This window comes from Mus musculus, chromosome 13 (genome assembly GCF_000001635.26).
Source record: "Mus musculus strain C57BL/6J chromosome 13, GRCm38.p6 C57BL/6J".
Taxonomy (NCBI): domain Eukaryota; kingdom Metazoa; phylum Chordata; class Mammalia; order Rodentia; family Muridae; genus Mus; species Mus musculus.
This window is the reverse complement of record NC_000079.6, coordinates 67402580-67470314: the sequence shown is the minus strand read 5'-3', so window position 1 is coordinate 67470314 and position 67735 is coordinate 67402580. Positions and strand designations below refer to the sequence as shown.

The window sequence follows — 67735 nt, the reverse complement described above, 5'->3', positions numbered from 1 at the left end:
TAAATCTTTAAAAAAAAAAAAAAAAAAAAGAAAAAAAAAAAAAAAGAAAAGCCCATGAAGTAGAATATAAAATACTTTTAAGGGCAAGAAGTAATAAATGAAGGATTGAGGAGACTCAGTGAAAACATGCGCCACACAAGTGTTTTCCCACAACAAATACCAATTTCAAAACAGTTGATTTTGCACATAAACAAAGTTGATCTATTTTAGCAGTGATTTCATCACATGACTCTGGCTGTCATAGAGGTTACAGAGAGACAGCATCTTCCTGGGAAGGCATCATGAGGGAGCAAGTGAGGAGACTCCCAGAAGGGTCAGGTGCTGAAGACTACATAGATTTAACATTAGGGAAAGACAGGAATGGCTTCGCAGAGATGACACACAGGCTCAACTAGCATCTTCCACTTGGCTTTGCTATGAGTAAAACAGGAAAGATGAGCAATGGCCTCTCCCATTCGACTTTGTTCTTTATGCATACCGATCAAACTGCTTTGGTTACTGGTTATAAATCATTATTAATATTAGGAAAAGCATATAATAATTGAGTGAATTTGGTGTATAAAAATTAAACAGACAACATGATCACAAGGTTGGTATTTTTCGAAAACAGTTTTGCACAGTGGAGAAAACGGAGAAATAAATGAACCTCTCGAGCAGAGTTTGAAGAAAGTGTCTCAGATTCAGGTTTAAGTCCCTTCCTCTGTAAAATCCAAAATAAATTCAAGACCACCTAGCCCCTTTCCCCTCTGAAGGGACTTTCCAAACTATATAGTTTAGCAGTCAAAAAGAGCAGACTAAGCCTGCAGCTGCCAAAACAAGATTAGCAGTTCCCAGAAAAATTCCCCTGCCCTGCCCCACACTGAATTCTGAGAAAAACCACAAACTGCCCTGGCCTTGCTAGAATTCCCTGTAACGCTAATAACCATGACGCTAATAGCTGACCCTTAAGTTCAAAATGTACTGCTGCTTTGCTGAACAATCATAATAACCCACCATAAGGGCAGGCAGAGTAAGTCACTAGGCCAAAAGTAGTCACCAATTCAAACCAACCAGTGCCTAAAAGGATTACTTACTACACCAATGAGAATGAGCCAGCTGGTCCTGTTGCCTAAATCTGCCCCTTACAAGGTATAAAAAGTGTGTTCTTTGTTCGGTGTCTCTCCTCTTGTCTGTGTGCTAAGGGGGGGGGGGGTGTCTCCAACGTGTTGGATCAATTAAAAAAAACCTCTTGCGGTTTGCAGCAATACCAGTATCTGTGGTCTTTGTGACTGAGGGTCTTTGGGCAGACTCCAACACCTCATCCATAACAATGAAAGGTTGTTGTATCCAAGGGGTTTTTGTGTTTTGTTGTTTTGTTTTGTTTTAAGCTAAGACATGCCCAGCAATGCACATAGAACAAAGTTTGGTAAAGATCGGGAGATAGATAGGTAGGTAGGTAGGTAGGTAGGTAGGTAGGTAGGTAGGTAGGTAGATAGATAGATAGATAGATAGATTGATCGATAGATGTGTGTGTGTATGTGTGTGTGTGTGTGTAAATCAATGTTTTCTTCATGAGTGGAGTCTCTGTAGACCTAGTTTCTAATTTCCTGAGTATCCCGAAGGCAGATGTCATGACAAATGGAAATGAGCTTTATAGACAAACATCTATTCTAATAGAGAATGACTTTTCAGGGCTATAGTCTGTGAGGGAAGCTTTTCATTCTTTTTTTTCCCATATTTTTTTATTGGGTATTTATTTCAATTACATTTCCAATGCTATCCTAAAAGTCCCCCACACGCTCCCCCACCCACTCCCCTACCCACCCACTCCCACTTCTTGGCCCTGGTGTTCCCCTGTACTGAGGCATATAAAGTTTGCACGACCAATGGGCCTCTCTTTCCACTGATGGCCGACTAGGCCATCTTCTGATTCATATGCAACTAGAGACACGAGCTCCAGAGGGGTATTGGTTAGTTCATATTGTTGTTCCACCTATAGAATTGCAGATCCCTTCAGCTCCTTGAGTACTTTCCCTAGCTCCTCCATTGGGGGCCCTGTGATCCATCCAATAGCTGACTGTGAGCATCCACTTCTGTGTTTGCCAGGCCCCGGCATAGTCTCACAAAAGACAGCCATATCTGGGTCCTTTTAGCAAAATCTTGCTAGTGTATGCAATGGTGTCAGCGTTTGGATGCTGATTATGGGGTGGATCCCTGGGTATGGGAGTCTCTACATGGTCCATCCTTTCATCTCAGCTCCAAACTTTGTCTCTGTAACTCCTTTATTGGGTGTTTTTCCACACTTTGGTCTTCGTTCTTCTTGAGTTTCATGCGTTTAGCAAATTGTATCTTATATCTTAGGTATTCTAAATTTCTGGGCTAATATCCACTTCTCAGTGAGCACATATTGTGTGAGTTCTTTTGTGATGGGGTTACCTCACTCAGGGTGATGCCCTCCAGGTCCATCTATTTGCCTAGGAATTTCATAAATTCATTGTTTTTAATAGCTGAGTAGTACTCCATTGTGTAAATGTACCACATTTTTTGTTTCTATTCCTCTGTTGAGGTACATCTGGGTTCTTTCCAGCTTCTGGCTATTATAAATAAGGCTGCTATGAACATAGTGGAGCATGTGTCCTTCTTACCGGTTGGAACATCTTCTGGATATATGCCCAGGAGAGGTATTGCGGGATCCTCCGGTAGTACTATGTCCAGTTTTCTGAGGAACCACCAGACTGATTTCCAGAGTGGTTGTACAAGCTTGCAATCCCACCAATAATGGAGGAGTGTTCCTCTTTCTCCACATCCTCGCCAGCATCTGCTGTCACCTGAATTTTTGATCTTAGCCATTCTGACTGGTGTGAGGTGGAATCTCAGGGTTGTTTTGATTTGCATTTCCCTGATGATTAATGATGTTGAACATTTTTTCAGATGTTTCTCAGCCATTCAGTATTCTTCAGGTGAGAATTCTTTGTTAGCTCTGAGCCCCATTTTTAATGGGGTTATTTGATTTTCTGGAGTCCACTTTCTTGAGTTCTTTATATATATATATTGGATATTAGTCCCCTATCTGATTTAGGATAGGTAAAGATCCTTTCCCAATCTGTTGGTGGCCTTTTTGTCTTATTGACAGTGTCTTTTGCCTTACAGAAGCTTTGTAATTTTATGAGGTCCCATTTGTCGATTCTCGATCTTACAGCACAAGCCATTGCTGTTCTGTTCAGGAATTTTTCCCCTGTACCCATATCTTTGAGGGTTTTCCCTACTTTATCCTCAATAAGTTTCAGTGTCTCTGGTTTTATGTGGAGTTCCTTAATCCACTTAGATTTGACCTTAGTACAAGGAGATAGGAATGGATCAATTCGCATTCTTCTACATGATAACCGCCAGTTGTGCCAGCACCATTTGTTGAAGATGCTGTCTTTTTTCCATTGGATGGTTTTTGCTCCCTTGTCAAAGATCAAGTGACCATAGGTGTGTGGGTTCATCTCTGGGTCTTCAATTCTATCCCATTGGTCTACTTGTCTGTCACTATACCAGTATCATGCAGTTTTTATCACAATTGCTCTGTAGTACAACTTTAGGTCAGGCATGGTGATTCCACCAGAGGTTCTTTTATCCTTGAGAAGAGGTTTTGCTATCCTAGGTTTTTTGCTATTCCAGATGAATTTGCAAATTGCCCTTTCTAATTCGTTGAAGAATTGAGTGGGAATTTTGATGGGGATTGCATTGAATCTGTAGATTGCTTTTGGCAAAATAGCCATTTTGACTATATTGATCCTGCCAATCTATGAGCATGGGAGATCTTTCCATCTTCTGAGATCTTCTTTAATTTCTTTCTTTAGAGACTTGAAGTTCTTATCATACAGATGTTTCACTTCCTTAGTTAGAGTCATGCCAAGGTATTTTATATTGTTTGTGACTATTGAGAAGGGTGTTGATTCCCTAATTTCTTCCTCAGCCTGTTTATCCTTTGTGTACAGGAAGGCCATTGATTTGTTTGAGTTAATTTTATATCCAGCTAATTCATTGAAGCTGTTTATCAGGCTTAGGAGTTCTCTGGTGGAATTTTTAGGGTCACTTATATATACTATCATATCATCTGCAAAAAGTGATATTTTGACTTCTTCCTTTCCAATTTGTACCCCTTGATCTCCTTTTGTTGTCGAATTGCTCTGGCTAGGATTCAAGTACAATGTTGAATAGGTAGGGAGAAAGTGGGCAGCCTTGTCTAGTCCCTGATTTTAGTGGGATTGCTTCCAGCTTCTCACCATTTACTTTGATGTTGGTTACTGATTTGCTGTAGATTGCTTTTATCATGTTTAGGTATGGGCCTTGAATTCCTGATCTTTCCAAGACTTTTATCATGAATGGGTGTTGGATTTTGTCAAATGCTTTCTCCGCATCTAATGAGATTATCATGTAGTTTTTGTCTATCAGTTTGCTTATATACTGGATTATGTTGATGGATTTCCATATATTGAACCATCTCTGTATCCCTGGGATGAAACCTACTTGGTCAGGATGGATGATTGTTTTGATGTGTTCTTGGATTCGGTTAGTGAGAACTTTATTGAGGATTTTTGCATTGATATTCATAAGGGAAATTGGACTGAAGTTCTCTATCTTTGTTGGGTCTTTTTGTGGTTTAGGTGTCAGAGTAATTGTGGCTTCATAGAATGAGTTGGGTAGAGTATCTTCTGTTTCTATTTTGTGGAATAGTTTGTGAAGAAATGGGATTAGATCTTCTTTGAAGGTCTGATAGAACTCTGCACTAAACCCATCTGGTCCTGGGCTATTTTTGGTTGGGAGACTATTAATGACTGTTTCTATTTCTTTAGGGGATATAGGACTGTTTAGATCATTAACCTGATCTTGATTTAACTTTGGTATCTGGTATCTGTCTAGAAACGTGTCCATTTCATCCAGGTTCTCCAGTTTTGTTGAGTATAGCCTTTTGTAGAAGGATCTGATGGTGTTTTGGATTTCTTCAGGATCTGTTGTTATGTCTCCCTTTTCATTTCTGATTTTGTTAATTAGAATGCTTTCCCTGTGCCCTCTAGTGAGTCTGGCTAAGGGTTTGTCTATCTTGTTGATTTTCTCAAAGAACCAGCTCCTCGTTTGGTTGATTCTTTGAATAGTTCTTCTTGTTTCCACTTGGTTGATTTCGCCCCTGAGTTTGATTATTTCCTGCCGTCTACTCCTCTTGGGTGAATTTGCTTCCTTTTTTTCTAGAGCTTTTAGATGTGTTGTCAAGCTGCTAGTATGTGCTCTCTCCCGTTTCTTCTTGGAGGCACTCAGAGCTATGAGTTTCCCTCTTAGAAATGTATAAAAAGTATAGCAGGGACTTGCTCTCAGGTGGCATTGTTCTTTTTTTTGTTTTGTTTTGTTTTTTGTTTTGTTTTAATTTAAAATTGCAAAGTTTTAAAAAAAATTCAAACCCTATTGCTTAACTGTTGAAAATAAAAACAAAGATCACCCACCAATGTTAATAAGACCAAAAGACTACAGAGCCCATGAGCTTCTGTACACTTAATATGGACACTTAGAACAGAATCTGAGTCATTTACATTGGATTTAAGACTGTCTCTATTGAATACGTTTCATGCACCAACAAATCCAAAATCCATGACAAAGTTGGAACCTAAAAATCAGTTATCTTTTGTTGTTCTTTTCAACTCCTTAGGGAAATTAGCATGTGATAGGCCTTGGGAATTCATAGACATTACAGGATATACAAGACCCTCCCTGCTGAAGGTTATATAAACAGGACTGTAGGTGAGGAGACTCCCTCATTAAAAGAGCTTCCTGTGTAGCATTTGGTGAGTTGCAGTCATGGAGCGCTCCTAATTTCTTACCTAGCTCTGGTCAGGTCTTCAGTTTTGTTCCTGCTGCTGAAGTCCTCCCTGTTCAGGACATATCCCCTGTTGCAGGATTTTCCCTGTCCAATCACATTAGGGCAGTGGGAGGCCTGTGATTGGACAGGGAAAGGGAGGCGGAGCTAAGAGTCATAGAGGGAGAGTTGCAGAGGAGAGGAGGAAGAAAGATGGGTATGGACGTGTACCCGCGTAGCGTTCACCAGCCACAAGTATCTATGATTTTACAAAATTAGAACTATTGGGATAAAGCTTTTATCATTATCAATTGACTCTGAAATTAGTGTATTGGCATCTTGTAAATTGTGATATTACTGATACATAAATCTGATTGGTTAATTAAGCTTTAAGAGTCTTGATTCTACCGGGGTAATGGGTATTTGATGTGATGGCTGACCTTGGGGTGCTTGGGGCATTGCATGGTAGCAAGAGGAACTTCTACGTTGTCTAATTGCTGTGAGACAACCCATAAGGAAGTTCTTTCCTGCTTGTGGTTAAAAAGCAGAACAGTCAGTCCTCTGCAGAGAGTGTGGCAGCAGGCAGGCAGGCATGGTTCTGAACAGGAGCAGATAGCTTACACCTTGACCTAAATTGAGGCACAAAAGGGTAACTGGGAATGTCATGGCATTCTGTAAACTCAAAGTCCACCCCCATTGACACACCTCATGTGTGAACAGTTCCTACCAACTGGGGCCCAAGCATTCACTTGTATGAAGCTATAGGATGCCATTCTCATTCTAAACCACAGTGACGTTAAAGTTGCAGAAACTGTTAAATCTGCTGTAATTGTAAGAGGAGAGATTCGCTCCAATAAAGGGCATTGTGGAACTCTGTACTGAGCCATGAAATGTGCCCTGAGCCAAGAGCAAGTCCGTGGAAAGTCTATCTTATGGAAGTGCAATTTCATTTGAAACAACACCTGGACCACCTGGGTCAGCACCCAGAGACAATGGAAACTTTGCAGTGGGTCCTGACATTATGCCAACATGGGAACAGAACTTGACAGCACTGGCCACAGTGTCCAGATTTTGTAGGCTATGAGGTGGAACATGTGGGTCAAAACTGAACTTTTCAGCATTCTTACAGAGAAGTGCTTCTTGTGCAATTTCTGTGATGTATAGGGTCCCTCTAACAGTCCCTGTGGGGTCACATAACATTGAACAACCAGGTCCTATGAATATATGAATAAAGCCACAGAGATGGAGTTTGGGGTTGGCAAATTCTTTCTAGGCTAATTCATTTTATTCGGGGCCTCAGATGCCAGGTATGTGATGTTATAGGAACTGAGTGTTGCCATTGAACTGATGGCTTACTTTGTTTCTGTCTTTCCATACTAGATGCTTCCATGCCTCTTCCCCAGTTTGCAAAAGGCATATTTAAACTGTCTTATTGCATGTTGAAGTAGTGATCTTGAAATCCACGACTACTACTGGGCCTATTAAAGTCTTTGAGGATTTTTAGAGATGGACTAAATGATAAACCTATTAAGAGATGAAAGGGATATTAGATGGTACCAGGGGAGAAGATTGGGGTTTAAAATGGGGTATTTGGTTCTCAAATTCCAATGAGCTCATTTGATATTTCTGTGAATATATTTCATGTGTGTGTGTGTGTGTGTGTGTGTGTGTGTGTATACATGTGTGTGTGTGTGTATACATGTGTGTGTGTGTGTACATATATATGTCTATATGAGGAAAAATCATTTTTATATCCTGACTTGGCGGAACTGAGGGAAGTTCAAGGCAGATACTCTTGACTTTCAAAATAGCAACAATTTCAGCACCAGAGAAGCCAAAGCTAGTTGCACCAGATAGATCAAACCTCTGCATAGGGAACTCCAATAGTGGATGGTGGGCTATTATACACATCAGTGTGATCCCAGGAACTGTGCATCCTTGCTCCTGGGAGAGGTGGAGGTAAGCATGAGCTCAGGGATCGCCTGATGATTAATACTCACCCGAGTTGTGAAAACCCAGGGAAATGTTGCAGCAATTCTGGTAGAACTCTCAGAAAAACTAACTTTCTTGCATAAGCTAATGAATGAAAATACAAAGTGTTGCAGTAAATCTCCAACCCAAATAAGCCTGGGCAATGAAAACACAACTCAGTTAATATGAATACATGTTGTGTGCATAGATTGGGCAGATCTACCACTATACTACCATCTTCTAAGAGACCCCTTATAACTTGTGGTTTCTCCAGGCCAGGTGCTTCTGCTCCAATTTCCTCTTCTCCCTAGCTGTCCCTTCCCTCTCCCTCTCCCCCTCCCTCTCTCCCTCATTCTTGAGATGACCCCCAACTCCTCATCTCTGTCACTTGCAAATTTCCATTCATTTTCATGGCCATGTGGCCATCCCACATACTTGATCCTGAATTCCTGTTCCCCTCCACATCCCTCCTCTTTCCCAGTTCCCTCTCTTTCTGCCTCTTATGACTATTTTATTACCTCTTCTAAGTGAGATTCAGGCTTCTTTGCTTGGGCCTTCCTTCTTGTTTAGCTTCTTTGGGTCTGTGGAGTGTATATGGTACCTGTATTTTATGGCTTTTATCCACTTATACATGAGTATATATTGTGCAAGTCTTTTGGGGATTAGGTTACCTAACTCAGGATGATCTCAAGTTCCATGCATTTGCCTGCAAAATTCATGATGCCTTGGTTTTTAATAGCTGAATAGTATTCCATTGTGGTATTTTCTTTATCCATTCTTCAGTTGAGGAATATCTAGGTTGTCTTCAGTTTCTGGCTAGTATGAATAAAGCTGGTATGTACATAGTTGAGCAAGTATCTTTGTGCAATGTTTGAGCAACTTTTGGGTGTAGCAGGGTCTTGAGCTAGAACTATTCCCAGTTTTCTGAGACAATGCAAAATTGATTTCTAACATGGTTGTACAAGTTTGTACTCCAACAGCACTGAAGAAGTGTTTCCCTTGCTCTATATCCTCTCCAGCGTGTGCTATCTCTTGAGTTTTTTTTTTTTTATTAGCCATTCTGATGGGTGTAAGATGGAACCTCACAGTTGTTTTGATTTGCATTTCCCTGATGACTAAGGACTTTGAACATTTCTTTAAGTGCTTCATGACCGTTCAATATTCCTCTGTTGAGAATTTTCTGTTTAGTTCTGTACCCCACTTTTAAATTGGGTTATTTAGATTGTTGGTTTCTAACTTGCTGAGTTCCTTGTAAATTTTGGATATAAGTCCTCTGCCAGATGAAGGGTTGATGAAGATCCTTTCCCAATCTATGGGTTGCTGATTTGTCCTATTGACAGTGCCTTTTTGCCTTACAGAAGTTTTGCTGTTTCATGAGTCTCTATTGATCTTAGAGACTGAGACATTGATGTTCTGTTCAGGAAGTTGTCTCCTGTACCAAGGTGTTGAAGAGTATTTCCCATCTTCTCTTTTATGAGACTTAGTGTATCCAGTTTTATGTTAAGATCCTTGATCCACTTGGATTTGAGTTTTGTGCAGGGTGATAAGTATGGATCTATTTGCATTGTTGAAGTTTCTCCCCACCCCCATTTTATGCTTTTGAATTCTTTATCAAAAATCAAGTGTCTACAGGTATGTGGGTTTATTTCTGGGTCTTCAATTCTATTCCATTGATCTATGTGTCTGTTTCTGTACTAATACTAGGCAGGTTTTTTGTTTTTTATCACTATTGCTCTGTAGTACAGCTTGAGGTCAGGAATGGTGATTCCTCAGAAGTTTTTTTGTTTGTTTGTTTAAGTATAAATCACTTATTTTCCTTCTAATACTTAGCTCAGTACATAGATGGCTTTTCTTCACCCTTTGGGTTGACGATTTTCTCTAGGTTGCTGCTGATGGTATGATTAAGCTCAGCATAGAAGGCCCCTCAGGTCCAGCACCATACGCTGCTTCATCTCGCTCATGCACCAAGGCCCGGTAATCCATTACATAGGTGTCCCTAGAGGCCTTGGCTACAGCATCTCCACCTTATGAGAAGGAGTTGGAAATGGTTGTTTGGAAAGCTTCTACTTTGGTCTTGACGACATTCACTCTCTCCAGCACCTTCTCCTGAACTGCCACCCCAAAATCATTTCCACCCTCAACCTTGGGGATCAGGTGCTGGATCCATGTGACTACCAGAATGCACTTCTCTTTGAGAGTCCAGACTTCTGGCTTAACCAAAGCAAGCAGGGCCAGAAGCTTCTCATTCCCCGGGAGAAAACCGCATTTAGGGACTTCTCTCTTCTCCTGCTTGTCTGTTTCCATCTCATCATCCTCCGGTGGGGGATCTGGGATAGGGATGTCCAGAGGAGCCCGAAGGGAGGAGAGGTCAGCCACATTGAGGGAATCCTGCAAGAGCTGACTCAGGGATATGATTTTCCATGACAAGAAAGTGCAGAGGAAGTCATCAGCCTCCTGGGAAATATTTTGTCTGAAGACATCCACCTGTTTACTGGCTTCTCCACCCAAGTGAACCCCACAAGACTTGGCCATGGTTCCCCCCAGAAGTTCTGTTTTTGTTCAGGATTGTTTTGGCTATCCTGGGATATTTGCTCTCCAATATGAAGTTAAGAATTGTGCTTTCAAGGTCTATAAAACATTGTGTTGGAGTTTTGATGGGGATTGCATTAAATCTGTTGATTACTTTTATTTAGTACGGTGGCCATTTTCACAATGTTAATTCCACCTATCCATGAGCATGGGAGATCTTTTCATCTTCTGATATCTTCCTCAATTTTTTTCTTCAAGAACTTGAAGGTCTTGGCGCACAGATCTTTAATTTACTTGGTTAGAGCTACAGCAAGATATTTTGTATATTTCATATCTATTGTAAAGAGTGCTGTTTCCCTAATTTCTTTCTCAGCCTGTTTATCATTTGTATAAAGGGGGCTACTGATTTCTTTGAGTTAATTTTGTATCCAGCCACTTTGCTGAAGGTGTTTGTCAGCAGTAAAAGTTCTCTGGTAGAAGTTTTGGGGTAACTCGTGTATACTATCATATCATCTGACCTCTTCCTTTCCTATTTGTATCTCCTGATCTCATTTATTTGTCTTATTGATGTAGCTAGAATTTCAAGTACTATATTGAATAGAGAGGGAGAGAGTGGGCAGCCTTGTCTTGTCCCTGATTTTAGTGAAAATGCTTTAAGTTTCTCTTCATTTAGTTTGATATTGGCTTGTTGTGTATTGCTTTGTTTTTGTTTAGGTATGTGCCCTGTGCCCCTGATTTCTCTAATACCTTTAACATGAAGGGGCGTTGGATTTTATCAAAGTCCTTTTTTTTTTTTTTGGTGTATAATGAGATAATCATGTGATTTTTTTCTTCTAGTTTGTTTATATGGTGGAGTATGTTGATGGATTTTTTTTTTATATTGAACCATCTAGGACGATCTACTTGATCTTGATGGATGATGTCTTTGATATGTTCCTGGATTTAGTTTGCAAGTATGTTATTGAATATTTTCACAAGAGAAATCAGTCTGAAGTTCTCTTTCTTTGTTGAGTCTTTGTGTGTTTAGTTATCAGGGTGACTATGGCCTCATACACTTAGTCTGGCAGTGTTTCTTCTGTTCCTATTTTGTGGACTAATTCAAGAAGTATTGGAATTATCTCTTCTCTGAAAGTATGGTAGAATTCTGCACTAAAACCATCTGGCCCTGGGAGATATTTGTATGGGAGACTTTTAATGACTGCTTCTATTTCTTTAGGAGTTATGGGGCTGTTTAAATAGTTTACCTTAACCGGGCATGGTGGTGCACGCCTTTGATCCCAGCACTTGGGAGGCAGAGGCAAGCAGGTTTCTGAGTTCGAGGCCAGCCTGGTCTACAAAGTGAGTTCCAGGACAGCCAGGACTACAGAGAAACCCTGTCTTGAAGATACAGAAAACAAAACAAAACAAAAAAATAGCTTACCTTGTTTTGATGTAACTTTGGTGATTGGTATCTGTGATGGTTTATATATTCTTGGACCAGGGAGTGGCACCATTTGGAGGTGTGGCCTTGTTGGAATAGGTGTGACCTGGTTGGAGTAGGTGTGTTACTGTGGGTGTGGGCTTAAGACTCTCACCCCTAGTCTTCCACTAGCAGCCTTTGGATGAAGACATAGAACTCTCAGCTCTGCCTGCACTATGTCTGCCTGGATACTGCCACGCTCCCACCTTGATGATAATGGACTGAACCTCTGAACCTGTAGCCAGCCACAATTAAATGTTGTTTTTATAAGACTTGCCTTGGTCATGGTGTCTGTTCACAGCAGGAAAACCCTAACTAAGACAGTATCTGTCTAGAAAATCGTCCATTTTGTTAAGATTTTTCCAATTTTGTGGAGTACAGGTTTTTGAAGTAAGATTTAATGATTCTTCGAATTTCCTCAGTGTCAATTTTTATGCCTTCATTTTCATTACTGATTTTGTTTATTTGGATACTGTCTGTCTCGTGGATAGTTTGGCTCAGGATTGGTCTATCTTGTTGATTTTCACGAAGAATCATCTCTTTATTTTTCTTGATTCTTTGTATTGTTTTCTTTGTTTCTAACTGATTGATTTCAGCCCTGATTTTAATTATTTCCTGCCTTCTACTCCTCTTTGGTGTGCTTGCTTCTTTTTTTCTAGAATTTTCAGGTGTACTTTTAAATTGCTAATATGAGAACTTCCTAATTTCTTTATGGAGGCACTTAGTGCTATGAACTTTCCTCTTAGCACTGCTTTCATTGTGTCCCATAAATTTTGGTATGTTGTTCCTTCATCATTGAATTCTAGAAAGTCTTTAATTTCTTTATTTCTTCCCTGATACAGAGATAGAGAGTGGAATAGAGAGTTGTTCAAATTCCAACAGTATGCAGGCTTTCCAGTGTTTCTGCTTTAATCCATGGTGGTCTGATAAGATGCAATGTATTATTTTATTTTCTTATATTTGTTGAAACATGCTTTGTGACCAACTAGTCAGTTTTGGAGAAGGATCCATGTGATGTTGAGAAGGTGGGGTTTATGTATGATTTAAGTTTTACCAATGTTTCTTTAACAAATGTGGGTACCCTTATGTTTGGGGCATAGATATTCAGAATTGAGATATCATCTTGGTAGATTTGAGTATGAAGTGTCCTTCCCTGTCTCTTTTGATTAAGTTTGGTTGAAAGTCTATTTTATTAGATATTAGAATGGTTATTCCAGCTTGCTTCTTGATTCTGATTGCTTGGAAAACTTTTTTCAAGCCCTTTACTCTGAGGTAATGTCTATCCTTATGGCTGAGCTGTGTTTCTTGCATGTAGCAGAATGATGGATCCTGTTTTTGCATCCGTTCTGTTACCCTGTGTCTTTTTTTTTTTTAAGATTTATTTATTTATTATATGTAAGTACATTGTAGCTGTCTTCAGACACTCCAGAAGAGGGCGCCAGATCTCGTTACAGATGGTTGTGAGCCATGTGGTTGCTGGGAATTGAACTCAGGACCTTCAGAAGAGCAGTCAGTGCTCTTAACTGCTGAGCCATCTCTCCAGCCCCACCCTGTGTCTTTTTATTGGGGAATGAGTCCATTGATTTGAGAGATATTAATGACCAGTAATTGTTATTTCCTGTTATTTTGATGTTGTTGGTGTTCATGTACATATACTTTCCTTGTTTCTGCTGGTATGGAATTATTTCCTGTGTTTTCCTGAATCTAATTATCCTTCTTGGGTGAAAGTTTTTCTTTTAGTATTTTCTGTGGATTGGATTTGTAGATAGATATTGTTTCAATTTGGATTTGTCTTGAAATGTTTTGTTTTCTTCACCTATGGTGATTGAGTGTTTTGCTGGCTATAGTAGTGTAGCTTGGCACCTGTGTTTGGGTTGTTTTGTTTTGTTTTGAGGTGCAGGATATCTGTCCAGACCCTTCTAGTTTTTAGAGTCTTTGTTGAGAAGACAGGTGTAATTGTGATATGTCTACCTTTGTATGCTACCTGGCCTTTTTCCCTTGTGCTTTTAACATTCTTTGTTCTATAGATTTTGTGTTTTGATTATTATCTGTTGGGAGAATTTTCTTTTCCAAACCAGTCTAATTGATATTCTATAAGCTTCTTGTATGTTTTTAGGCATCTCTTTCTTTAGTTTGGGAAAGTTTTTTTCTATGATTTTGCTGAGAATATTTTATGGGCCTTGGAGCTGGGACTCTGACTTCTTCTAGTCCTATTATTTTTAGGTTAGGTTTTTCTATGGCATCCCACACTTTTCTGGATGTTTTGTGTCAGGAAATTTTTAGATTTAACATTTTCTTTGACTGCTATATCAATTTCTTGGCTTGTATCTTCTATATTCGAGATTCTCTTTTCCATCTCCTATATTAACTTGGTGTTCCCCTTCTCTTCCCTAGGTTTTCTATCTCCAGTATTTCCTCAGTTTGTGTTTTCTTTATTACTGTATCCACTTTCAGGTCTTACACGGTTTTATTTATTTCCTTCACCTGTTTAATTTTATATTCCTGTATATATTTAAGGGATTTATTTGTTTCCTCTTTATAGACCTCTACCTGTTTGATTTTATTTTCCTGTATTTCTCTAGGGGATTTCCTCTTTAAACTCCTCTATCATCTTTATAAAATTGGATCTAAAGTCACTTTCTGTAGCGATAAATTGTTAAAACTCTGCTCTATGCTATATGCTCCTGGAGACCTGCTCTGCTCTTCTGTACCTGTCCCAGAGCTCTGGATTCATGAATGAAAGTCATGCACATGCCAACTTATTTTTTTAATATGCTTTCACTATCTCAATGTCTGGGCCACTTACTTCCAACCCTCTCTGCAGGTAGCACACTCTCCCCTCCAGTATTCCTGAGTTAACACTTACTAAATTAGTCTGGAGAGATGGCTTAGTGGTTAAGAGCACTGACTGCTCTTCCAAAGGTCCTGAGTTCAAATCCCAGCAACCACATGGTGGTTCACAACAATCCATAATGAGATCTGACACCCTCTTCTGGTGCTGTCTGAGGACAGCTACAGTTTTGATTTCAATTCCCAGCAACCACATGATGGCTCTCAACCATCTGTACACCTACAGTGTACTCACATACATAAAATCAACAAATAAAGTTTAAAAAAAAAACCATGCAAAATCTATATTTTGTCCTTGGTGCCCTAGACCCTTCTGGGACTGCTTTCCCTTTTGCTCCTATATTTTGTCCATTTCTCCCTCTTGGTCCTTATTGGTGTGGTCAGTCCTACACCCCTCTCCTTATTTCTTTTCTTTTCTTTTTCTTTTTTTTTTTTTAAGATTTGAAATGAACCACTTGATCTTTGACAAAGGAGCTAAAACCATCTAGTGGAAAGAAGACAGCATTTTCAACAACTGGCAGTTAGCATGTAGAAGAATGAAAATTGATCCATTTTTATCTCTTTGTACAAAGCTCAATTCTAAGTGGATCAAGGAACTCCACATAAAACCAGTGACACTGAAACTTATAGAGGAGAGGGAAAGCCTTGAAGATATGGGCAGAGGGGAAACATTCCTGAACAGAACAGCAATGGCTTGTGCTCTAAGATCAAGAATCAACAAATGGGACCTCATAAAATTGCAAAGCTTCTGTAAGGCAAAGGACACTGTCAATAAGACAAAATGGCAACCAACAGATCTGATAGGGGGGGCTAATATCCAATATATGTAAAGAACTCAAGAAGCTGGACTCCAGAAAACCAAATAACCCTATTTAAAAATGGGATACAGAGCTAAACAAAGAATTCTCAACTGAGGAATACTGAATGGCTGAGAAGCACCTAATAAAATGTTCAACATCCTTAATCATCAGGGAAATGCAAATCAAAACAACCCTGAGATTCCACCTCACACCAGTCAGAATGGCTAAGGGCAAAAACTCAGGTAACAGCAAATGCCGGCAAGGATGTGGAGAAAGAGGAACACTCCTCCATTGCTGGTGGGATTGCAAGCTGGTACCACTCTGGAAATCAGTTTGGCCTTTCCTCAGAAAATTGGACATAGTACTACCAGAAGATCTATCAATATCACTCCTGGGCATATACCCAGAAGATGCTCCAACATGTAATAAGGACACGTGCTCCACTATGCTCATAGCAACCATATTTATAGTAGACAGAATCTGGAAAGAACCCAGATGTCCCTCAATGGAGGAATGGATACAGAAAATGTGGTACATTTACACAATGGAGTACTACTCAGCTATTAAAAACAATGAATTCATGACATTCTTAGACAAGTGGATGGATCTGGAGGATATTATCTTAAGTGAGGTAACCCAATCACAAAAGAACACACATGATATGCACTCACTGATAAGTGAATATTAGCCCAGAAGCTCAGAATACCCAAGATACAATTTGCAAAACACATGAAACTCAAGAATAAGGAAGACCAAAGTGTGGATACTTCAATCCTCCTTAGAAGGGAGAACAAAATACCCATGGAAGGAGTTACAGACACAAAGTTTGGAGCAGAGACTGAAGGAATGAACATCCAGAAACTGCCCCACTTGGGGCATAAACAACTACCAAACCCAGACAGTATTGCAGATGCCAACAAGAGCTTGCTGACAGGAGCCTGATATAGCTGTCTCTTGAGAGGTTCTGCCAGTGCCCAACTAATACAGAAGTTGATGTTCACATTCATCCATTAGACGGAGCATAGGGTTCCCAATGAAGGAGCTAGAGAAAGTACCCAAAGAACTGAAGGGGTTTGCAGCCCCATAGGAGGAACAAAAATATGAACTAACCAGTATCAGCAGAGCTCTCTGAGACTAAACCACCAACCAATGAAAAAACATGGCAGGACTCATGGCTCTAGCTGCATATGTAGCAGAGGATGGCCTAGTCGGTCATCAATGGGAGGAGAGGCCCTTGGTCTTGTTCTGTGCCCCAGTATAGGAGAATGCCTGCGCTAGGAAGCGAGAGTGGGTGGGTTGGGGAGCAGGGGGAGGGGGAAGAGGATAGGGGATTTTTGGAGGGGAAACTAGGAAAGGGGATAGCATTTGAAATGTAAATAAAGAACATATCTAATAAAAAAGATTTATTTATTTATTATGTATACTTTACATGTATACTGCTTATGAGTACACTGTCACTGTCTTTAGACACACCAGAAGAGGGCATCCGACCTCATTACAGATGGTTGTAAGCCACCATGTAATTGCTGGGATTTGAACTCAGGACCTCCAGAAGAGCAGTCAGTGTTCTTAACCTCTGAGTCATTTCTCCAGCTCCCTCTCCCTTGTTTCTTGCCTGGGGATCCTAAAAGTCCTGCCTCTATCTCCCTTCCATCATTGGCCACTGTTAACTCTATTTCCCAACCAGAGCCAACTGGGGGCAGTGTTCCTTTAGCCTATGTGCAGGACACTGGAAACAGGTTTTTGAGTAACCTGATTAGCATGAGAACTCAAGCTGCTACAGTTTTCTCGTGGTTTGGTTGGATCAGGATAACTAGGGCTTGCTGTCTGTCATGGGGTAGCTGTGCTTTGGAGGTGTCACATTGGCCTGGTTCGTGTTGATTGTGTTGTTTCGAGGGCCTTTAGCCATCTAGATGCTTTTGCTCCATGGATGTTCTCATTGTAGCCGGATTGAGAGGAAGGTGAACCTGGATGGTCCTGGTGTGGCAGGCCTCTGATGGGCTGCCTTGGGCTGTATGGTTGCGAACCTGTGGTTCTGTATGCTTCAGGAGTCTCAGGTTTGATGAAGGTGGGCAGATATGTGGCAGGAGAATGGAGGACCTCTCGGATGGCGGGCTGCTCCAGCAGCTTGGCTTGCCCCAGAGGACTCAGATAGCAGGGAAGAAGGGTTGGGGAAGGGAACCTTACCTGTGGTTCAGGAGTCTGATGGAGGTGAAGGAGAGGTGGCAGGAGAGTGGAGGTTCCCTGGGTAGTAGGCTGCTCAGAGCAGCTTGGTTTGGCCCAGAAGGGATTCTGTTATTTCCAAGGAAAACTGCCAATATAACATACTATTTCCCTCTCTCCTCCTCCTTTTTTTTTGGGACAGTCCCAGTACAGGCCTCTGGCTCTCCTAGAACTAGAGTTTCTCCTGTCTCTGCCTCCCAAGTGATTGAAGGCATATCCATAACATCTGGCAAGTTCCTTTTGTCTATTTTTCTATTTTTTTTTTGCAAGCTTAAGTAACATTTTATAATATGTAGAATGAAGATTAAAATAAACATATTGATGAGCAACAACTTGTAAACTTAACAAACAAAACATGGAAAGGCTTGATTCACAAATATCTTCTGTGATGAATCTGGATATTTCTGGTTTTGTTGTTCTTTGTTTTGTTTTGAGACAGGGTTTCACTGTGTAGCCCTGGCAGGCCAGGGACTCACTGTAAACAAGGCAGCCTGGAACTCAGAGGTGCCTGAATTTGCTTGCAGTGAGCTGGGATTAAAGACACCGCAGGCTGTGAATCTTGAATGTCAAAAGCAGCCTGAGTCCCTGCTTTTGCTCTTTGTCCTCTGTGAGGAAACTTTATTGTGTGCCGGGCACCCGCTCTTAAATTACTAAAAGATAAGTTCCTGGCAACTTCCCTCCTCCAGAAAATTGTAAAACTCTTTTGAAATGATTAACGCATGGTCTGGTTTCTGCAAACTAGCTTATTGCCACTTAACTGGCAGTGAGGTGGTTCCTCAAATAGCTGTAAACTCCACGGAAATTAAGGAATTAAGAACTTTACAGTGAAAATCCGGAAAAGCGGCACCTTACATAAACATTCGGCTCGTTAGAACTGGACACAGTTCATGGTCTCCTTGTTTCCTAAGTAGGTGACACTACATTGCAGACACACATCAATGTAGAAATCCAGGACCTTTAAATAATACAACTCACTCTCCTAGGACTCCTGCAACGCCATCGCACAGACTTGTGGGAAATGTAGTCTGCAGCACGGTGACGTCACAGGTCTGCACTTTTAGTAAACAGTTCATCTTTTAGTAAGCATGTGCGGCTCTTATCCAAAGCTGGGCCAGACTCTGGTCCTGCTGTGCTCTCCCGTTGGATCTCTGACATGGAGGTTGGTCCAGGGTTCAGTCATCCCAGGGTCTGTGCGGGGTGCATAGTTCCGGAAGGAACAGGGACCGGATGGAATGGGAGCTGGGAAGAGCTGATTTGGAGGAGCTTTCTGGACAGGGCTGGTGAGAGGGCGCTGCGGGGGTTGGTGGGACTGACCCCTGCGTTAGACTGACAGAAATCAAGGAATGGAGAAGCTTGTAAGTTCAAGGATTGCCTGGGCAGTGTTGGCTGGGTGAAGGTCTTTGCCTGGGCATGGTGATTCTGGGCGTACACTTTCCAGCTTTCTGGTGGAAGCATTAGCTGGGTCACTCTCACGTGGATATTACTGGATCTGTCAGTAAGTTTAGTTAAGAGGAGATCTGGTCCTTTCTGTACTTTATGGCTGTCTGTCACGGAGTTCAAGACCACTGAAAAAAACTCCGAACAAAACTAGGAATTATGAGATAAAACCAGCCGGGCGGTGCTGGCGCACGCCTTTAATCCCAGAACTTGGGAAGCAGAGGCAGGCGGATTTCTGAGTTCGTGGCCAGCCTGATCTACAAAGTGAGTTCCAGGACGGCCAGGGCTACACAGAAAAACCCTGTCTCGAAAAACAAAACACAAAAACACACAGAGAAAGAGAGAGAGAGAGAGGGAGAGGGGGAGGGGGAGGGGGAGAGGGAGAGGAGAGAAGAGAGGAGAGAGAACCAAACAAAAAACAACCCAAACTGCTTTATTTAGAGCCACAATCTCCTTTGCCAGTTTGAGAACTGCTGCAAAAGGGAAGATAGGGGTTGGAATTTTTAAAGGCACACACCACAAGTATCTCAACTCTGGGGATTTTCTGCTATGTGGGTTTTTTTTTTTTTCTTTTTTTGGTTTTTTGTTTGCTGTTTGTTTTTGTTGCTGTGTTGTACAACAGCTTAGTTGGAAATGGAGCTAGCTTTTAACTATCACACATGCAATAACTCTTGTCTTGCTTTGAGGTGACAGAAATTGCTAGGTTCCAGGGTCAGAGTTTTGCGTACTGGAGATTGAGGTGTGTGATGTTTCCTCCACTTACCTGGAAATGAATTGTGAATTTACAGATGGTTCACTTGGATTAGGAATCTCTCGTGGAAAGTGTTTAATTCCTCACTTGAAATGACACAGATGTTTTCTGAAAGGATATTGAGCTGTTTCTCAGTGGAGGATGAACTAAAATCTCCCTAAGTAAAACAAGAGATAAAACTTTTGCCTCAGAGGTTGTAAGCCTGAGATCGAAAAACCTGTCACAAGGTGTTAACAAAGGACACCAGAGGTGCCCTCGTGTTAACACTGCACACACGCTGCCTGTTTCAGTTGGTCAAACTCTTTTGTAAATGTACAGTTCTGATTTATAGGTTTTGTGTACATATTGTCTGTCCAGAATGACTAACCTACTGTTGAACCAAACATCTATGTTCCCCAATAAATTCTCTGTGTTTCTGGATGTCATAGCCTCTTCAGTCTCTCCTAGCTGAGAGACTGTAAGTCTGGCCCTGCTGTGAAGAAGATTTTTTTTTTCCCTTCAACATCTCAGTGTTAGATCCTGGTTTTCAACATCATAACAAGAATGTCTACTGATCCTTACATTAACATCCCCATCGGAGGGCATAACAATGCCATCACAGGAGACTCTGAGAGTTGCATTGCCATAGCAAGCCTACATGTGGAGTGAAAAATAATAGAAACTACCAACTCTCCCTATTCCATCCAGGATGGTGATGTGAGTGTGTGAACCCCTTTCAGGATGGAGACATGAGCTGGTGTGAGGCCTGATGGCTTAGGGATTTTACTGATTTGGAGGGAGCATGAAGGTCTGTGAAGGGAACACAGCCCTGTACACCTGATTGGCGCACGGTGGGCTCCTCACCCTGTCCTTTGTGTGTGGTTTTGTGTTTTGCTGTTTTTCAGTCAAACCAAGGGTTTGTGACCTGGAGACTGGCTTATGACTCTGCAGTTTATTTGTATGTATTTTATTACTAGTGCTTTAAATTGATTAACAGTGTGATATCATTCACTTGTCCTTATTTCAGGAAATGCTGTCCTTCTGGGATGTGGCCATTGATTTTTCTCCAGAAGAGAAAGAATGCCTGGAGCCTGCTCAGTGGGATCTGTACAGGGATGTGATGCTGGAGAATTTCAGCCACCTTGATTTCCTGGGTGAGGATTGCATCTATCTTCTTCACCATCAGTGTCTAGCTTCCCCCTTTGATGCAATATCTCACTGAGTTTTCTATTATATCCTTCCTTTTAAGGAAATAGTGGGGAGACTGACCTATAGCTAAAAATCATCTTGCTTTCTCTTCTGTTTGTAACCTGTGTGTGTTGGAAGTATGTTTCCTTTACATGGGAATCATAGAAAGTTAATATAAATATTTTGCAATTGAATTTTTAATGTTTTCCCTTTAAATAAAGGTCAGTATAAGTGCCTCTTCAGTATTCCAATATACCAATCAGAAACATGTAAATAATTAATTTTTTTGATTTTCTAACTTCCATCATCTCTTTTCTTATAAGCAGTATTCTAGACGGAACCATACTAGTCCCAGTAGAAGAACACTCAAATAATGTTGTTCCTCTTTCCTACAAACAGGTCTTGCTGTTGCTAAACCATACTTGGTAACATTTCTGGAGCAAAACCAAGGATCTTCGGGTGTGAAAAGCCAAACATCAGCCACCATTCCTCCAGGTGTGTAGAAGTGAGTGGGTCAGATGATAGATGAGACATCCAAAGATACGAAGGAAAGCCAGGATTTACCATGAACATTGAGACATTTGTTATGGTAGAAATTATTTGTAAGGTATTGCTTTTAATTTCTTCTGCTATAATGAAAAGCCACTCAGATGTTTACAATGGTTAAGGTATCAAGTTTATAGTTCCTCTCTGGTAAGCTCTGCTTATATTTAAGGAACATGCAAAGTTCTTCATTTTGTTGAGTATACATTATAATGTAAGACATAGAGGGATGCCACCCAATGCTCGTCAGATAAAGTCACACTAAATCATTTACTTGCTGGCTATGAAGAACAGGCTGACCTAAAAAGAACTTTTCTTTTCTTTTCTTTTTTTTTTTTTTTTTGGTTTTTTGAGAAAGGGTTTCTCTGTGTAGCCCTGGATGTTCTAGAACTCAATCTGTAGACATGGCTGACCTCGAACTCAGAAATCCGCGTGCCTCTGCCTCCAGAATGCTGGGATTAAAGGTTGTGCCACCACTGTCCGGCAGAACTTCTCACCCTGAAGGGAGGCATTGGCCTTACTCTGTTTTGGCTTGGGTGAATTTTAATCACTGCTTCTATTTCCTTAGGGCATTTAGGTCTATTTAAATTATATATATGATCTTGACATAACTTCAGTGAGTGGTATCTATGAAGAAAATTATGCATTTATTTTGAATTTTCCAATTTTATGAAGTACCAGTGAAGTATGACCTAATAATTCTTTGGATTTCTTTGGAGTCTGGTGCTATGTCTTCCTTTTTTTTAAAATTCTTTTGATTTTGTTAGATCAGATGTTCTCTCTGTGTCTTTTCCTTAGTTTGGGTAAGAGTTTGTCCATCTTGTTGATTTTCTCAAAGTACCAACTCTTTGTTTCCTTGATTATTCCTGCCGTATATCGTCTTGGGTATGTTTGCTTCTTTCGTTCTAGGGCTTACAGATGTGCTGTTACGTTGGTAGTCAGAATGAGATCTCTCCAATGTTTTTATAAAGTCGTTTAGTGTGGTGTTCGTAGGACGACTTTACTTGTGACCCATTAATTTCCATATGTTAGGCATTCATTTTCATCCAAGTCTAGGAATTTCTTTCCATTTCTTTCTTACTTTCTGCCTTGACCCAGTAGCCATTCAGTAGAGAGTTTTCAGTTTCTGTGAGTTTGTAGGCTTTCAGTTGCTATTGAAATCTACCTCTAATCCATGGTGGTCCAATAGGATACAGGGAGGTATTTCAGTTTTATTATATCTTTTAAATCTTGCTTTGTAACTGGGTATATGGTCAATTTTGGAGAAGGTTCTGTGAGATGGTAAGAAGAAAGTATATTCTTTTATGTTTGGATGACATGTTCTTTTGTATATATTTTAGGTACATTTGATTCATAACATTTGTTGGCTCCATTTCTTCCCTGTTTTTGTCTGGATGACATGTCCATTGGTAAGAGTGGGGTACTGAAGTCTCCCACTATTAATATGTGAGGGTCAATGTGTGATTTAAGTTTCAGTATAGTTTCTTTTGCAACTATGGGTGCCCTTGCTATTGGGACAAAGATGTTGAGAACTGAGATGCTGTCCTGGTGGATTTTTCCCTCTGATGAGGATGAAGCATCCTTCCCCATGTGTTCTGATTAATTTTGTTTGGAAGGTTTTTTTTTGTTAGATATTACATATTAGAATAGCTACACCAGCTTGTCTTTTAGGTCCATTTGCTTATAAACTCTTTTTCTAACACTTTAATCTGATGTAATGTGCATCTTTGATGTTGAGGTGTGTTTGTTGTGTGCAGCACAAGAATGGATCATGTTTTGCATCCATTCTGTTAGCCTTTTACACTTATTGGAGAATTGATGTAATTGATTTTGAGAGATATTAATGACCAAGGATTGTTAATTCCTATTATTTTGTTGTTGGTTGTTGTGTGTGATTTTTAAAAACCGCACTTGCTCCTTTTCAGGTCCTCTACCAGCTAGGCTCCAAGATCAGCCGCTCTGGTCTTAGCTTTGCCATCAGGCATTTTCCCCTGGAATAGCAGTTTCTCCCCACTCCTCATGGCTAGCTTTGCCAAGCCACCAGCTGGCACCTTTCTTGAGAACTCCAGGAGCTGCTGTTCAGGCTCCACCAGCTAACCGCCATGGCTGTGCTCTTTCTCCTCCTAGCCACCTTAATGCCGTGGATGGAGAACACTAGACAGTTTCGTTATTTTAAAACTCAATGGATGTGCAAAGAATTTCCTGCCTCAATCTTATCAACTAGGTTTCTCCATCTTCCTTGGCCTTGGCTTGCAACAGAGGCTACAAACTCTAGGGGCCCCAAGACCTACATGCTGTTGCTTCTTCCTTGCTCCAAAACCTTTTCCAAAATCCTCTTTCTCTCCCTCTTCTCTTCCTCTTGGGTCCCCGAAGTTCCACCTTTTCCTCTTCACCCAGCAATTGGCTTCTACCTCCTTTATTGACACAGTCAGGAACCAATTAGGGAATTGACACCTCCCTTTACATCTCACCTTTTCTGTCCAATAAAAAAACAAAAAAACAAACAAACAAAAATCAGAAAACCCCTATTCTTCCAGATATAAATTGAACAAAACTAAAACAATGATGTAAATTACACAGTATGAGGTACAAGCAACATCCAGTCCATCAGTTTGTCAATTTAGAGAAAGTACCATATTTCCTAATTGAAAGAACTATGATTCTATCCCTGGATTGTGTTTAGAATTTTAGCCTGTAACATCACTTGAAAACCATGCCATCTACTCTATAAACTCTCTCTGTGTTAAGCAACTTGAATTTGATTATGAGACTAAAACTAGTCTTCAACCCCATCAGAAATCCAAGAACAACTAAATATTACCTGAAAATATAGAAGCCCAGAGAATAGCATCTGAAACCTGACCCATTTATAGAGACAGTTGACTGCCTGAACAGTCCCCCATTTTTCAGAATCCAAGAGTTTCTGTCTTCAGTCTTTTGGCCAAGGATCATCTTATCTGACAGACTTTATGCAGAAATTTGAAGGGTTGCTGACCCTGTCTTAGCAATGCACACATTTCTAAACTGCAAGGTCTGAAACCATTGAAAGACAATAACTTCATACACATGTTTCCTTCCTAACAAATTCCATAACATTCTTTCCTAACAAATTTACATAACATATTTGTGTTAGTGAATGTCATTTCACCAATGTGCTTTATGAATTACAAACATATCTTCTAAAATTTTTCCTATTATATTTTTAGCAATAAGGATTTAAGTGTGCAATAAATTTTCTTTTTTATTTTGATGATGGTCCAGGTCTTAGTCAGGGTTTCTATTCCTGCACAAACATCAAGACCAAGAAGCAAGTTGGAGAGGAAAGGGTTTATTCAACTTACACTTCCATACTGCTGTTCATCACCAAGGAAGTCAGGACTGGAACTCAAGCAAGTCAGGAAGCAGGGGCTGATGCAGAGGCCATGGAGGGATGTTCTTTACTGGCTTTCTTCCACTGGCTTGCTCAGCCTGCTCTCTTATAGAACCAAGAATACCAGCCCAAAGATGGCACCACCCACAAGAGGACCTCCCCTCTTGATCACTAATTGAGAAAATGCCTTACAGCTGGATCTTGTGGAGGCATTTCCCCAACTGAAGCTCCTTTCTCTGTGATAACTCCAGCCTGTGTCAAGTTGACACAAAATTAACCAGTACAATTGACCCCTTGTCAACTCGACACACAAACACTTTACTAGTAAGCCTCAACCCTTAGTTCTTATTCATCCCCAAGATCTAAATAACTTTAAAAGTCCCACAGTCTTTACATATTAAAACTTCAATCCCTTTAAAATATCCAGTATCTTTTAAAACTCAGTCTCTAACTGTGGGCTTCACTAAAAAACTTCCTTCAAGAGGGAAAAATATCAGGGCACAGTCACAATCAAAAGCAAAAATCAATCTCTAACCGTCCAATGTCTGGGATCCAACTCACGATCTTCTGGGCTCCTCCAAGGGTTTGGGTCACTTCTCCAGCCCTGTCCATTGTAGCACACAGCTTTTCCTCTAGGCTCCAGATGCCTGTACTCCACTCCTGCTGCTGTTCTTGGTGGTCATTCATGGTACTGGCATTTCTAAACCAGTACTACCTGGGTGACTCTTACACATTACCAAGTCCTGCTGCAGCACAAGGTACAACCTTGACTATCTCTGGAACACAGCCTCTGTGCTCTCAGAAAACACGTCCCAGAAGATGTCACCTCAATGATGCTGGTTTCTTCTTAATCACCACTAATTTCTTATCTCCAGCTAACCAGCATCAATAGTCCCAGTAATGCAAAGCTTTTGCTTTAGTAGTTCTGGTATCTTGTTAATCACAGCTGATTCTTCAGCCCCAGCTAACCAGAACCACAGAATCTTCACAATCCAAAATAGCAATGGCCCTGAACAGAGTGTTTAATTTTCCCTCTGAAATTTCACAAGCCAGGCCTCCATCTTCTATACTGTTCTCAACATTATCTTCCAAGCTCCTACACAGCATCTGACAGAGCTCTTAACACCGAATGGATCTTCTAGCTCAAAGTTCCAAAGTCCTTCCACAGTCCTCCCAAAAACATGGTCTGGTTGTCACAGGAATACCCCACTATGCTGGTACCAATTTTGGTCTTAGTTAGGGTTTTACTGCTATGAACAGACACCACACTTTTTTATAAGACAGGCAAGTCTTATTAAAAAACAACATTTAATTGGGGTTGGCTTACAGATTCAGAGGTTCAGTCCATTACCATCAAGGTGGGAGCATGGCAGCATCCAGGCAGGCATGGTGCAGGAGGATTTGAGATTTCTATGTCTTCATCCAAAGGCTGCAAGTGTAAGATTGACTTCCAGGCAACTAGGATGAGGATCTTATGCCCACACTCACAGTGACACACCTACTCCAACAAGGCCACACCTCCAAATGGTGCCACTCCCTGGTCTAAGAATATACAAACTATCACAGTCCAATCACACACAATCACAATTGGCTTTCTCTTTCCATGCTACACTACTTTATACCTTCATGATTTCCAGCTGTATCGTATGTGAATTGTTTAAATAACCTTTTTAAAGTAACCTTTGCATTACTGGGACTATTGATGCTGGTTAGCTGGAGATAAGAAATTATCGGTGATTAAGAAGAGACCAGCAGCATTGAGGTGACATCTTCTGGCTTATTGCTGTTACTAAAATGATCTGACAACTTACTTAGCTATTTAACTTTAAAAAATATGACATTATGTCTATGTTCTATTTACTTCTGCAGTTATTCCAGTAGAAGAATAGATTAGTTCACCTACTACATTTTTTGACTTATGTTCAGTGCCTACAACTATTGAAATATACTCTAGATTTTCAGTTATGGTTAAATATGTATAAGTGAGGATCACTATTCTAAAGATAATCATTCTAAGTATGATGAATACTTCTCATATTTTGTTCATATATGAACTCTTGCTCAACAGGAACAACAGGCAATGAATTTAACAATCACAATGAGGCCATTGATCACAGCTCTCTAAGTATGCAATGCCAGAGAATTCATACAGGAGAGGAACCCTACTACTTTGAAGACTGTGGTAAGGCCCTTAGTTCTCAGGCAACACTTTCTGTACTCCAGGGACATTTTATTGGCGACAAACCCTACAAGTGTAGAGAATGTCATAAAACTCTTAGTAGTCGCTCATCACTTTTAATACACCAGAAATATCACACTGATGAGAAAACCTACAAGTGTGAAAAATGTGGCAAAGGGTTTTTCCGTTCCTCAGATCTTCAGCATCATCAAAAAATTCATACTGGAGAGAAACCATACAAATGTGAAGAGTGTGACAAAGCCTTTCTTCATCACTCATATCTTAGGAAACACCAGGCAATTCATACTGGAGAGAAACCCTACAAGTGTGAAGAGTGTGGAAATTCATTTTACTATCCTGCAATGCTGAAGCAACATCAAAGAATTCATTCTGGAGAGAAACTTGACAAGTGTGAAGAATGTGGGAAAGTATTTTCCTCTGCTTTCTTTCTTAACCAGCATAAAGGAATTGATTCCGGAGAGAAAAGGTACAAGTGTCAAGAATGTGGCAAATCCTTTTGCTATCGTTCATATCTTAGGGAACATTATAGAATGCATTCTGGAGAGTATCCCTACAAGTGTGAAGAATGTGGCAAAGGGTTTTCCCGTTCCTCAAAGCTTCAGGAACATCAAACAATTCATACTGGAGTTAAACCTTACAAGTGTGAAGAGTGTGGGAAATGTTTTTCCTCTTTTACGTCCCTTAAAAGACATCAAATCATCCATTCTGAAGATACTCCCCATGAGTGTGTAGAATGCGGCAAAAGGTTTTCTAGTTCTTCCCGCCTTCAGGAACATCAGAAAATTCACATTGAAGAGAAACCCTACAAATGTGAAGAATGTGACAAAGCCTTTCTTTATCACTCGTTTCTTAGGAGACACAGAGCAGTTCATACTAGAGAGAAACCCTACACGTGTGAAAAGTGTGGGAAATGTTTTTCTTCCTTTACATCCCTGAAAAGACATCAAATCCATTCCATAGACATTTCCCATGAGTGTGTATAATGTGGCAAAAGATTTTCTAGTTCTTTCCACCTACAGGAACATCTAGAAATTCATACTGGAGAAATCATACAAATATGAAGACTGTCACAAAGCCTTTCTTTATCATTCATTTCTTAGGAGACTTGAGGCAGTTCACAGAGAGAAACCATACAAGTGTGAAGAGTATGGGAAATGTCTGTTCTTTTCTTCAACCCTTAAAAGACATCAAATAATTCATTATGAAGTCAGTCTCTACAAGTGTGGGGAATGTTTAAAGCTCCTTGTATGCTGTCTACTCTTAAGAAACACAAATTTGTTCATTTTGGAGAGGAAGAGTTAGAGCTTACATTCCAAAATATTCATACTGTAGAAAAACCATACAAGTGTGAACAGTGTCTCATTGCAGGATCTTACCGCTGTGTACCCACCAAGTTAATTATTTTGAAATGTTAAGTAGGTAATATCCACCAGGAAAATACTAAGAATGTGATTAGAGGCCAGTAGAGATGTTACTTTGATGTAATCTTTCCACTACTCTATAAAGCAGTGGGTTTGGAATATACTTTGATAAATTTCTTTCTTCTGTGACTATCAATACACCATGAAGTTGTTACCATGCTGTTACATTGTTGTTTAGGTTGCCTGAACCTGAGTACTGGGCCATGGTATAGTTACTATTGTTTTTCCCAGCAGGGTCACCCAAGCGCCTGTAATAATGTCTCTTATGGGTTTTGTAAGAAGTTCCATAAACTCACATTTCTCACCAAGATGGACTTTGGTGAAATGATCTGCATTGGTGCCTGCCAGCTTGAGGTGTATGAGAATTAATGTTTGTCTCCCCCAGGAAGTGCTGAAAGAACAGGTTGTCAGTCACGTTTGGTTCCAGAATAGAAAATCTCTAATCTGCTTTAATTAAGTAAGTAGTGTGTGAGTGTGTGTGTATGTGTACCATCATCATTTTCATAGCAACAAATGCACATACTGTAATAGGACCAAAGCAAATGTCACATACTGTGATAAGGACCAAAGCCAAATGCACTCACTGAGCATAGATGATAGATTTGATTATTGTTGGGACCTAGGAAAAATATTAAAGCCTAGATGGAACGTTATGGCCTAGGTGAAATGTTAAGGCTTAGGTAACAGTTACCTGCCATTATAAGGAAACTTTATCACATGTTTCTGCTGCTATTAGGAAATTTTCTAATGTGAAGATTGATTAAATATTCTGTTATATTCTCTGCTCTTGGAAACCAATCACTATAGAAGTCAGTAAAACTGTTTTGTGTAGTTACCCACAATAAACTTGGACCTGAACCAACCATCCAATAGCACTTCCTGTACCTCTGTATCTGTTGTTGTGGTATAAACTGCTCCTGGAATAGGCACCTATGTATGAGATATAAAAACTATTTATAATACTATTTTGAATTATACATGAGTAATGTTTAAGTTCCCAAGACCTCCTGGGGAAATGACATCTAACTTGGCAGAAAGAGATATGTAAGTGGGTAACTGACATCCTGGTTGCCAAATTAATACATGAATGTTAGACCAAGTAAGTCTCTGACACAGTGGAATACTTCAACCAATGGGAGCAGGATAAGTGCACAACAAAGACATGTTCCTGAGGAAACCCCCTATCCCTAATTCCTAAAGGTAAAATAACTTGTCACAGATGTTTGTAGATTTGGGCTTAAAAATCCTGTAAGATCTAAACTCTATGTCATTGTTCTATTCCCAAATCTGGACCGTGGCCCTGGTCAGTCGGTCCTTGGGCGTATGTTCAATAAACTATCTTTGTCTGTAAGATTGGTGTCTGCTTGGTTTGTGAGGCTATTCCTGGACCCCAACATCAGATGCCTGGTTGACAACTATGCAAACTTGAATGTATGCAGTTCTCCCTTTATTCTTGATACATATACCCATCATCACCTCAAATTTTCTCGTATGGGTTCTTTCATTTGCCAGTAATGATGTAAAGACAGAATTTTCACTTTGTGTACTGTGGCTATAAAACCCAGTGCTGCTAACATAGGGTATTCCTCTGTAATGGCTGCTTTCATAGGTATGGAGCTGTCTATGTATGCTATCATGAGTGTAACATAGTAAACATTCTTCTTCAGCTGTGAACCATGGGAATATAAGGAAAATGTATTTTCCGGTGCAATAATCAACTGATATTGGAATAACCACTCATCTTCTAATTGGATTTGAAGCTAAGCTCACACGCTGTAACTAATAACAGGTGGTGTCAATGAGGGGATGAACTGTGCCTGGGGAGGAGATAAGTCCTGGAGAAAATTCTGATAAGTGGGCATAGTAAGTAGATGAACCCAAGTTCTTTCAGTTTATTTTCTTTTTTACCCAGAAATTCAGGCACCTCTTAAAATCTGCCAGAAAATATGAATTGTGTGATAGAGGTGCAATAATACACAAACTCACAACTGGTCAAATTGTAGGGACACACTGACCTCGTTGGAACACCTACGTCACACCCCTAATGACAAAACGCAGGGATCTATGAGGGGGAAGAGGTAACAAGATGGTCAGAGGCAGGTGTAGTGATGTCTACAGTGAAACAGCATTGGCCAGAAATGTCACTGCCATTGCCTGCATGAATTCACTGTGGTTAATAAGTACATGGACATGTGCAGAAAATAAAACAACTCATAAAGCATGCATGCATACATGAAGGCCTTGTTTATGCTACACCTTGAGTGGAGCAACTATTGGTAATCGATAGCTCCTGTGGGAGACAGTCGGTCTGAGAGGCATCTATGTCCAGTCCGTTGTCCTAAATCCCTACACATAGAACAAGCACTAGATGACATTAAGAAAAGCCCATGAAGTAGAGGATAAAATACTTTTAAGGGTAAGAAGTAATAGATGGAGGATTGAGGAGACTCCGTGAAAACATGCGCTGCGCATGTGTTCTCCCACAACAAATAACCAATTTCAAAACAGTTGATTTTGCACATAACCAAAGTTGATCTATTTTAGCAGTGATTACATCACATGACTCTGGCTGCCACAGAGAGACGGCATCTTCCTGGGAAGGCATCATGCAGAGATGACACACAGTCAGACTCACTTAGCATCTCCCACTTGGCTTTGTCATGAGTAAAACAAGAAAGATGAGCAGTGGACTCTTCCATCCCACTTTGTTTGGTATGCATACTGATCACAACTGCTTTGGTTACTGGTTATCTACAATTATTAATGTTAGTAAAATAGTTTAACAATTGAGTTATTTGGCCGGGCGGTGGTGGTGCACGCCTTTAATCCCAGCACTTGGGAGGCAGAGGCAGGCATATTTCTGAGTTCGAGGCCAGCCTGGTCTACAAAGTGAGTTCCGGGACAGCCAGGGCTACACAGAGAAACCCTGTCTCGAAAAAAAACAAAAAACAAACAAACAAACAATTGAGTTATTTGGTGTATAAAAAAATTAAACACAACATATCACTTAGTTGTTTTTTTGTTTTGGGGGGGGTTTTTTTGTTTTTTGTTTTTTTAGAAAACAGCTTGTAAATGTCATGTGCTCAATAAAGAAAACAGAGAAATGACTAATCCTTTAGATCTTGAAGAAAGTGTCTCAGATTCAGGCTTAAATCCCTTCCTTGTCCATAACAATGAAATTATTTTATATTTTAATTTATAATTCCGTGTGTGTGTGTGTGTGTGTGTGTGTGTGTGTGTGTGTGTGTGTGTGTATTTCCGAGTAACACAGAGGCAGATGTCATTACAAATGGAAATGACCTTTATGGACATAGATCTGTTCTAAAAGAGAGTAATTTTTCAGAGCTATACTCTGAGGGAAGCTTGTCAAAGGACCAGCATAAGGTGAAGATTGTTGCAGAAACTCACTCTCTGGTGTCATTGCTCATTTCTCTCTTTTTAAATTTCAAACCCTATTGTGTACAGTGTTGAAAACATAAAATAAGATCACACACCAAAATTAGCAAAACCTGAAGAGTACACACCCAGTTAGCTTCTGTACACTTAACATGGATATTCAAAACCTAATCTGAGTAATTCATATTGGATTTAAGACTGTCTGTATTAAATATGTTTCACATATTTATGCACCAAAAAATCCAAAATCCATGATGGAGTTGGAACCTAAAAATTAGTTATCTTTTCACAACTCCTGAAAGGCAGCCTCCTCATCTTTAGGGAAATTAGCATGTGCTAAGCCTTGGGTATTCATACACGAGACATTTACAAGATCTATGAGACCCTCCCTGCTGAAGGTTATATAAATAGGACTGTAGGTGAGGAGACTCCCTCATTAGAGGAACTTCCTGCATTCATTCAGTGAGTTGCAGTCATGGTGCGCTCCTGATTTCTTACCCAACTCCAGTCAGATCTTTAGTAGTGCTCCTGCGCTTAAGCTGCTGTTTGAGTCCCCCCTGTTCCTGACTCATCCCTCAATCACACGCCTGTCAGCATTCCCAATACTAACTCACTGTTTCATGAACATAGAGGCTTGGGTGAAATTTTGTCTTCCACTAGAACCAGCTCTGATGTGAGTAGACAGTCTTTTTTTTTCTTTTACATTGGAAAACAATCACAGAACAGAGTGTCTTTTTAATTGTCATGAGACAACCCATGAGGAGTTTTTCTTTCCTACTTGTGGTTAAAGTGCTGAACAGTCAGCTGCAGAGAGTGTGGCCGCAGGCCAGCGTGGTCCTGAGCAGGAGCAGACAGTTTACACCTTGACCTACAACTGAGGCACAAAAGGGTAACTGGGAATGTCATGGCATTCTGTAAACTCAAAGTCCATCCCCATTGACACACTCATATGACCAGACCACACCTACTAATCCTTCCTGAACAGTTCCTACCAACTGGGGCCCAAGCATTCACTTGTATGAAGCTATAGGATGCCATTCTCATTCTAAACCACAGTGACGTTAAAGTTGCAGAAACTGTTAAATCTGCTGTAATTGTAAGAGGAGAGATTCGCTCCAATAAAGGGCATTGTGGAACTCTGTACTGAGCCATGAAATGTGCCCTGAGCCAAGAGCAAGTCCGTGGAAAGTCTATCTTATGGAAGTGCAATTTCATTTGAAACAACACCTGGACCACCTGGGTCAGCACCCAGAGACAATGGAAACTTTGCAGTGGGTCCTGACATTATGCCAACATGGGAACAGAACTTGACAGCACTGGCCACAGTGTCCAGAGTTTGTAGGCTATGAGGTGGAACATGTAGGTCTAACAGAACTTTTCAGCATTCTTACAGAGAAGTGCTTCTGGTGCAATTTCTGTGATGTACAGGGTCCCTCTAACAGTCCTGTGGGGTCACATAACATTGAACAAACAGGTCCTATGAATATATGAATAAAGCCACAGAGATGGAGTTTGGGGTTGCCAAATTCTTTGTAGGCTAATTCACTTTATTCAGGGCCTCAGATGCCAGGTATCTGATGCTATAGGAACTGAGTGTTGCCATTGCACTGATGGCTTACTTTGTTCCTATCTTTTCATACTACAAGCTTCCATGCCCCTTCTCCAATTTGTATTTATTTATATATAAATTGTATATTTACATAATTTTATTATATATATATAAGAATTGATGAGGAAAAATTATTTTTATATCCTGACTTGGGTCAACTGAGAGAAGTTCAAGGAAGATACTTTTGACTTTCAAAATATTGTCCCATAGCAATAATTTCAGCACCAGAGAAGCCAAAGCTAGTTGCACCAGATAAATCAAACCTCTGCATAGGGAACTCCAATAGTGGATGGTGGGCTATTATACACATCAGTGTGATCCCAGGAACTCTGCATCCTTGCTCTTGGGAGAGGGGGAGGTAAGCATGAGCTCAGGGATCGCCTGATGATTAATATTCGCCTGAGTTGTGAAAACCCAGGGAAATGTTGCAGCAATTTTGGTAGAACTCTCAGAAAAACTAACAGTCTCATATAAGCTAATGGGATGGATTCTGGGAGATTCTTACTAGTAAACAACAGGAAGCAGGACTTTAACTTTGTTTGATAATTTAGGTAATCTATGTCTATTGACCAACTTCCTACACTCTATGGATTCAAATATTCACATGAGAGCTATTTCCTGCAGTGGCTTCTGATCTGTCTACAGCTTATAGTTGATTTTTAGAAGAGCCATGCACAGGGTATTCACTCCAGAGTGATGGCTCTTAGGCCTTGTGGTGATCGCCTGTGAATAATTGGTGGTTATGTAAGATTCATGGGGTTGTTCTTTTATGGAGGTTTGGGGGGGGTTGGTTTTTTTTTTCCGTTTTGTTTCATTTCATTTCATTTTGTTTTGTTTTGTTTTTTGCTGTGCATTGTAATGCCAACTGCGGGCCCAAACCTCAACCTTCTTCCTTGGGAATTTCAGAAGCTTAGCATGACCTCAACCATAAAACAGTCCTGGTAAACCTGCACTCTTCTTCTTCTTCCTCTTCCTCTTCCTCTTCCTCTTCCTCTTCCTCTTCCTCTTCTTCTTCTTCTTCTTCTTCTTTTTTGATGAAATGTTTTCTTCATTTACATCTCAAATGTTTCCCCCACTCCCTGTCATCTCTCCCAGAGTTATTTACCCCATTCCTCTTCCTCGTCTCTGAGTGGGTGCTCCCCACCCTCCACATCTCCCTTTCCTTAAAAAGGAAGTCTCTACAGGATTAGGCAAATCCTCTCCCACTGAAGTCAGAGAAGGCAGTCATCTGCTACATATGTGGCAGTGACCTAGGACCAGCCTGTGTATGCTCTTTGGTTGGTGGCTTAGTCTCTGGGAGGCCTCAGGGGTCCAGGTTAGCTGGAATGGTTGGTCTTTCTGTGGTGTTGCCATCCAATTCTGCTCCTTTGGTCTTTCTCCTACCTCTTCCAGATGGATCCCTGGCCTCAGTCCAATGACTGGCTAAACTATCTGCATCTATCTCAGTCAGCTACAGTAGAGCCTCTCAGAGGACAGTCATGGTAGTATCCTGTCTGCAAATACAACCTAGCATGAGTAATAGTGTCAGATTTTGGTGCCCATCCATTGGATGGATCCCAATTTGGGCCAGTAACTGGTTGGCCTTTCCTTCAGTCTCTGCTCCATTTTTCTGCCTGTATTTTTTTTTTTAAATACAGGAACAATTCTGGGTCAAAATTGTTGAAGGTGAGTTGGTACCCCCATCCCTCCACTGGGGGCCTCTACTGGAGGTGGTCTCTTCAGGTTCCATGTTGGGCACTTCGGCTAAGGTCACCCCATTGAGTCTGTGGAGTTTCACAAATCCCAGGTCTCTGGGACTTTCTAGAGATCCTCCCTACCCCCATCCCTGGAAGTCACATATTTACATTCCTTTGTCTTATAGAATCTTTTTAGTTTCATGGGGTTTTGTCATTTGTTTGTCAATTGTTGATCTTAGAGCCTGAGCCATTGGTTTTACATTCAGGAAATTTTCCACTGTGTCAGTGTGCTCCAAGCTATTTCCCAATTTCTCTTTTATTAGATAAAGTGTATCTGGTTTTATGTGGTGGTCCTTGATCCACTTGGACTTGAGCTTTGTAGCAAGGTAATAAATACAGACCTATTTTCATTCTTCTACTTGTAGACATCCAGTTAGACCAGCACCCATTTGTTGACGATGCTTTCTTTTTTCCACTGTATGGTTTTGGCTTCTTTGTCAAAGATCAAGTGTCCATAGGTGTGTGGGTTTACAGTTATGGAACGCTTCACAAATTGAGGTATCATATTTTCTAGGGGCCGTGCTAAAATCATTCGACTTTTAGTATATGTGTTGCCAAAGCCAGCACCAAAACTGGCATTCTTATCATGATTTTTTGGTTACCTAGTGGTTTCCTCAGACAACTCCTAGATCAGATAAGAGGTTTTGATATGCCGGAATAGACTTGCTAAAAGGCCCTTTGTGTAACACTCAATAGAATTCTGCAAAACTCCTAGACAGTCACAAGCTGATTCCTCTGTTGCTTTTTCTAGAGCTTATCACTGTAAGACCCCCCAACTCATGATGTGTTTCTTTGGCCCCTAGAAATGAAGCCCAGCATGGGGTTCTTTGTTCTTTTCCCCTCACCCCAAAAGAAAGGTGACTGCTGGGTGACCCACCCAGGCATTTGACCCTTTGTGTAAAGGGATCAAGAATGTCTTACACAACTTCCCCAGTCTTTGTTATCTAATCTTCCCCTCACTTTTTGGGAGCGATGAGCTGTAATTCACCATCCCCGTTTTTTTTTGTTGTTGTTGTTGTTGTTGTTTGTTTGTTTGGTTTTTTGTTTTTTGTTTTTTTTTATGATGCTTATCCTATCCTTCCCTCACTTTATGGTTCATTCTTTAAAAACCCTCAACTGCAATTGCTGGGGGTCGATCTCCTCTGCCCCTGTGTGGGTTATAAACTCGGCCTCAGCATGCTGATAATATTTGAATAAACCTCATGCGATATTGCATCAAGAACGGTTTCTCTCTAGTTATTGGGACATCAGCTCATCCCAGGACTTGAGCGAGGGTCTCCCCAGAAATGGGGGTCTTTCAATCACATCTTGCAGTGTCTTTTTCTCTTACCATCTTGGTAACTCAGTACACTGACAACTATTCACAGGGTGTCAGTACAGGAGAACAAGGCTCCCTTATGCATGTGCAGTACTGGATATTAAGCCAAAGCCTCCTTCTTTCTAGGCTAGTGCCTTGCCCCTAAGGAAGCCCTCGTCTGTTTTTCCACTTTTGATTTAGAAACAGCCTTCAAGGTTTCCCCTACCTGATTTGGACTGAGGAACCTTGTGCGATTACCTCCAGAGCAGCTGGAAGCATAAGGAAGGTTACCCAAGGGGGTTTCCAAGTTATTCTTAAACAGATAAGGCTCAGCCAGGCGGTGGTGGCACAGGCCTTTAATCCCAGCACTTGGGAGGCAGAGGCAGACGGATCTCTGAGTTCGAGGCCAGCCTGGTCTACAAAGTGAGTTCTAGAACAGCCAGGGCTATACAGAGAAACTCTGTCTCGAAAAACCAAAAAAAGAAAAAAAAAAAAGCAGATAAGGCTCATCCCCACATTTGGTTATTGCTGCTGGCATTATAAGCAAAACTGCAGACATGTTATTTCCCTCTCTCCTCTTTTTTGGGACAGTCCCACTACATGCCTCTGGCTCTTCTAGAACTAGAGTTTCTCCTGTCTCTGCCTCCCAAGTCACTAAAGGCATAGGACTTCATTGCTTTTCAAGCTTTAGTAACATTTTTACAATACATAGATTGAAGATAAATATCAACTTGTTGATGAGAAACAACTTGTAAACTTAACAAACATCATGTGGAAAGGCTTGATTCACAAACATCTGTGATGAATCTGGATATTTCTGTTTGGTTTTGTTTTGTTTTGTTTTGTTTTGTTTTGTTTTGTTTTGTTTTGTTTTGAGACAGGGTTTCACTGTGTAGCCCTGGCTGGCCTGGGACTCACTGTGTAAACAAGGCAGTCTGGAACTCAGAGGTGCCTGAATTTGCTTGCAGTGAGCTGGGATTAAAGATGAGTACCACCACCGCAGGCTGTGAATCCTGAATGTCAAAAGCAACCTGACTTCTGTTTCTGCTCTCTGTCCTCTGTGAGGAAACTTTATTTTGTGCTGGGCACCAGCTCTTAATTACTACAAGATAAGATCCTGGCAACTTTCCTCTGACTATATTACTTGCATGTAATTAAAATGGTATAAAAGCAGATTGGGAGAAAATAAACCTGCCTCAGCCTCAGAACTGACTGGGGTCATGCTGCAATGTTGTCTAATTGTCTTTTTTCTTTTTAATCCTCACTCTGTGCTGGAGAACCTGCTGACTGACTGGGCTGGCTTGGTCATTATACTATGGCGTAAACATTAAAAATGGTATTGAGGAGCTCTGGGCCGCTCAGGGTCCTGTGATTAGCACATTGTCGGCTCCTCATCCTGTCTTTTTGGTGGTTTCATTCATGTATTGCTACTTTTCACTTCAGACCGGTGTTTGTGAGTGGGCTGGAGAGATGGCTCAGTGGTTAAGAGCTCCAACTGCTCTTCCAAAGGTCCTGAGTTCAAATCCCAGCAACCACATGGTGGTTCGGCTTGCAACCATCCGTAATGAAATCTGACTCCCTCTTCTGGTGTGTCTGAAGACAGCTACGGTGTTTGTGAGCTTGAGACTGTCTCCTGACATTGAAGTCTGTTGGTGTTTATTTTACTATTAACGGTTTTAATTAATTAACAGTGTGGAATCATTCACTGGTTTTTATTTCAGGAAATGCTGTCATTCAGGGATGTGGCTCTAGATTTCTCTCCAGAAGAGAGAGAATGCCTGGAGCCTGCTCAGTGGGATCTGTACAGGGATGTGATGCTGGAGAGTTGGAGCAACCTTGATTTCCTGGACAAGAATTGCATCCATACTGAACACTTTTTCACCATCGATGTGTAGCTTCCTTTTGATATTTCGTTCTATTAGATCCTTCCTTTTAAGGAAATATTGGGGAGATTCCTGTATAGCTTAAAAACATCTTGCTTTTCTTTCTGTGTTTGCAGCTTGTCTGTATGTTTCCTCCCCCTCTAGTGGGAATCTTAGAAAGGTTATTTATATATTTCACAATTCAATTATGTAATGAATTAATTTTTTATGATTTCTTTTATTCCAACATCTCTTTCCTTATCAGCATTGTACTAGTAGAGCCTATTCCCAGGAGAAGAACACTCAAACAGTGTTGTTCTTCTTTTTAACAAACAGGTCTTGCCGTCACTAAGCCATACTTGGTAACATGTCTGGAGCGAAACCAAGCGTCTTCAGGTGTGAAACGACAAAGAGCAGGCACCGTGCCTCCAGGTGTGTAGAAATGAGGGGATCAGAGGATAGATGAGACATCCAAAGATACAACAGAAAGCCAGCATCTACCGTGAACATTGAGATTATGTTGTGGTAGACATTGTTTCTAAGTATTACTTTTCATTTCTTCTGCTCTGATGCAAAGATGTCCCTCAGACATCTATAATTGTATAAATGCCTATGCTTGTATTTGCTCTCTGGTGAGCTCTACTTATTCTTTTTTTTTTTTTTTTTTTTGGTTTTTCGAGACAGGGTTTCTCTGTATAGCCCTGGCTGTCCTGGAACTCACTTTGTAGACCAGGCTGGCCTCGAACTCAGAAATCCGCCTGCCTCTGCCTCCCGAGTGCTGGGATTAAAGGCGTGCGCCACCACGCCCGGCTGCTCTACTTATTCTTAGCGAGTATGCAAAGTTCCTCATTTTGTTGAGTATACATTATAATGCAAGACGCAGGGAGATACCGCGAAAGGCTGGCCTGACTGAGGTGAAGAGCAGGCTGACCTAGAAAGACCTTTCCACCCTGAAGCTGTTTTGACTTGGGAGACATTTTATGCATGTATTTATCCTCCTTGGATTGGAGTTTAGCTTCTAGTGCCTTCTGCAGGGTGTATCTGTGGATAGATTGTTGGTTAAATCTGACCTTGACATGGAATATCTTGTTTTCTACCTCTGTGGTAGGCTTGGATGGCATCCATGGTTCCTTAGAGTCTGCCAGACATCTGTCTGTTCATGCCCTTCTGGGTTTAGAGCCTCTGTTCAGAAGTCAGGTGTAATTCTAGTAGGTCTCCCTGTATATGTTACTTGGCTTTGTTCCCTTGCAGCTTTTAATATTCTTTCCTTGTTCAGTATGCTTAGTGTTTTGATCATTATCTGGCATAGGGACTTTCTTCTCTGGGCCAATCTATTTGTTGTTCTGTAAGCTTCTTGTACCTTTAAAGACATCTCCTTCTTTAAGTTTGGAACATTTTCTTCTATGATGTTGTTAGAAATATTTTCTAGGTCTGTGTGCTGGGACTTTTCTCCTTTTTTTCTATTCCTATCTTTCTTAGGCTTGATCTTTTCATGGTGTCCCATATTTTCTCCATGTTTTGTGCCAGGAATTAATTCTTTCTTTCTTTCTTTCTTTCTTTCTTTCTTTCTTTCTTTCTTTCTTTCTTTCTTTCTTTCTTTCTTTCTTTCTTTCTTTCTTTCTTTCTTTCTTTCTTTCTTTCTTTCTCTCCCCTTTCTTTCTTTTTCGTTTTTTGTTGTTTGTTGTTTGGTTTTTTTTTTGAGATAGGGTTTCTCTGTATATCCCTGGCTGTCCTGGAACTCACTTTGTAGACCAGGCTGGCCTCGAACTCAGAAATCCTCCTGCCTCTGCCTCTGGAGTACTGGGATTAAAGGCGTGTACCACCAATCCCGGCTTGTCAGCAATTCTTTAGGAACATTTTCTTTGACATCTTTATCAATTTCTTCTACATCTGAGATTCTCTCTTATATTCTGCTGGTGATGCTTATCAAAGTAGTTCCTGTTATCATGCTCTCCTGCCTTCAGGATTCGTTTAGTTTGTGTTTTCTTTATTTCTTCCATTTTTGTTTTCAGGTCTTGGAACAGTTTCACTTATTTCCTTTACCCCTTTGTTCATTTATGTATTTAATTATATGGGCTTTCTTTAAGAGATGTATTGATTACCTTCAATTTTTTGAGTTTTCATGAATTTCTTTAAGGGATTTATTCACTTCCTCTTTAAGGAACTATATTATCTTCATATAGTTGGATTTAACGTCTTTTGTTTGTACTTCAGCAGTGTTGGAATATTCAGGGCTTGCTGTAGTAAGATAGCTGAGGTCTGGTGGTGACATATTGCCTAGGTTGTTGTTTTTTCCTTACACTGGCCTCTAGCCATCTGGGTTTGGCATAGTTATGAGTCTTGATCTTGATTTCTGCATTTGTCTTAAGTAATGGGTTTTTTTTTTTTTCCTCTATAGTATCTATTTCCTCTCTGGTCTTCTGGCCTAGGTGGCCTGTATTTACGGTGACAGGTGAGTATACTGGTTCACTATTGTGCCTCCAATGTGGTTTTGAAGGCCTGGGTGATCTCTAGCCTTCTGGGTGCTGGCATGGCCTTTGGGTTCAGGGTGCTCACTTTGTTTCTGGGGGTTCTGAGGTTTTTCCTGGGTTCCGAGTTCCAGTTGTCCTCTGCTTCTGCAAGTTTTATGGGCTGGGATATGGTGATGAGGGGAATGTGAGCTGTTTGGGCAAAGCTGTGTGGGCTCTAAGGAGTGTTTCTGGCCTGTAGGCATGGCTTTATCTTAGTTTCTGGGTACCAGCATGGCCTTTGCCAAAGTAGGGGGCTTCTGCTATAGATATAAGCCCTACAATTTACATTTAAGAAATAAAAACATATTCATAAAATTTTGTAATATTATGAATATAAACATGATACTTCCAGTTATGTTAGAGCTAGTAAAATGCTTTGTTGCAGAGTCTAGTCACTAGACCTGTAGGAAGCATGTCTACATTTAACATGAGTCCAAAAGGAAGAAGGGAACACGTGTTCCCCTCTAAAGGTCTCCTGCTGATTTTTTTAAGACTTCCTTCTTGTGTGTATAGGGCCACTGGCTTCCAGATTTGTTCAGTAGGCATTGAGTACAAAGTGATTATAGTGGATGTCTCCACTGCTTGAAAGATTTAGGGTGTTATCCTCCGTAGCATGAGAGAATCCATCCTCCTAAATTGAAAGACTTGAGGAGTAATTCATCTCTCCTACAGATAAGGAAAGCCTGGTTTGGCTTACAGGTCAGAGGGAGACAGGAGCAGCAGATGCTGGCAAGTCCTTTTCCCCATGCTTCCTTATCCTGTGATGTGTAGCCGTCCAGCAGCCACGGGCAAACTAGGTTTACCTGAAAGGGGGGCTGGAAATAAGATAAGGGGGAGAGAAGAATGAAGCCAAGACAAAGGTCCTGATCAAGGCTCAAAGTTTAATAATAAGCTTTAGATATATAAAGGAAAAAATCCATAAAACCCATCCCCTTCCTCAGATGGAATATGTTGTAGCAGCAGGGTCAGCGCAGGCAGCCAAAAAATCAAAGTTCCCATGGGAACCTGCAACTGCAGCCAAGACAGACGTCTTTGTCAAGGTTAATAAGACCTGTCACGGCCAATGTTCAAGGTCTGCTTAGCCTGCTCAAGGATGGGAAAACTGCTCAGCCTTTTCAAGGCTGGGAAAGGCTGACTCAAAGCTGAGAAGGCTACAATGATGAGTCTAGCATGCCACACTCTCTGATAAGTCTGTGTTCCATCAGAGGGTAAGTGTGCTACTGGATCCTAGCAGTGTCCTCCATGCAAATAGAGTGTGTAGATTTAACCCCTTTAACTCAAGAATTCAATTTCGATATATATATATATATATATATATATATGTATATATATATATATATATATATATATATATTTTAGTATACCTGATTTTGAATGTTATTCGATATTAAGCAATATTTAAGTTGAACTTCACTGTGTTTGAGATACCTGCCTTATGCTTAACTTTGGCATGTACAAAGCACAAATGGAAGGTGTAAATTTGTTTCTCCCTCCAATATTGTCTCTATAAATGAATTACTTTTATACTTACCATGAATATAATCACAGTTCTTGTCACATTGAGGAGAGGTAATTGTTGATAATATGGCTCTATATTAATTACCTTTGTTGTAACAGCTTACACTAAATTAGTGACTCTCATAGTATTCTGATATAATAAATGAAAGTAATTTATCTTTGTTAAAACTTCCATCTTCAAAGATTCATTGCCTTGATTCCTTTACAGCAGTGGTTCTCAAACTTTGTCATGCTACAAGCCTTTAATACAGTTCCTCATGTTGTAGTGACCTTAACCACAAAATTGTTTTCATTGCTACTACATACCTATGAACATGCCTGTGAAAGATTTCTTTGTCATCACCCACAGGTTAAGAACAACTGCTTTATAGTGTGCCTTTACTAAATCTAAACGAGGCCTACAGATTTTCTACATTAAGTAACTTGTTTTATCATAAAGAATACAATCAGAGGAGAAAATAGTAATGTTGATGTCTTAAGAAACAACTCTAAGAGTGAAAAGTGTACAATTAATTATCACCACAGTTCTTGTCGTGACTCAGTTTCTCCAGAAGGCTACAGTATAAAAGAATTAGCAAAGACGTAAGTGACTAGATAAACATCTTTAATTCATTGGTTTTAAAAACGTGAATAGAAGTTTATAACCTCAGGAGCAATTACTTCACATGAGAGGCAAGGCAGTTTCCGTTCCACCCATTCAATTTGTTTAATGTTGTAAGACATTGGCTCTTCCAAAGCTGCAGGCGCACAGTGTGAGAACATTTTCTCGGTAGGATTCATCAGCTGGGGCAACAGTCAGGCAAAGCGAAGTCCCATTGGGCTGCTCAGTAACAGACTTTGCACTATTTCAATGCCTCAGAAAATGGCACACATTTGTAAACACCCAAGGTGTGTGTGAAACCATTGGGAGACAGTAACTTCACCCATGAGTTTCTTTCCTAGAAAGTTCCATAACATTCTTTTCTAACACATTTACATAACATGCTCATGTTAGTGAAACTCAGCTCATCAAATTGCTTTATGAATATCTTTTCATTTTTCCCCATCACATATTTTGTTATAAGGATATAAGTGTACAATAAATTTTGTTTTTATTTTGATGATGGCCCAATCTCACACAATCACAGTTAACTTTCTCTCTCCAGGCTACACTGCTTTATTCCTTCATGGATGTCCAGCTAGATCATATTCATATTGTTTAATGGGCTCGTTAATAAAATGCTCTTACAACTTACATAGATATTTAACTTTGAAAAACATGACATTATGTCTATGTTCTATTTGGTTCTGCAGTTATTCTAGTAGAAGGATAACTTACATCACCTACTATATTTTTTGATTTATGTTCAGGGCCTACAACTATTGAAATATACTGTAGATTTTTCATTTATGGCTAAATGTGGGAGTAAAGGTCTCTGTTTCAAAGATAAACGTAGGTATGACGAACATTTCTTAGCTTTTATTCATATCTTAACTTTTGCTCAACAGGAATAACAGGCAATGAGACAAGTTCAAGACAGTTCATACTGGAGAGAAACCCTACAAGTGTGGGAAGTGGTTTTCCTCTTTTAAATCCCTTAAAAGACATCAAATAATCCATTCTCAAGGCATTCCCCATTGTTGCGGTGGTAAATCTTCTCCCAGATAAGCTCCAGCAATGAAAACACAACAGCGTTAATATGAATACATGCTGTGCACCTAGACTGGGCAGATCTACCTTTACACTACCATCTTCCACAGCTTAGGAGACCCCCTTAGAACTTGGGGTTTCTCCAGGCCATGTGCTTCTGCTCTGCTTTTCTTCTTCTTCCTCCTCCTCTACATCCTCTCCCTCTTCCATTTTCTCTGTCTTCTCCCTCCACCTTCTGGTCCACCTTCCCTTTTATCTGCCCAATCATCAGTTCTCCTTTATTTTACAAATTAAGGTGGGAAGAAGGTTTACAGGAAATCACCTGAATGCTGATTCATGCCTAGTTTACAACCACTCACAGGAGAACAGAATTAACATCAAATATAATTAGCCCTTGGGCTATCCATAGCACCCCATGAGTGGGTATAATATGGCAAAAAATTTTCTTGCTCTGCACACCTTCAGAAACATAAAAAATTTCATACTGAAGAGAAACCCTACAAATGTGAAGACTGTCACAAAGCTTTTCTTTATCACTGGTTTCTTAGGAGACACAAAGCAGTTCACATTGAAGAGAAACCACTTGTGAAGAGTATGGGAAATGTTTTTCATTGTCTTCAGCCCTTAGACGACATCAAACAATTCTGTGAAGACAGTCCCTTCAAGGATGGGGAATGTGGCAAAGCTTTTTCTACGCGGTCTACCATTAAGAAACACAAGTTTGTTCATTCTGGAGAGGAACCATAGAAGTGTGAACAATGGGGAAAAAGCCTTGTCTTCTAATACTTCCCTGTTTCAGCACAAGCTAAGTCATACTGGAGTGAAATCTTACTAGTGTGAAGAATGTATCAAAATATTTTATTCCACAACTGAAGAAACATAATAGAGTACAATGTCAAGAGAAACCATAGAAATGTGATCGATGGAAAATCTTTTCCATTGACTGTTATCAGCATGAAATAGTTCCTACCGGAGAGCAACACCACAACTCTGAAGAGTGTGGCAAAATGTTTGCCTGTGCCTCCCAACTGAAGGGACATGGAACAATTCACTGTCAAGAGGAATCCTACACATGTGCCAAGGACTTTTGTACCAGCCAATAACTTCCTGTACGCATGAGAGCTCATACCAAAGAGAAACCACACAAGTGTAAACCACGTCCAAAACCTTTTCCTACTCTTATACCTTCTCCACAAATTATATCATATGTTATATATATATTTACTCTACTTTAGACCTTAAACACTAAAATATTCATACTGGAGAAAAACCATACAAGTGTGAAGAATATCTATCTCATTGCGTGCCCTAACTCTGTGTACCCACTATGTTATTTTTTAAAAAGCTTTATTTTATGTATGGAAGTACACTTTGCTCTCTTCAGACACACCAGAAGAGGGCATTAGATCCCATTACAGATGGTTGTGAGGTACCATGTGGTTGCTGGAAATTGAACTCAGGATCTCTGAAAGAACAGTCAGTGCTCTTAACCGCTGAGCCATCTCTCCAGCCCTAATTATTTTCGAAATGTTAATTACCTGTTAATGTCCATGAGCACAAATGCTAAGAATATGAGCAGATAACAGTAAAGACACATCTTTGATGTAATATCCCACCACTTTATAAACCAGTGTGTTTGAAATGTACCTTGATTAATAAATTTCTTTCTTCTGTGACTGTCAGTGTACCATCAAACTGTTACCATGCTGTTACATGGTTGTTCTGTGACCTGAATCTAAGTACTGGGCCATAGTATAGTTACTGTTGTCTTCCTGGTGGCATCACTCAAGCTTCTCTAATCACGTATCTGCCGAGTATGTAAGTTACTTATATTTCTCACCGAGTTGGACTTTGAAATCGTCGGCATTGGTGCCAGTCTGAGGTGAATGGGAATTAGTGGTTGTCTCCCCTGGAAACACTGACAGAACACATTGTCAGTCATGTTTGGTTCCAGTATATAGAATCTCTAATTCGGTTTAATTCAGAAAGTATTGTTTCTGTGTGTGTGTGTCTGTGTGTGTGTGTGTGTGTGTGTGTGTGTGTGTGTGTGTGTGTGTGTGTACTCTGACAACCTTAAGTCTCTTAGTGGCTTCACTTATACACCAAATGGTTTCCTCAGAAATTTAATTCATTGATTACACAGCTTTTCAAAATACATTTACTTCTAAAGTCTTCCTTGACTACTTAAGAATATTGAGAGAGGAACAAAGCAAGCAAACAACAATTTTTTGAGAACTGAAAATTAACACGCTGAAATTAGTTTTCTTTAAACTGAGTATCTTCTTCGCTAAGATGGAGTTGTAAAGCCTTGCAGTTACAGACATACCAGAAAGGACGGTTCTATTTGAATGGAATTCTGTTTCAGTTTGGCATAAGGTTAATAGAGGAGAAATTATTTCCTATACATGTTATATCAACCTTGGCTTTCTACAAAGGTTTAATTTCTCTGACCCTCTGCATTTCTTTGATATTTGGCATAAGATCACCATCTGTTTTTCTTTGGTTCTTAAAATATTGTGCAGCCTCTTGCTTAAGCAAAGGTGGTCCATCAAACGAGTTCTGGGCTGACAATTCTGTTCATGAAGGCAGGCACTTCACAGAGCTAAAATGCTTTCCTCTGTGTCTCTGTCATGAACCTTTGTTTCAGTACAATTCCTATCTTCACCACAATTCTGTAAAGAGCAGAACAACATCAGGATTCTTAAAACTGCCTACTTTTGCCTTCAGAATGGTACCAAGGCTTGCCATTAACTGTATGATTAGAGTCTATTCCTATTTATACAAGTCCCTTGTTTCTAAAGCAGAACATAAAAACCTAGCAGTTCAATTACAGTTTGTCAGCTTCTATGATTTCCCTAAGTTTCACTTCTTTAATATTTTTTGTCAAATTCTCTGACTCAAACTTCCTAACAATACTCATTAGTGATCTAAATGTGTGTGTGAATAATACATTCTTAAGAAAGACTCAATTTTCTGCATAACTGTTCTTTCCTAGGGAGTGACCACTAATTTCCTTCTTGTTTACACCAGCTTTTTATTATCGCAGCTCTAGCCTTTGGAGAGAGACCCTTTAACAGTGAGAAATATAAGAATAGCAAAAGGTGTTAAGCAAATTTCCATCGAGGGCAGTGGGGGGGTCTTCCGGCTTGACCAAGCACTGCACTTTGTCAACCATCTCCTTCAGCACACTTGGCATCACCATGGAACCATGTATGCTATCATGGGTGTAAAATAATAAACATTCTTACTCAGCTATGAACCTTGGAGTATAGTAAGGAAGATGAGCCTCCTGTTGCAATGGTGGCCTGATATTATTGGAGTAACCAGTCATCTTCTAATTGTATTTAAAGAGCATCCCACAGGCTGTATCTAATAACAGGTGGTGATGATGTGCAGGATAGGGCATAGTCTCCGGAATAGCTCCGGGGCCTCTCAGCAGGTAGCAGTATCTTGAAGAGGAACAGAGACACTGGCTGAACAATAGAGTGATCTAGGGAGGAAGGCTCCACCCTAGGTAATCTCCCTAGTGGCAGCAAGGTCAAGTTCTGGCTCAGCCAGCTTCAGGCTGAGGGAAGGTTATAGTTTTCTACCCAGAGATCCAGGCACCTCTCAAAATCTGTCAGAAAATATGAATTGTGTGGTAGATGGAGAATAACACACAAGCTCACATTTCCTGAAAGTGCAAGGAATATACCCTGTGGATGCACTGACCTAAGTGGGACACCGACATCACACCCCTAGTGCCAAACCTCAAGGATCCATGAGGGAGAAGTGATAGCCACAAGATAGTCAGAGCCAGGTATAGTGATGTCTACAGTGAAACAGCATTGGCCAGATATGTCACTGCCATTGCCTGCATGAACCCACTGTGGTTAATAAGTATGTGGACATCTGTAGAAGCTAAAACCAATCATAAAGCATGCATGGATGAGTGAGAGCCTTGTTATAACACACCCTGACTGGAGCAGCTATTGGCTATTGATCGCTTCTGTGCCTTTGTAAGTCTGCTGCTTTGCAATAAAGTTGAGCCTGGATCAGAACTTTTGTTTTGGCGGTTCCCAGACTCTCATTCAAGGTACCTACTTTGACTGATAGTCGGACTACACCAAACTGCTTTACCACGTATCTGTCTAAGTTTTGTTTTGTATTTACGTTTTCCTCTTATTTAGAAAGAAGGTGTACTTAAATTGTCCATTACAGCCTTGGATCCATTTGTCAGTAACCTCTGAGAAGCTAGGAGCGTAATCAGGCACACCAAGGCTGAGTTGAAAATCCCTTTTTAAAAGATAATTTTCATCTCTACATCAGCGTAGTGCTTCATTATTTTTTTAAAGTACAACTGAGTCAACATGATGTTTTTCCGGGGGTAGTAAGATTAAAATCAGAACACGTGGACCAGAAAGGACTTGTAAGCCTAATATTTCTGTGAAAGGCTCTACTCACATCCATACACCTCTTGTTGTGGCTGTGGAGTTGAAAACTGTAAAGAACACATGGCCTCAGAAGGCATTCTTCCCGATGCTGTAAACTGCACCGCGAGTGCAGCCTCTGTGCAGGCGGGCAGGGGCAGCTTACAGCATCGGGGAAAATGCCTTCTGAGGCCATGTATTCTTTACAAAAACCATCCTGACTCCCCGTGGTTGTCATAGGAACTCTGCATTTTCCTTCCACACTCTACTGCAGGTTTCCAAGAAGAAATCCAGGAACAGTAGAAGTTGCCCTACCTGGACTCCAGGAAGTTCTTCTCGCAATCCAGTACCCACGTGACTCCGACGTCACAAGCAAATCCCACCCGGCTTTTGGTCAACACTCGTCAATCTTCCCGAAAGTTGGACTGGAGTCCTGTGATGCTGAAGATTCCTGTAGCATCTCTGACTTAGAGGTTGGTCGGGGGAGCAGCGTAGCTTGGGGAGCTGGGTTCCGTCTCAGAGGGAGCGGACCTAGGCTAGGTGGGAGGGCGGAAGAAGCTGCATGGACTTGCCGCGCTGAACGGGCTGGGACAGGTGAGGTTGCAGGGCAGGGTAGGGGACTGGGTGTTTGGGATTGTGAAGGATTCTTTGGAACACTGCGTGCAGCCCGAGTCTACACCGGAGCAGGTAGGTAGCGGGGGAGTGGATAATAGTGCAAGTGCAAGAATTGCAAGCTAATAGTGGTAAGCTGACTACCTGCTCCTGTAATACCTGCTCTGCTGGGAAGCACACTAACCTGGTGCCCCATTCTCACCTGGCTGCTGTGAGATTCCTCAGTAAATGGGTTTTCTGGTTCCTCCGGCACTCCGTAGCCGGCCTATTGTAATGGTTTTGATTATATTCATTTTCTCTGCCATTTAAAGAATTAAGAATGATTTAAATACATATATATGATTTGCAACCGGTGGCATGTTGGGAAATTCTGTAACACAGAAGGGAGATCTGCCAGAAGGACCCGCTATAGAGAAGCTTTGACTAGGGCTGAGACAGCACACATAGTCAACACATGGAGGGAAAGACTACAAAGCAGAGTGCCAACCAGGGAGGCTGAAGCCTGTTTCACCTTGCGGGCTGCTTTTCTCAAACCTTTGAAAAGTCCCCCATCCCTAATTTAGGGTTGAGTAATTTGGGGGTGGTGGTGGTGGTAAGACAGGATGTTTGGTTAGCCCACAATGCTTGCCTCACCACGTCTTCATCTGGGCTAAATTGTTGAGCTAGTCCATGATCAGGGGGAAAATCTCACGTGGCCTTGTTTTAGGGGGCCAGGCTTTTGTGTCAGGTCAGCAGGGTGAGGAAGAGCTCACAGACCTGTGTGTATTCACGTGATTTAGAGAAAACAGGCCTGTGATCAAAAGAAGCTTGAGCCTTCTGTGAGGCACATTCCTGTTATCTCTGCATTTGTGAGGGGGAGGGGCAGGACCCTCTGGACATCCCCTGCTTGATAGCAAATTCAAGGCCAATGTAAGCTGCCTCAATCTGTGTCAGAAAACATTTAATCATGCTTGATGGACGTGAGAAATACTCTCTATGATTCATTCCATGTCTTCCAGTGAGAGCCGTGGAAAACCCCTGCAATCAACACTTTGGTGTCTTACAAAGTACACATGCTTCCCTTCTGCCGACCCAATCCATGTGGGATTCAAACTTTGTTTTCACTAACATGCTCTTGTTAAAGATGGTACATTTGGGTGATTAGTTGTTTGGATTTACTGTGTGAGGAAGGACTCTCCTCTTTCCCTTGCTTGAATATTCTGCCTATTTGCAGTGAATGTCCACTCTTTTTGGATAGTTAGTTTTAGATTCTGCCATGACCTGAGAATGCTTCCTTCTGGTCTTGCTTGAATTCTTCCAGTTGGCTCCTTCCATATCTAGGCAGAGACTCCATCATTTCCCCATCACCTTTCTGAAGTTCTTGACTGATGCAGGCTACTGTGGTTTAGTCCATGTGTCTTTTTCTGCATCTTCATCTGGGATACCTTCCTGTGTCCCTTTCCCAGAGGCTTAGCTGCTTATAGAGGCTTCTTACAGTTAGCTGAAACAAACCCATGTCCTCCACGGCCCCTCACACAGGTACTGCCGTCTGCAACCAGTAAAGCAAACTACTAGTGTGGGATGCCGTCCTCTTGCACAGGTTTACGTCCAGGTCCCCTTGGTGTGTAGTTATCCCTCTGTCCTCCCAGGCTTCCTAATGTTAGTATGAGGGAACGAGTTTCTTGTCTTTACAACTCATGCATGAACCTTGCTGTATTAGACAAGTCATGTCTGGAAACTTCTGAGGGGAGCTGTGGTGGGTGATGACAGTCAGATCCTGCTAACGTGTGTGATTATATCAGAGGCCGTGAAGAGAAAGTACAAAGGATTGGAACAGGAGCCAAACACATCTGCACACCTGAGGAGTGCAGATTCTTATTACATTGCCATTTTGTTATTAAAGTATTTTTCATAGTGTCCTCCATAGTCATTATCCTATGTAGTATCCTATGTAGTAACTATGTGAAAGGAGTCTGGTCCCATGCCAATTTTTTCTAAGTCTCCTTTCTATTGTTCTCCTCTTTCCATAATCTATGTAAAAATAAGTCAGATGGATCAGGGTGCGAGTCCCCACGCTTTACTGAATACACTCCATGTACTGGTGCTTTCAGACTCAGAAAAATACATGGGCTTTTTCAAATCCACAGATTCATCTAGACATCTAATGTACACAGCCTAGCATGATATATTTATTTTTAAATTAAAATTACACAATTCATGTTTCCAAAGCAGATTCTGTATATTGCGGTCTCCCATATTTTTTTTCATGGTTTATTCATTTCTCAGTCATAAAGTTGCAAAATGTATTTCTTGAAGCAAAAATTAATGATTGTTTCATACCACTCGTATGTGAATTAAGCCTTGGGGCAAAGGTCCTGGAGGTGCTGCTTTGTGATGTGTGTGCTGTGCATTTTAAGCACTATGGTGTTTAATGTACATAGACTGGGTTTGAATGGAGAGTCAGTATTGTTTGGAACCTGATCAAGAATCCAATCCTCTCTTTGAATCTCACTTTGACTTCCCACCAATATCCTGCTAGTCTTTACTTTTGTGTGACTTCTCTGAAAAGATATCCGTGAGAGACACTGACAGGAGACGCAAGAGTTTATAACACATCTACTCTGTTCATTCTTTTACTTCTAGGGTTGCTTCTGGGACCAGTCTCCATACAAGTGGAGTATAGATATTTACCTCCCAAGAATAAGAATAAGTAGTAGTTTTGATGAATAACAATTTGCCTCTCTCTGGAACAGACATTATTTGCATTTCCTCCTGTTTGAAAATGAACTTTACAAGTCAAAAATTTCTCTTTAATGATTCTCATTAATTGTATTGGCTAAAATCCCTACTAAGTTCAAAGACCTACCACCCATCACCCACAGAATCCCCAGCACATTGGCCTTAGGACAACAGACACTTCCCTGTGTTCCCCATGCACAATAGTGGTGGCCTGTGTGAAGTGACATAGGGAGGCATCCTTGCAGTTAATTCTCAATACTGTTTCCCTCCTTCCTGGGGACTTGCCCTTCTCCATGCTGATCATTTTTCCATCTTCTTTGTGATCCCCTAGTTCAGCAGACTCACCTTTCTTAATGCTGTGACCTATTAATCCTCTTCTCGTGGCAATCCCCATCAAAATGTCTTTCATTAATTTTGCTACTGTTATCGTAATGTAAATAAATATTTTTGAGACAGGTTTACCAAAGGGGTTGTCACAGGTTGGGTACCACTGACCTAAGATGAAACAAAGTAGGGTCTGTCCCCCACCTAACCGACTACCCTTCTGCTTGCTTATAAAGTCAGGAAGCTGCTGTGTTTAACTAGCTACGAAGAAGCTTTCAAGACAGTTGAATTTCTTTTCCCTTGAGAACTTGCTGGGTCTCCGTTCACCAGATTGCTTCATTCTGCCTGTGTCTTTTAGATCTGCTGGCCTCCTCACAACCACTTAACTATGCACTGTAGACAAAAGACTGTTTTCTGGGCAATCACTCTTTAAAGAACGTACATTTCAGTTGTCCTAAAGCCTTATGACCAATAGCTATAACCTCCTTCCTGCATTGAAATCACCTAGCACTTCAGACACAAGACTCAGAGGATTGCAGCTGTACCTGACATGAAAGTCTCCCACCTAAGGACCAGTTATCATAGTTATAGAAGCTGCCTTGTAAGCTTCCAAAAGAAAGAAGCAGTAAATGATCCTAGTTAGCTGTTACCTAGTTCTGTGTCAGTGGACCACAGAAATGTCCCATATGGCGTGATATCCCTAAAGGTGCCACAGTGCCAATCACATCTTGACATTAGTAGCAGTATAATTGGACTTAAAGTAGATTTACTTCATGGATAGAAGTATGGGCTGCCACCCATGTCTTGTAAGGTCTTGAATTCTGGAGGACAATTTAATGCCACCTTACTAAACCATCATAAGTCTAACTGAATTCTGAAGACTTTTCCTAAGGTCTACACATACGTGAAACTCTTACTGCTCCTCAAAGTACTTCTTGCTGCAGCACAGAGAACGTTAAAGAAAACCGAAACTTACCCAAATGCAGAGAACTGTAATCTGTGTCCAGACCCAATAGATGCATCTATACCACACTTTCTGCATATAGTAATCAAGGAATGTTTCTGGATAGGAGCAGATCGATTATGAGAGCCAGAGGTCCAGGAGGTCTGCTGTGAGCAATGACAATGGCACATGGTTCCCTGCAGGGGGAGTCTCCTGGATAGACAAAGTTGTATGGGCACCTAAGAATGGCTGAGAGAGGGGGAATTAGCCTTTCCCAGGGCTGAGTCCACTCACTATTCATCCAGTAACAAGGGGTCAGCCCTGATAACATAAATACAGGAGATACTGAAGAGAGTCAGCTGTTCAGATTTACATAGTTATGGGGAGATTTATCTATATATTTATACGTGTATGTGTGTGTGTAACAATAATTAGAGAAGACTACATCCTAGATTTGAGATGAAGGCTTGGCAGACAGGAGAGAAGTTTCAATGAGTAGATGGAGGGGAAATGATGAAATTTTTTTTTTTAAACATTGTTTCTTTCTTTCTTTTTTTTTTTTTAAAGATTTATTTATTTATTATATGTAAGTACACTGTAGCTGTCTTCAGACACTCCAGAAGAGGGCGTCAGATCTTGTTACAGATGGTTGTGAGCCACCATGTGGTTGCTGGGATTTGAACTCTGGACCTTCGGAAGAGCAGTCGGGTGCTCTTACCCACTGAGCCATCTCACCAGCCCGAAATTATTTTTTAATTCAATAATTTTTCAGAGAACAAAAAATACAGACTTGTCAGTTGTGACAGTATGGGTGAGGCTGAAAATTACTTCAGGTAAGTACCTGACAACGATAGGTACCATGTGATCTCGTCAATTTGTTAAATGTAATGAGCTGAAACTCGCAGAAGTTAGAGATATTGAAATATAAGGAATTGTAACTCACAAAAGGTGGAGATGTAATGGTTTTTCCTACTGACCAGTGACACAAGGAAGCCAGGGCTTGGGGACATCCTGAGCAATGGATGCTCTGGAACAGTGTGACAGGGAGAAGCTCCCAGTCCTGTTGCCCCGAATGCCGGAGGTGTGTAAGGATTATGTGGGGTATATTCGAGAAGATAGTATTTGAGATGACAATAGCAAAACTAAGACAATTCAATGTAGCCTCACTCAGCCCTGAAGCAAGCTGGTCCAGACTTTGACCTTGCTCCCACTAAGAAGATTACCTAGGGTGGAGCCTTCCGACATAGATGGCTCTTTTGTTCTGTCATGTTCCACTGCTTCCTCCAAGACACTGCTACCTGCTGAGAGGCGCCTGAGATATTCCAGGGGAACATCCTATTCTGCATGTCCCCTACTGGCTGGTTCCAGACACCAGGAATGGACTGGCAGAACATGGGCCTTCCCCCCTTATAAGCACACTCTCTTAGTAAACTGGCGGGCTTTGAACAGAATTATGTCTTGGTCTCCATTAACCTCTCTCCATCTAAGTCTCTTTCAGCCCCTAGCCTGCCTCCCAGGTGTACCCGTTTCAAATAGGCCGCAGGCCGGCATGCAACAATTCACAGCCAACTCACGCAATTATAACAAAATACCAAATTAATACATGAATTCCTGATGTTGTCATGAATTAGTGAAAAAGGAAAAGTAATGTATGACTCATTTTATAGGTAATTCTGGGACTTTACTCAAGGAATTATGAAAAGTGGGTCCTGAAATTCCAAATTCTTGAAATAATAAACTAGCATCAGCAAATGTATTTCTCTGCTACGGCACTGTGATACACGGCGCAAAAAAACATGCTTTAGGGAACATTGCTCACAAACATGGCTCTGTACCCACCCGAGAATAGGAAGAATGGGAACATGGCTAAAGAAGAGCAGAGTGATGTGGGAACATGGCTAAAGAAAGAGCAGAGTGATGTGGGAACATGGCTAAAGAAAGAGCAGAGTGATGTGGGAACATGGCTAAAGAAAGAGCAGAGTGATGTGGGAACATGGCTAAAGAAAGAGCAGAGTGATGTGGGAACATGGCTAAAGAAAGAGCAGAGTGATGTGGGAACATGGCTAAAGAAAGAGCAGAGTGATGTGGGAACATGGCTAAAGAAAGAGCAGAGTGATGTCAGGGACATGGCTAAAGAAAGAGCAGAGTGATGTGGGAACATGGCTAAAGAAAGAGCAGAGTGATGTCAGGAACTTGGCTAAAGAAACAGCAGAGTGATTGTTCTATTTAAAAATCTCAAACAGTATGGTTAGTCCTTTGCATGCTGGTCTCCTGGTATGTTCAGAACCTTGAATATTAGTCTATGAGTTCTTCCTTTAGTGTTCTACCCCTTGCCTCCTCCATCTCCTGTCCCTTGTCACTGTGCTTTGTGTCGCTACTGAATTCTGGACAAATGCAGAAACCCAGACAACAGCCAGAGCCACCTCATTAAAGTCTGTATTTTCATATCATTTCACATTCATGGCTGTGTATATGTAGTGTTGACAAGAACCTTCTCCCTCACCAGAACTTTCTGTTGATAGAAATGTTTATATGTATGGTTTATAATATAAGCATATGGCATTAAATGGATGCTTCTGTGGATGTATTTATTTTACATTTCATTTGTCTTCAATGTATAGAGCCCATATGGTCTTATAGCTTCTTTTACCTTTTTTCCCTTGAAGATGAGCCCATTGTGAGGTCATATGAGCACCTTTGATGTGTCTGAAGAATATTACTCAGTGATTTGAGAAACAGGTCTAGCTCTTTCATCCTTACACAGAATCTAGATTTGTGTCCACAGGCACATGATGCCTGTGTAAGGGTTTCTATCACTGTGATAAAGATCATGAGGAAAGGCAACTTGAAGAAGAAAAGGTTCATTTCAGCTGATATCTTCAGGTAACAGATCATCACTGAGGGAATTCAAGTCAGGAACCAGCGCAGAGACCACACAGGAATGCTGCTTATTGGCTGGTATTCCATGGCTTGCTCAGCCTGCTTTCCTATACCATACAGAAACACCTCCCCGGTGGGGTCCCACCAATACTGTAGATATCTCATTATCAACACTAATTAGGAAAATGCCATAGGCCTGGCTACAGGATAATCTCATGGAGACATTTTTTTCAAATATTCTTCTCTCTCCTCAAATAATGCTAGCTAGTGTCAAGTTGACCGGAGAACTATCCAGCAGAGTTCATCTTGGTATGTAAATGATTTTAGTGGTTTTAATTAATTTAAGCTGTGATATCATTCACTGGTCTTCATTTCAGGAAATGCTGTCATTCAGGGATGTGGCCGTTGATTTCTCTGCAGAAGAGTGGGAATGCCTGGAGCCTGCTCAGTGGCATCTGTACAGGGATGTGATGCTGGAGAATTACAGCCACCTTGTGTTCCTGGGTGAGCACTGCATCTGTAGAGAATTTGTATCTCACCATTAACATGTAACTTCCTCACTTTGTACAATACGGGACTCATGGGCGTATTTGCTTTTCAACAGAAACTTTCATATTCTTTAAAAAAAAATAGTCAGGTTGTTGTACAGCTAAGAACTACTTCATTGATTTTCTCTTTGTGTGTTTAACCTTTCTGTGTTAGAAGTATACATCTTTCACTATTAGAAATTCAAGGGCCGGGCATGGTGGCACAAGCCTTTAATTCCAGAACTTGGAGGCAGAGGCAGGTGAACTTCTGAGTTCGAGGCCAGCCTGGTCTACAGAGCAAGTTCCAGGACAGCCAGGGCTACACAGAGAAACCCTGTCTCAAAAAGAAAAAGGAAAAAGGCAAGAGCATGAGGCTTGGAGTACACTTATTAATTAAAATGTCTAACAATTCAGTTTTAATATTTCTCCCTTTAAATGAAACTTACAGTCTGGACATTGTATGTTCCAATATGTATTCTGGTAATCTTGTCAGAAACCATTCTAAGGAAATAATTCTCTTTCCTTGTAAACACTGTTGCTTGAAGGGTCTTATAAATTTCCTGTAGATGAACTCTTATATAACCTCATTACCTTTTCCTACAAACAGGGCTTGCTGACTCTAAGCCACAGCTGGTGACATTTCTGGAGCAAAGACAAGGCTCTACTGGTGAAGAGAGACAAGCAGTAAAAGCAGTGTTCCCAGGTTGGTAGGAAAGAGGAGGTCGGAACAACGTGGAGGTGCAAAGATCCAACAGATCCCATATACCTTGAAACATGATGTCGTTGTCAAGAAAGGCTTAGGCCTCTCTCTCTTGTCTTTGCTTCCAGAGAAGGACATGTCTCAGATGTTTGTGGTGGTTTAAGTGTCTTCAGCTTTGTGTTTCCTGAGCAGTGAGCAGTGCTTGTATTTACAGTGACTTCCATGGCTCTTCATTTTGTTGAGTCTCCATTATAAAGTGAGACTCAGGGAAATGCCAATCAGTGGAGGTCAGAGCTATAATCATTTACCCACTGGGATTGGGAGCTGGCTCATGCCAGAAAGATCTGTACATCAAAGGGCGGCGTGACTGGGTCAAACCCACAATTCCACCACACAGAGACAGGCAGGGCCAGATCACTCAACAGATTCAGTTCTGTTGATTGGAACAATTTGGGGTGGGGAGCACTTGGATAAAAGCCGTACAACCAGACTCACGTTGAGCAGTTCTTTCTCCACTGATCTTAGGGGAGAGTCAAAACATTGACTTATTATATGAGGTGTATATATACATTTTCCTTGAACTATAGGTACAATAATTTAACAGAGGCTATTTTTTTTCATCAAAGATTTACAACTAGTTATTTATCAGGGCCAGACCATTAGACTTAGGAAGAGAAGGATGACAGGACCCTTCATGAATAGAACCCCATCAAACTACACAGCGAGGGTAATGTGATGAATTAACATGACCTGTGCACACATAGGGTCTTGACAGTTTCAAGGAAAAGTTTATAGAAAACACAACATGGTCATTATGATTTAGATAGCATGCAGACTTACCATAATCACTAAGTTCATGGTTATAGCGTATGTCAGAATTTAGCTATGATTTTGGAGTTATGATTAAGAGACTTTAGCAATGTGTCTCTTCTATCCTTTTTAAGAATGTGCATTCCGTTAGTTGTTCTTGTTCTACACAGCTTTCTACCATGAGGTAAATAACAGCAGCCTCTACTGGAAACAGTTCACCTCTTAGCTGTTCTCCAGTGCGTGGTATCTCTCCCTGGACTGTCCTGTTGTTTTCCGTCTAAACTGTCACAGAGTTGGGGAGACAGTTTAACCCAGGACAGAGGCTGTGGGAGAAACTGAGTCAGTTACACTTGAGCTGGAGGTGGGTGGGGCATATTCTACCTCTGGAACTGGGGTTTCAGTGAGCTAAAACAGCATATGACGATTTATAAAATCATTCTCTGTATTCAGATGGCATTGTTTCTCTGTAAGACTGAACCCAGGCATGTACCTAAGCATGACTTGTTTCAGTGTCTTCAGATGTGGGCAACAGCCTGAGAAACTCAATGTCTATTTTCCTTTTACACAGGCCCCAGTGTTAAGGATACTATCCTGATTCTATGAGACACGGATATATTGGCTCCGTTATGGATCAGTGTCTAAGTTTTACATACAAAGTATACCTGTAACCTTGGAAAGAGACATTTAAAGAGAGAAACAATGAAAACTAGACCACTGAGGAACTCAGAAAGTTCTAGAGAGGAAAGAAGGGTATCAGGGCTTGTTGGAGCAGAAACAAAGATCAGCTTCAGCCATAAGACAGTGGAGTCTCAAACATACACAAACTTGCGTGCACACACACACACATAACCCTCAAAGGAATAAGGTTCGCAAACCTTGTATAAAGGACCCAACCTCACTTTCATCTTCAATCTCCCAAACAAGCAGGGTAGCTAGAGGACTCTCCCCACCGAAAAATTGGCTTCAACCCTTTTCCACAGTGAGCTTGAGTCCTGGACCTACAGGCTGGCTAGACTTCTGTCGTGCGTGGGTCCCTGCTTCTTCCCATTGTGGAGCCCCTGGCCTGGTAGCTACCTCAGTAGCCTATGTTCTGCAGTAGAGATGATCCTGACACTACTTTGCTCTTATTGTGTATGAATGGGTCAGTGAGATTATATAGCTCAGTCCCAGCAGCCAAAGGATCCCTTTGGGCAAGTGTGGTAGGGAGTTACTAGGTTTAGACTTTTGACAAGACCATAAGGGGAACTTGGTGCTGGGCATGAGTGCGTTGAGAAGCGGACATGGACTTTCGTGGAGAACCACTAAAGCAACCTCAGCAAGGTCGTTGGCATCTCTCCTAGAGCCCAGACAGGAGAACAGAGGAACTCTATAGCTTCTAGTTGCCTTAGTTCTAAAGTGAGCTCAGACAGTGGCCCTGAGGAACCAGTGTAAGAAACAGAACAATAGCTGAGACAGCATACATCAGGTGGATTTTTCAGTCATTCACTGCAGCATCCACAGAAATGACATAATACATGGATTTGCCTGAACTCAACATCTTTAGCTTAGATGTTAGAAGGAGATGCAGGGAAGGATTCCCTGTCAGCAGTTTGTCTACTTACTAGAATCTTTACCAGACAAAATACATCTTCACCTACCTCCTTGGAGGACCAGAAGCACTAGGTCGGGTTTTGCTGACAGCAAATACATTCGTCATTTCGGGACACTTTGGCTCCAACTTGATCTGGTGTATAAAGCCAAACCCACAATTGCATCATACCAGGGCAGCCCAGCCCCTGAAACTTCAAGTGTCAATTCCCTTGGGTTAAACAATTGAAACAGTGGATCTTCCAAAGCTATGGGTTTGGAGGCCCCATGACAACATTTTATCCGCAGTATTGGTTAGCTTGGGTGAACAGTTAGCTAAAACTCAGGCAGAATGGAGTCCCTTTGGCTCCTTTGGTCCCTTGGGAGTCTTTGCAATGTTTGCACACATCTGAACACCTGCTCACTTTTCTGCAGACCTAAGTATGAAATCATTGTGAGAGACTAACATTACACTTAAGTGCATCTCAAATCACTTACGCTCATGCTAATGAAACTTATCCCAAGAGCTCTTTGTGAAGGATGAAAAATTTCTCAAATGTTTTCCTATCACATACCCAGTAATAAGGATTTAAAATGCATGCCTTTGTGGATACTTACTTTAAATATTAAACTATGCCACAGGGATTGTGTGTTTAATATCTTATCAATAAGTTTTCAGAATTTTGTGGATTCAAGATTTTTTTCCTTTGTTTTTTGATCTTCTGTATGGATGTTTCTAAGTGTGCATTGCCTATCATCACTTGGTATGCTCACCCTATATATATTTCGATAAATAAGTAAAATACATTGATAGAACACTTAAGGAGAATGTAAGATAAAAATATCTATAATCTTTGCTTCTGTGAAATCTCCCTTCATGGTAACCAGGGCTCTTCCATTGTCATGCCCTGTTCATTGTCTCTATCTATTCAGTGCTCAATGGTTATTTAATCTTGGAAATTAATTAGTCTTAGAAATCTGTCATTTCTTGGGGATGAAGAGATGGCTCAGTGCTGAAGAGCACTGGCTGCTCTTCCAGAGGTCTTGAGTTCAATTCCCAGCAACCACATGGTGGCTCACAACCATCTGTAACAGGATCCAATGCCTTCTTCTGGTGTGTCTAAAGAAAGTGATAGTATGCTCACACATATAATAAATAAATAGTTTTTGCTTAAAACAATCGTCATTTTATTGCCAGGCCTGGTGGCCCACCATATTAACCCCAGAATTTGAGAGGCAGAAACAGGTGGATCAGTGAAGTCAAGGTCAGCCTCATATGCATAGCAGCTTTCAGGACAGCCAGAACTACAGAGAAACCATGTTTCAAAAAACCCAAACCATTCTAACACACAAAAAGTAGGTATCTATTCATTGGCTCATATGTGTCAGCAAATTTTTGTTAATTATGGGTGAACCGGTTTTTCATTATTATGCCTTGGTATCTTTCAGGTATATACTTTCTAGTCATCAATATAAGACATAAAATACAATCCCAAATCCTTAGGCTATACTGTTTAGTCTTCGTATGGATAGCCTACTTGTTACACACTATATCTTTTTTCCTTACAAAATAAAAACTCTATGCTTAGTATAAACATTCAATGTTTGTTCAGTCTCACAAACACAATAAACTTTTTATTTTCCAGGCTTCTCTATTTTATAATTCTATGGATGACTGGCCATATAATTGCTAAATGGGCTTATTTCTGTTAGTATATTACCCTTATAACTTAGCTCTTTAACTTTGAGTAATATGCCATTATTTCTATGTTATATTTGGTTGTGGTTTAAATAGACTGCTTCCATCTACTCTATTTGTGAATTATGCTCATTGCCTACAAGTACTAAAATATACTGCAGACTTTTTTAGTGGTTAAATACATATGAGTTAATGTCTTCTTTTTTTTTAATGTCTTCATTTTTAAAAATAAGCCTAACAAGTAAAAAGAATATTGCTTAACTTTTGTTCATATCTCAACTTTGACTCAACAGGAATAACACCCAATGATCCTAACCATTACAGCAAGCCCACTAATTGTGAATCACTCCTTCTTAAACGAAGAAGAATTAATACAGGGGAGAAACCCTACAAGTGTGAAGAATGTGGTAAGGCCCTTAGTTCTCATAAAACACTTTCTATACACCAGAGACTTCATACTGGAGACAAACCCTACAAGTGTGAAGTGTGTCATAAGGCCTTCTGTGCTCCCTCATCACTTTTTATACACCAGAAAAATCATACTGATGAAAAAAACTTCAAGTGTGAAGACTGTGGCAGAACATTTTACTATCTTTCAATGCTGAAGCAACATCAGAGAATTCATTCTGGGGAGAAATGTTACAAGTGCAAAAATTGTGGATACGCTTCTTATGACCCTTCATTCCTTGAGCAGCATCAAAAAATTAATTGTAGGGAGAAATGCTACAAGTGTGAAGACTGTCACAAAGCCTTTCATCATCAGCCCTTAGGATACACAAGAGAGTTCATACTGGAGAGAAACCTTTCAAATGTGAAAAGTGTGGCAGATGTTTTAGGGTATCTAAATCCCTTAAGCAACATAAAAAAATCCACTTAAAAAAGGAACCCTACACCTGCCAAGACTGTGGCAGATCTTTTTCAAATTATTTGAGACTTAGACGACATGAAGTGATTCATTCTGAATATAATCCTCACAAGTGTGAAAAATGTGACAAAAGGTTTTCCCATTCTGCAAATCTTCGGAACCATCAAAGAGTTCATAGTAGAGAGAGACCTTGCAAGTGTTAAGCATGTCACCAAGCCTTTTAAATATCGTTCAACCCTTTCGAAACACAAGAACACTCATGCAAGAGAGAAATCCTACCAGTGTGAAGATGTGGTATGATGGTTTGTATATGCTTGGCTCAGGGAGTTGCAGTATTAGGAGGTGTGGCCTTGTTGGAGTAAGTGTGTCAATGTGGGTGTGGGGGTGGGCGCTAATACCCTTGTCCTACAAGCCAGTCTTGTAGCAGCCTTCAGATGAAGATGTACAACTCTTAGCTCTTCCTGCACCATGTCTGCCTGGATGCTGCCATGCTCCTGCCTTGATGATAATAGACTAAGTCTTTAATCTGTAAGCAAGCCTCTATTAAGTGTTGTTCTTACAAGAGTTGCTTTGGTTATGGTGTCTGTTCACAGCAATAAACCCCTAAGACATATGGGAAGTGTGATAAAGCCTAGTTAATCTTGATAGCCTTACTCAACACAGGATAGTTCATAATGGAGTGAAGTCCTATGAATTTTTAAAATATTTAATCTTCTTCCACTCTTAAAACAAATCTGTGCTGCCCAGTTTTATGTCAGCTTGACAGGCAAACTAGAGCTATCTGAAAGGACAGAACTTCAACTGAGTAAATGTTTGCATAAGATCCAGCTTTAACTGTTTTCTTAATTAGTGATTGATGGGAGGGCCCAGCCCATTGTGAGTGCGGTCATTCCTGAGCTGGGAGGCCTGGATTGTATAAGAAAGCAGATTGAGCAGTCCATAGGGAGCAAGCATCCCTCCATGCCCTCCTCTATGTGAGTTCTTTTTTTTTTTTTTTTTGAGGCAGGTTTTTTCTGTGTAGCCCTGGCTGTCCTGGAACTCACTTTGTAGACCAGGCTGGCCTCAAACTCAGAAATCCGCCTGCCTCTGCCTCCCAAGTGCTGGGATTAAAAGCGTGTGCCACCACGCCCGGCCCCTATGTGAGTTCTTGTCCTGGCTTCCTTTAATAATGGACTACAATGTGTTGGTGTAACTCAAACCCTTTCCTGCCCAACTTGCTTCAGTAGTAGTGTTTCTTAGAAGCAATAGGAACCCCAATTGACTGACTAAGGCAACACTCATTCTGACTACAAACTCCATGAGTGTGTGGAATATGGTGAAATGTTTGCTAACAATTCAGATTTTATCCAATTCAAAAGGATCTGCAGTGAAGACTATTAAGTGAATTATTTTGGAATATCAACACAAACATCTTACTTCTAATAGCACAAATGCTAAGAAAGTCACCAGAAGCTGGGTGGTGGTGGTGCACACCTTTAATCCCAGCACTTGGGAGGCAGAGGCAGGTGGATTTCTGAGTTCGAGGCCAGCCTGGTCTACAAAGTGAGTTCCAGGACGGCCGGGGCTATACAGAGAAACCCTGTCTCAAAACCCTCCTACCCCCCAAAAAAAGTCACCAGAGGAGTAGAGACTTCTCTTTGATGTAACCTCCCCACCAATGTGTTCAACCAATGTGCTTGAATCTTGCATGGATGGATGAGTTTCATCCCTCTGTAACTATATATATTTCATGAAACTGTTGCTCTGTTGTATAACTTGGTCCTTTGGGTGCCTGGAATCTGATTTGTGGGCTGTGGTACAGTTTCTGTTGTTTTAACCAGTGGCGGTGTCACCCATACTCTTTAAATAACGCATTCCCTGGGTGTGTAAGAAGCTCCATAAACTCACATTCCTCACCAACTTGGACTTTATGAAGATGATTTACATTGGATCTAATCTAAGCTAACTGGCCACTAGTGTTTGTGTCCCCAGGAAAAGCTAACAGAAATCATTGTCAGTTGTATTTGGCTTCAGAATGAAGAATCTCTTCATTTTCTTTAAACCTATAGATTGTTTTTCATATGACTCCAACTGTCATGTCATAGAACTTGGCAGCATATTGAAATAATAATTGAAAAGATGCATTTGATTAGTATGTATATGATGTCAATCATGAAACATTGTAGATGCAGTTCTTACATAAATAACTATTGATAGGGATCCTAAAAGTGATCTCACAGTTGTGTTTATTCATTTATGGGAACACTTATATTAGGGCCATTAAAACCTAAAAGTTATCAGTCATTAACTTAGAAATGATCAAATATCTCTAATGTGCCCAAATTTTGTTTTTAGTCATGCTAAGTATAAAATGAAATTTAATAAGTACAAGATGGGAGGGAGAGACCAATTTATATCTGTCATTTTATAGTTTTCTGTTTATACTATTAAATAAAGTACATCCTAAAACAAGTTTAAAATAACCTTAATTTGTGTAAAAAACATAAATGTAAAGACCAAGTGTAATTATACTTTTAAAAAGCTGCTTTGGGAAATAGAGTGCTACAGGTAAAAGTATTATATTTATAGTACCCTTGCATAGCAGGACATCCCCAAACTCAAGAAACACCATTTCCCTTGGATGTATCATATACCCAATCACAGTAAATTGCTTGCTGGCCACATAATAGGATAAGTATATAAGGGAAAATAAGACTTGCTAGACATCTCCTGTTCCTGTCTCTCTCAGCTTCTAGACCATATCATGGAAACCTCCCCTATATGTGTGTGCATGTGTGTATATACATATGTATATGTGTAATTCTCTCTCTCTCTCTGTGTGTGTGTATGGAAGATGAATTATTCTCATGTCTCTCATGACCATGAGATGGATCCACTTCTCCAGTGGAGGAGTCTGTACCCATATGCTAAATTTCTCAAGCATCAGACTTTAGTGTCTGAGGCTTGAGTAATTGACTTCAGTGTCTCTCTTTGTAATATATTAGGATACTGTGACAAGGGGAATCCTATATCTAACTAAGCCACCAGCCTAGTGCTATTGGATTTATATCAGAGTTCAAATGGCTGTGACAGGAATCTGGTAGGAAGTAATTTGAGGTAAGGAATGTGGAGATTTGAATAAAGCACATGACGCATGTATTAAATTCTACCCAGATGAATATCATTTAAAAACTTCTATTTGGAAATACTCAAATCGTCATGTTTTAGCGGTAAACTACAGAATGTGACTCAGGCTGTCATGAAGATCACAGAATGACAGTATCTTCCTGGGAAGCTGTCATGAGTGAGAAGACTCCCGGAAGGGCTAAGACTCTGAGGACCCTGCATCGCTGTACCATAAGGGAAGAAAGGGCTCTTAAATCATTGTTATAAGTGATAGGTTCTTTTTTTTTTTTCCTTTCCTTTATTTTTTTTAAATCCTGGCTAGCTCCCAATTGAATGAGACTGAGGCTTTAAGATTTATTTAATCAAGCTTTTGAGGCACAATAGCTGAGCAGTTAGTCTATTCTAATCTAAGCCAATCTGGCTACCTGAGAACCACAATTCCCAAGATACTTGCATTTCTTCTGACTTTTTCTGCCCCAGGTCTTTTTCTGGTCTTTCCAGGACCCTCATGTGGTCAATCCCTCCCATCTCACTCACTCTCCCACCCCACCCCCACCGCCATGGCTGGGAGGAAGTCCCTCCCTATTCTTTCCCCTGCTCATTCATTGGCTAATTAGCTAGCTTAATTGACAGAATAGTTGGGGAGCAATGTTTACACAACACTGAGAAAGGAGATTCCTAGAATATTGATTGCAGCCAGATATGGGATTGCAGAAATCAGTGTTTGAATAATACAAGGATAATGTTTACACAGGGTGTAATAACACTATGCCTGCAGAGCGGGATGATGCCGGGAGATGAGCTACGGTCAGACTCGCCTTGAATCTTCCACTTGGCTTTGCCATGAGTACAACAGGATAGATGATCAGTTTGTCCTCCTTTTCCTCCTTTCTACATACCTGGTTATCACAGCTGCTTTGGTTCCTTGTTATCCATTATTATAGGAGTATACCAGCCAAATAAATGAATGTGGTTGGTAACCTTTAAAAAGATAACACATTACATATTTTCAAGAATGGATTTTAATAAAAAAGGGAGTTTATTTATATAGAAATGTCATGTAAACATTAGGTAGAACACAGAGTGTAGCCACCAGCGGCCAAGCGTTACTGGGTTCCAGAAGGGAAAGATGAGGTTTGGGGTGGGAAAGGTCATGAGAGAACTATTGAGTGAAGTCAAGTTCTCTGATCAAGGCCAATGTTTACTTAAGAGTCCGAGCTTGTAAGGCCCCCCCCCCCACACACACACACACCACACCAGGATCTCATTGCTTTGTCAGGATAGTGTCAGGAGAACAGGTTGGGCCTCTCAGTAGTTAGTGGCTTCTTCAAGGAAAGCTGCAGACTTGGCAGGACAAGAGAATTGATCTAGGTCAGAGGACTCCACCTTAGGTGGGCTAGCAACTATGCCATGCAAGGTCTGAGCAGCCTGGGGGAAGGGCACAACAGAGAAATGAATAACACATTGAAAAGGAGGGGTCACACCCTCAAGCTTTAAAGCCCATCCTCTTCAGTAACACTGAAAGGCTTCTGTGTGGAAATGTTCCATTAAAAAAAAAAAATGGCTAAGAAGTGGCCAGCAAGTCAGTTTGAACAAAGACCAGGTTTGCTATGTGCATGTGACTGAATGTGTTCTTTGTGCTTGGGGGTCTCTGTAGACTTAGTTATCAGTTTCGTCAGTAACATGGAGGCAGATATAATTCAAATGGAAATGACCTCTATGAATATACATTTGTTCTAGAAGAGAATGAGTCTTTCAGAGCTATAATCTGTGGGGGAAGCTTCTCAAGGGACCAGGGCATAAGTGACTAGTGTAGCAGAGACTCACACTCTTAGGAGGAAATAGGATAGAGCAGAGACTCATTGTCAGGACTTAATAGTTTAGCAGCAAAAGACCCCCGTTTCAGGGAGACCCTCCCTCAAGTCCCAGGATGAGCTGACGCCCCAATAACTTGAGAGAAACCGTTCTTGATGCAATACCTCATGAGGTTTATTCGGGAATCAGCATGCTGAGGTTGAGCTCATTACCTGCACAGGGGCAGAGGAGATCGACCCCAGCAGAGGGTTTTTAAAGAGTAAACCACACAGTGAGGGGATGTTAAGACCACAAAGAATGGGGAAGCTGTCTACAAAGTGAGTTCCAGGACAGCCAAGGCTATACAGAGAAACCCTGTCTCAAAAAACAAAATAAACAAACAAAAAGAATGGGGAGCTGAGTAAACAATGTAAGAATGGGGATGGTGAATTACAGCTCATCTCTCACAGAAGGGTTACAGGCTAGCTTGGGCAAACATTCTTTTTTTTTTTTTTTTTTTAAGATTTATTTATTTTTATCATATGTAAGTACACTGCAGCTGTCCTCAGACACCCCAGAAGAGGGAGTCAGATCTTGTCACGGGTGGTTGTGAGCCACCATGTGGTTGCTGGGATCCGAACTCTGGACCTTCGGAAGAGCAGTCGGGTGCTCCTACCCACTGAGCCATCTCA

General features: G+C 40.8%; 2 protein-coding genes, 1 long non-coding RNA gene and 1 pseudogene across 6 annotated transcripts; 2 read left to right on the top strand and 2 right to left on the bottom strand.

Moving 5' to 3' along the window:
- Positions 1-9614: 9614 nt before the first annotated feature.
- Positions 9615-10315, bottom strand: Gm7928 (annotated as a pseudogene).
- Positions 10316-18690: 8375 nt separating this feature from the next.
- Zfp874a (zinc finger protein 874a) lies at positions 18691-29884 on the top strand. The gene is made up of 4 exons (NM_177712.4): positions 18691-18803; positions 20839-20965; positions 21399-21494; positions 26981-29884. Exons 1-4 carry the CDS (start codon positions 18798-18800, stop codon positions 28093-28095), a joined length of 1344 nt encoding a protein of 447 aa, NP_808380.1. The 5' UTR covers positions 18691-18797; the 3' UTR covers positions 28096-29884.
- Positions 27013-65282, top strand: Zfp459 (zinc finger protein 459). 4 transcript variants are annotated; one of them, XM_030247305.1, is made up of 6 exons: positions 27013-27094; positions 38770-38865; positions 48775-48973; positions 56355-56481; positions 57112-57207; positions 61573-65282. In XM_030247305.1, the coding sequence occupies exons 2-6, from the start codon at positions 38801-38803 to the stop codon at positions 62154-62156; spliced, it is 1071 nt and encodes a 356-aa protein (XP_030103165.1). In that variant the 5' UTR covers positions 27013-27094; positions 38770-38800; the 3' UTR covers positions 62157-65282. The 4 variants fall into 4 exon arrangements, with proteins under 4 accessions (XP_030103165.1, XP_006517345.1, NP_808479.1 ...); XM_006517282.3 differs by lacking the exon at positions 27013-27094 and adding an exon at positions 29974-31245; NM_177811.4 differs by lacking the exons at positions 27013-27094; positions 38770-38865 and having other exon boundaries at positions 48897-48973; positions 61573-64603.
- On the bottom strand, positions 45834-48872 carry Gm33787. Its single transcript, XR_382593.2, has 2 exons — positions 48816-48872; positions 45834-46763 (listed from the first exon to the last, which is right to left on the bottom strand). It is a non-coding gene; the product is annotated as a predicted gene, 33787 (long non-coding RNA).
- Positions 65283-67735: the final 2453 nt, after the last annotated feature.

Coding starts and splice junctions, on each gene's coding strand:
- Zfp874a (NM_177712.4), top strand. Junction 20,966..21,398: donor CAGCCACCTTGATTTCCTGG/GTGAGGATTGCA, acceptor TCCTACAAACAG/GTCTTGCTGTTGCTAAACCA. Junction 21,495..26,980: donor ATCAGCCACCATTCCTCCAG/GTGTGTAGAAGT, acceptor CTTGCTCAACAG/GAACAACAGGCAATGAATTT.
- Zfp459 (XM_030247305.1), top strand. CDS start 38,801: ATGTCTGGAGCGAAACCAAGCGTCTTCAGGTGTGAAACGACAAAGAGC. Junction 48,974..56,354: donor GTAGCATCTCTGACTTAGAG/GTTGGTCGGGGG, acceptor TCTTCATTTCAG/GAAATGCTGTCATTCAGGGA. Junction 57,208..61,572: donor AGTAAAAGCAGTGTTCCCAG/GTTGGTAGGAAA, acceptor TTGACTCAACAG/GAATAACACCCAATGATCCT.